The sequence below is a fragment of the Tursiops truncatus genome, chromosome X (assembly GCF_011762595.2).
Source record: "Tursiops truncatus isolate mTurTru1 chromosome X, mTurTru1.mat.Y, whole genome shotgun sequence".
NCBI lineage: Eukaryota > Metazoa > Chordata > Mammalia > Artiodactyla > Delphinidae > Tursiops > Tursiops truncatus.
In genome coordinates this window covers 102,973,672-103,045,760 of record NC_047055.1, presented here as the reverse complement: position 1 = coordinate 103,045,760, position 72,089 = coordinate 102,973,672, and the positions used below count along the sequence as shown (strand labels likewise).

The following is a 72,089-nucleotide window of genomic DNA, read 5'->3' as shown; positions in this document are numbered from 1 at the left end:
AGAGCTCCAGAAAAATTATTGTCTTTGACCTGTAGCCCCACTCCATCCTTGAATTTCTGATCCCTAAAGGAGTCTAGTTGACTTTTTATCTTGAAGCCTGTGAACTGACTTAAGTATTTTGTATACACATTCTGGCAAAACCCATCACTACAACTTTTCTCTATTTCTGTCCATCCTTGAAGTTCCCCTCCAGATTTTCTGGATTTTACTGGAAATGACTATGTCATCATTTAAATAATGTTGTCAATATGTAGTTGATGAGAGAAACTTGTTCACTTCCACTGTTGTCAGTCTTCGAAAGATAACTGATTAGTTGTAAAATATTAGGAGTAGTTACAATTATTGCATGCCTAATTTGTTCTAGATATAGTATTAGGCATTTTGTGCATGTTTCTTAATGATCTAGAACAATTGTTGCTTTCAATATATGTATGTAGACATTGCTCCTGTAGTAGGTTATCTGGCCAAGGCTGTGAGACTCCTCAAACACTTGAGATTAAGAAAGGTTAAACACCTCTGTAATTTATTTTCTTTTCTTCTCCAATGATGGACCAGAGCACACATAACCCACAAATACAGAAGGGAAAGAAAGTCTCCCACGTGATCTCACCAGTGGCTTTGGGCCTCAGTTTTATTCGTTATTCTAGCTCTAAGATGGTACCCTGTGGAAGGGTATACACTTAAATTAAAGATTGTAAAATTGAAGATTAAGGGACTTCCCTGGCGGTCCAGTGGTTAAGACTTCGCCTTCCAATGCAGGGGGTGTGGGTTCAGTCTCTGGTCGGGAAGCTAAGATCCCACATGCCTCGCGGCCAAAAAAACCAAAACATAAAACAGAAGCAGTATTGTAACAAATTCAATAACAACTTTAAAAATGATCCACATAAAAAAAACTTTAAAAAATTGAAAATTAAGTAGGAGTTACTGTTAAGTAAAATCTCCACCCTGGGGAAGGAACAGATGGAACCTCCATGGATGTCTTCCTTCCTTACACAGTCCACTGACTGAGAAAGAGTGCATGCCCACACACCACCTGTGTACCTACCATAGCATCCCAAGAGGCATGTGAGCCTCAGTGGCATCACTTCCTGCCTGGGAAGAATATCAGTGTTGTCAAGATAGCCCGGTCTGGCGCTTCGACATCCAGAATACTGCCACAAACTTACTGGGTAACCTCAGGATGTTGGCTCCCTTTCTCAGGGCCATAGTTTCTTCATATAAAACAAAAGGATTGGGCTGTGCTTCTCTTTAAACTAAACAACCCGTCAATGGAACTCAGAAAAATTGTTTTACTAAATATATTGCTACTATCACCACACCCCTAAGCTGATCCAATTAAAAAGAGGCTAGCACACTACAGACTTATTAATGAAGGCATAGTTAAGAACGCAAAAGGTGGCTCTGCATTCTGCAACTGTATCCTGTATCCAAGGAGTGTGCTCTGTGAATCAAACCACACCCCTTCTTCAGAAGTTGGGCAGTGATTGTTCCCAGTCCCTAGAGCACATCATTAAAGACCAGCCATCTTCATCCCATAAAGGCACAGCAGTCTTCACCCCTCGGCACATCTTACAATGTCTGTTTTTTCTTAAGATAAGAAAAAAAAAAGATATTTATGGTTATTCGTGGTCTCAATGCTGATGAAACTATATCACTATCATTACAATGTTTCCCTCTCATGTTTTAGCATGTGAGTATTTTTGTCCAAATCCCACAGTCCTGCCTAGCAAAGGACATGTGTTTACCATCTCCTACTTGTGAAATAAAATATGAAAGCAGTAAGATAGATAATGTCCATTATTTATTTTTTTTAACATCTTTATTGGAGTATAATTGCTTTACAATGGTGTGTTAGTTTCTGCTCCACAACAAAATGAATCAGCTATACGTATACATATTTTCCCATATCTCTTCCCTCTTGCGTCTCCCTCCCTTCCACCCTCCCTATCCCCCCCTCTAGGTGGTCACAAAGCACCGAGCTGATCTCCCTGTGCTATGCGGCTGCTTCCCACTAGCTATCTATCTTACGTTTGGTAGTGTATACATGTCCATGCCTCTCTCCCGCTTTGTCACAGCTTACCCTTCCCCCTCCCCATATCCTCAAGTCCATTCTCTAGTAGGTCTGTGTCTTTATTCCTGTCTTACCCCTAGGCTCTTCTTGACATTTTTTTCTTAAATTCCATATATATGTGTTAGCATATGGTATTTGTCTTTCTCTTTCTGACTTACTTCACTCTGTATGATAGGCTCTAGGTCTATCCACCTCTTAACAAATAGCTCAATTTCATTTCTTTTTATGGCTGAGTAATATTCCATTGTATATATGTGCCACATCTTCTTTATCCATTCATCCGATGATGGACACTTAGGTTGTTTCCATCTCCAGGCTATTGTAAATAGAGCTGCAATGAACATTTTGGTACATGACTCTTTTTGAATTATGGTTTTCTCAGGGTATATGCCCAGTAGTGGGATTGCTGGGTCATATGGTAGTTCTATTTGTAGTTTTTTGTTTTTTGGTTTTTTTTTTTTTTTGCGGTACGCAGGCCTCTCACTGTTGTGGCCTCTCCCATCGCAGAGCACAGGCTCCAGACGCGCAGGCCCAGCAGCCATGGCTCACGGGCCCAGCTGCTTCGCGGCATGTGGGATCTTCCCGGACCGGGGCACGAACCCGTGTCCCCTGCATCAGCAGGTGGACTCTCAACCACTGCACCTCCAGGGAGGCCCATATTTGTAGTTTTTTAAGGAACGTCCATATTGTTCTCCACAGTGGCTGTATCAATTCACATTCCCACCAACAGTGCAAGAGGGTTCCCTTTTCTCCACACCCTCTCCAGCATTTACTGTTTGTAGACTTTTTGATGATGGCCATTCTGACTGGTGTGAGATGGTATCTCATTGTAGTTTTGATTTTCATTTCTCTAATGGTTAGTGATGTTGAGCATTCTTTCATGTGTTTGTTGGCAGTCTGTATATCTTCTTTGGAGAAGTGCCTATTGAGGTCTTCAGCCCATTTTTGGATGGGGTTGTTTGTTTTTTTGTTATTAAGCTGCATGAGCTCTTATAAATTTTGGAGATTAATCCTTTGTCAGTTGCTTCATTTGCAAATATTTTCTCCCATTCTGAGGGTTGTCTTTTGGTCTTGTTTATGGTTTCCTTTGCTGTGCAAAAGCTTTGAAGTTTCATTAGGCCCCATTTGTTTATTTTTGTTTTTATTTCCATTTCTCTAGGAGGTGGGTCAAAAAGGATCTTGCTGTGATTTATGTCATAGAGTGTTCTGCCTATGTTTTCCTCTAAGAGTTTGATAGTTTCTGGCCTTACATTTAGGTCTTTAATCCATTTTAAGCTTATTTTTGTGTATGGTGTTAGGGAGTCATCTAATCTCATACTTTTACATGTATCTGTCCAGTTTTCCCAGCACCACTTAGTGAAGAGGCTGTCCTTAGCTCCACTGTACATTCCTGCCTCCTTTATCAAAGATAAGGTGACCATATGTGCGTTAAAACTGTCTCTTCAGTCCTGGAATAAGTTTCTTTTGTAAAGGATCAATGGAACTGAACAGTAAATATAGAGAATGGAGCAATACCAGGTCACTGACTGCATGAACTTGTCCTTTTAACCTCTTGAACACACAGGCACACATCAGGTGATGGGACTAAGGTTTATAAGTAAAATCTTTGGTTTAATCCCCAAATACCGTTATTTATGAAGCATTTCGCTTTCATGGTGCTAATAGATAAAGTCACTTAACGATAAATTTATTTTTCTAATAATAAAATTATATATATTCATTGTAGGAAATCTGGAAAATAAAAGCACAAAGAATGCAAAGCTAGCAAATTATCCCATTAACCAGAGAAAATCACTATTAACATTGTAGTGTATTCCTTTCTTTGTTCTGCATTTCCTTTAACACTTACTGACTCATTCAACAACTTTATCATAATTCTCAACCGTAGCTGCACATTGGAATCACCTGGAGAATTTCAAAAATGCTGATGCGGGGGTCCCATCCTAATGGATTCTGATTCAACTGGATGAAGTAAGGCCTGGGCATCAAGATTTTTTCAAAGATTCTCCCTTGGTTATTGTAATGTGCAACCAAGATTGAGGACCACTGATTGATCAGATTTCAGTGATGCGCACGACAGTGCTAGGCATGGAATTCAATGACAAAAAAGATGTAGGGTCCCTCAAGAATCTTACAGTCTTTTTGAGGGACAGACAAATGAACCAACAATTACAGTAATCTAAAATAAATATTACAATGGAAGAGTCTATAAATAACCATGGAAGCATAGGAAAAGGAACCCTTAAATTTGTCTTGAGAAGTCAGGGCAAACATCTCAGGGAATTAGGTGGCCAGATAAATAAGATGAGCATTCCAGTTGTAGAGGCATGGGGAGTAGAGAGTGCTTAGAAAACTCTAAGTGGTTCCACTGAGTGTGACAAGCACAGTGTCTGGAGATAATGCTGCCCATTTAGGCAGCAAGCAGGTCCTGAAGAGCTGTGTAGGTATTGGGAATGATGGGCAGCCCTTGATAAGTTTGAGCAGAGGAATAACATGATTACCTCCATGTCTAGTTTATTTCCTTGCCTCTGGCATCAGTATGGATTTAAAGGCCTAGGTGAGACTAGATGTAGCAAGACTAGAATGAAGTCTATGACAAAATTCTAAGACAGCAAGTCTGACTGTTTATGACTCCCACAGTCTCCTGGTGGTTCATTGTTTGTTTGTTTAATTAAAGCAAATTTACAATACCATGTTTAAGTTGTACAGCACAGTGATTCAGTTTTATATATATATATACACACACACACACATATGTGCATGTATATATATATATTCTTTTTCATATTATTTTCCCCTAAAGGTTATTACAAAATATTGAGTATAGTTCCCTGTGCTATATAGTAGGTCCTTCTTGGTTATCTATTTTATATATAGTAGTGTGTATATGTTAATCTCAGCCTCCTAATTTATCCCCCCCCTTCCCCTTTGGTAACCATAAGTTTGTTTTCTGTCGTCTCTGTTTTGTAAATAAGTTTAGTTGTACCTTTTTTTACCTTTAGATTCCACATATAAATGATATCATATGATGTTTGTCTCCTCTCTCTTTGGCTTATTTCACTTAGTATGATAATCTATAGTTGCATCCATGTTGCTGCAAATGGCGTTATTTTGTTCTTTTTTATGGTTGGGTAGTATGCCATTGTATATATATGTACCACATCTTCTTTTTCCATTCTCCTCTTGGTGGACATTTAGTTTTCTTCCATATCTTGACTATTGTGAATAGTGCTGCTATGAACACAGGGGTGCATGTATCTTTTTGAATTATAGTTTCATCCAGATATATGCCCAGGAGTGGGATTGCTGGATCATATGGCAACTCTATTAGTTTTCTGAGGAAACTCCTTAGTATTTTTCATAGTGGCTGCACCTATTTATAGTCCCACCAACAGTGTAGGAGGGTTCCCTTTTCTCCACACCTTCTCTAGCATTTGTAATTTGTAGACATTTTAATGATGGCCATTCTGACTGGCATGAGGTGATACCTCATTGTAGTTTTGATTTGCATTTCTCTAATAATTAGCAGTCTTGAGTGTTTTTTCATGTGCTTGTTGACCACCTGCAGGAAATGTCTATTTAGGTCTTCTGCCTATTTTTGGATTGGGTTGTTTGTTTTTTTGTTGTTGAGTTATATGAGCTGTTTGTATATTGTGGAAATTAAGCCCTTGTCAGTCACATTGTTTGCAAATATTTTCTCCCATTTTGTAGGTTGTCTTTTAATTTTGTTTATGGTTGTTAATCTTATTAAAAGAACTTGCATTTGAATACTAAACAATCACATTAAAGTTTTTTTCTATTTTTTAGAAAACAAGATTCTTACAAAAGCCTAATATTTTCTTCCTAGGGATTATAACATTTCTTAAAGCAGTTTTATCATTCAGGATCCCAGTAGGAACTATAATTTACCCCCACAAGATTCAAAATTAAGAGATTTTAATACAGAGTAAAGGGGGGAAATTAGGCATGATGAGGCACCCAGAAACTAGCAACAGTGAAAAGCCATTACCACCTCTAGAGCTAAAGGGGTAAGGGAAAGAAAGAGAGCCCAAAAGGATTGGAATTAAGGAAGAGATGTTGCTAACAGATGCAGAGGGAAGCAGCTACTGCCAGAAACATAGCCAAAGCAGGGATGAAGCAAAGAAGAAATATCATGACCTTGTTCTCTTCCTTCTCCCAGTCTCTGATCTGCTGATGACACCCATTAACCAAACTCAGCCTAAAGCCATCCAGTAAAGAAGCCCAGGAAATTCTTTTTCATTCACAGTAGTCAGACCCTTGGGGGCATAAAGTAGGTCAGGAAAGGGCAGAGTGTGTATCTGAGGGCCAATAGAGAACAACTGACAGATGAGCACAATATCATAGCAAGAAAAAATTAGACATAATATCTATCACTTTTCAATAGACACCTAACAAAAATCATGATAGACTGTATAGTACATCCATTGCCAATAAAATAGGAACCTTCCTTCCATGAACCAGACTACCAGGAAATTCCTGACAGCTATTAAGGATTTTTATTGGGAAAGGAAAAGTTATCAGTTGACAAATTGAGGACATTTTAATTAAAAGCTAAAATTAGAAAGTAGATGTAGCTCAGATATTAAAATGTTCCATACCTACTCAAACCACTATACATTTCCAATTATTCATCTAAGGTACAGCAAAATCAAGAACTAATAAGAAATACAACTAAGTATGATATGTCAGATGCTCAGTATATAGTATTAACTAAGACATGCTCCTTGAGTGCTTATAATAGTAACATTCTAAAAGGGGCACGCAGTACCTGTGTGCCAATGACTGAAGATGGTCCTTCCTCCAAATGGGAATACTGGCCTCTTTTAAACACTTTACAGCTTTGGGAGTGTTCAGTGGTTCACAGAGAAAGAGAATACCTACATAGACAACCAATCAGAAAAATCAGCTCTGGAAATAAGTTGGATATGATTAACCTACAGATATCCCCATATTAAGACATCTGGTCCCTCCTTTCAGGGAGTTAAGACTTATCAAATATCAAATGTTAAATTATAAATCTCAGGGTTTTATTAGTCTACATGTCAGGGCAAAACTGAACCACTGAGGTGGATGAGATATTGTTCTTCACATGATATATTGCAATATCACGACCATTGCCTATATTGACCAGTGATATTTCAAAATGTTCCTCTTTATTCATTTCTGAGCTTCTGCAGCAGTGGTTTACACATATCTTAATACATTTATTTAAAAATATATTTTATTGCAGTTACCTGTGTACATTTCTTTCTGTCTCATCAGATTTTAAAGGCCTGAAGGGCTTTGTCCTCTTCTTTTTTTAGCTTTTACATAGCCTAGTACACTTTCTTGCATATTGTAGATGCTCAGTAAATTTATATTAAATGCCAAGAGGAACTTCTACATTAAATCTGTATATGACTTAAAACTATATTTCCCATTAGTCAAATAATCTGTCGAATTGAAGTTTCTCTACTTCTGTGCCATTCTTGAATCCTCAATTTTAAAAGCATTTAAATACTACAAAATATGTCTAACATCCAAATAATGCTGAAGTCATTCCATCTTTCTTTGATAATTTGGGAAAGCTTCCAGGATGTTTCAGGGCCTCAGGGTCACTAACGAGAATATCAGTTTTCAATGATCTGTATAGAAGAACCCATGAATAGGAATTTCTAGTTGATAGACTAACTGAAAAACTAGACTTCGCTGTATTTTATTATGGTTGATTTTCATTGAAGTGACTGGAATTTTGCCTATTGACCTTTATGTTTAAACGGCTCTAATTGTCTTACATGAGGTAAGTTCTCGGTATTCAAAATTTCTTGCCTCAACCTGCTCCCCGTAGTCCATTCTGCAAAGAGGGAAAAAGTCTTGAAATTGTCCCAAGATGACCGAAGTTGACCCCCAGGTTTGTGTAAAAGAGACATCTCTTAGGTCCATAATGACAATTTCAGTCCTTCTAAATGTAAGGTCGGATCTTAACAAACGGCACCGCGAAACAGGAAAGCTTCAAGTGAGCTTTATTAGGGAGCGCTCCCGGGCGAGGTTCACTGGTCCGAGATAAAGGGGCCAGAGAAGTCGCACCCTGGCGGGGGTTGGGCAAGATTTTATAGAGGAAGAAGGGAAAGGGGTGTGGTGAATCTGGGAGGGCGCAGGGTATTCCTTGTTTGGTGGTCTTTTCGGGTATCCTGGGGGACCGTTAGTCTCGCCCCTTGAAAGGCGGGAAGGCTGGGCTGGGTTCAAAGTCCCTGGGTCAGTTCCTGGAACTGGGTGGTCCGGAAAGTCTCCAGGTCAGTTTCTGGAACTGGGTGGTCCGGAGAGTTTCGGTCTGATGCAACCTGTGAATCTGATTGTGTTCCCCTGCCTCGGGCCAGTTGGCCTTACACTAAAGATCTCCTATTTCACTGCCAAGGGCTAAAAAAAAGGCTTAGTAACATTCAGCTGTCCAGCAGAGTTCGATGTTTCCATTAAATAAAAGTTTTTATTTTGGATTTAGGTGAAATCTTCCCATGACTCATGAGTATGCTGCAAGACTCTAAAATTCCTCATACGGTTGCAGCGAAGACAAGATATGCTTGAATGAAAAAAATGACTTACGCTTTTTAATAATTGAAGAGATTTCTTACAACCTTTATTTATTTATTTATTTATTTTTGCGGTGCGCAGGCCTCTCACTGTTGTGGCCTCTCCCGTTGCGGAACACAGGCTCTGGACGCGCAGGCTCAGCGGCCCTGGCTCACGGGCCCAGCCGCTCCGCGGCATGTGGGATCTTCCCAGACTGGGGCACGAACCCGTGTCCCCTGCATCGGCAGGCGGACTCTCAACCACTGCGCCACCAGGGAAGCCCTCCTATTTTTTTTTTTTTTTTTTTTTGCGGTATGCGGGCCTCTCACTGTTGCGGACTCTCCCGCTGTGGAGCACAGGCTCCGGACGCGCAGGCACAGCAGCCACGGCTCACGGGCCCAGCCGCTCTGCGGCACGCAGGATCCTCCCGGACCGGGGCACGAACCCGCGTCCCCTGCATCGGCAGGCGGACCCTCAACCACTGCGCCACCAGGGAAGCCCCCTCCTAGTTTTTATGTAATTAAAAACTATTATTTGGATTGCAGTGCTGGTTATAGATCTCTTTTAGATTCTTTTACATCCGATGTGCCTTTGCAAAACAAGAATTTACACACGTTTTCTTTATAGTTATTCTTTCCACTAATTGCCTTAGAAGGTGGAGAAGAAAAGATCCTGGATCTAATTTTGTCCCACAGTCTTGCTATCATGGGTTGGTACATACTGATGGAATTGAATAAGTGCTCTCTCCAGTATCTCAGTTACTGGAAAAACTGTCTGTTCTCTGTGGCCATGAGATAGAAATTATATCAGTTGGCCTCAACAAGTGTGGGAGTGTATGTTTAGCCAAGAAGAGAGAATTTTAATGAAGCAAAGAGTAACTTATGGCTTTTATCAGTTGTCACCAGTTATATCCAGCTTCTTCACTTTCCACTCAGTCCCAACCTTCAAGCAAGCACTTAAATTATCATCTAATTTAGCCAAAAGCCTGGTGACCATGTAAAGGCAGGCTTATTATAAGATTCATGTTAATCGCCATGGGGAAAATCCAAGACCAAAATATGTTCCAGGGATTTTCTCCAGTTAAATGTACCATTTAATGAAAGAGGTGAGTTTAGATAGAAGAATTTGGAAATTACTTCTACTTATACCTTGGCAGCAAGTCTGTGTTCTATAAATTATAGGGGAAACTTTAGATAGACTAGAAAGATTAATAGTGTCACCTTTATTTTTCAATTTATTTATTTATTTTTGGCGGCGTTTGGTTGCTGGCTTCATGAGTTTGGAAGTATTCCCTTTCTCTTCAAATTTTTGCAAGATTTTGGGAAGTATTGATGTTAAATTTTTTTTAATGGCCATATTATTTTATTTTTGGCTGCGTTGGGTCTTTGTTGCTGCGCACAGGCTTTCTGTGGTCGCGGTGAGCGGGGGCTATGCTTTGTTGCAGTGGCTTCTCATTGCAGTGGCTTCTCGTTGCAGAGCACGGTCTCTAGGCATGCGGGCTCAGTAGTTGTGGTGCATGGACTCAGTAGTTGTGGCTTGTGGGCTCTAGAGCGCAGACTCAGTAGTTGTGGCGCATGGGCTTAGTTGCTCCACGGCATGTGGGATCTTCCCGGATCAGGGCTCGAACCCGTGTACCCTGCATTGGCAGGCTGATTCTTAACCACTGCACCACCAGGGATAATTATCCTACCCAAGAGGGGGGAAGATAGAGTACTCCCATCCAATATTGGCTGAGGGATGCTCCCAAGGGGGTTAACCCCTGAGCACTTTCAGTCGTAAACCAAAGAGATGGCAACATGAAAAAAAACTCCATTAGTCATTCCTGGCTTTAAAGATGGAAGGGTAGCACCAACTAAGAAATATAGGCAGCCTCTAGAATCTTGAAAAGGCATGAAATCAGATTCTCCCCTGTGGCCTCCGGAAGGAACACAGCCCTGCCAACACCTACACCTTGATTTTAGTCCAGTGACACCCATTTTGGACTTCTGACCTCCAGAATTGTAAGAGAATAAACTTGTGTTGATTTAAGCCACTAAGTTTGTGGTGATTTGTTATAGCAGCAACAGGAAACTGATACATCATGTATGTGACAATTGTCATTTAGGATTGTTAGTAAAACCAGCTTCTACTCAACCACCTCTTTTATTCGTACTGCAAAGACTTCACTTTTGACAAAGATAGCAGGGACACAGTAGGACACAAAGAACCTTGGGGAGATAAGAACAGATGTGCTTTTTACTTTTCATTAGCCGATTAGGTAAGGTTTCATACATAGTTTTATTTAAACTCCTTTGCTAAGTACAATCACCTTCATCCCCTGGAGGATTTATCTAGAGCAATGTGTGAGTGATTATGTGAATTGAGAATTAATAGAAAAATAGGTCAGTGCTGAATTGAGGCCTGAGCTCCTTTTACTTTGACCAGATTTGATGTTTCTCTGGCTCCTTCCTCACCCTCTTTCATTCTGTTTCTTCTCTTGGCTGTTGTCTGCATTCGTTTCAAAAGAACAAAGCATACAGAGTTTCAGTCCCCATATATGGGCCGTCACAGGGGACCTGGCCCTAAGCTCAGCACATTGAGACACTGATTAGAATTGACCGTAGGTAGCAGTTGCTGCAGCTTCATCACTGGGAAGGCCTTGACAGCTCTGTGACCCCGTCTTCCCCCATAGACCCTCCTCGTCCCACTCCCTCTTGTGCTGCCGCCTGAACAAAACATCACATCAGCAATGTTTACTGCAGGAACCCAGCCAAGGAAGTCATAACAGGACAATAGACATACAATCTGATAACCTTGTTAGCTCAAATCGAAGCTCCTAACAAGTAGGAGAGGTTAGTGAAGTGGAATAAAACTATTGCAATATTTGGGTTCGTTGAAGTGGCTTTTCAGATTTCTCCCCCTTTGGAAAAAAAAAGGTAGCATTTCTTGTCCCTTTATTAAAGATTAAAATCAGGCACAAGGACACTAAACAAAACAACACGTACAAGGCTAAGGTTAGCTTTTAAAAGAATACAAATGGAGAGGGACATACAGAGTTCATAGGTATCTTCTTAATGGAAAATAGCATAAAACTACTTTCTTTGTGTTGCCAGATCTCTGCAAAAGTGTAGTAAGTGTGGAATAACCTTCATTATCCAGGAAAAGTTAGGGATGTGAATTAATCTGTGTAAATGATAACTAGTAATGAACTCATTTCAGATAACAGGCCAAGGATGATCAAGGTCTTTCTATTTTCTGTTTTATTTACTTCACATTACAGGATACTATTTCAACACACAGAGATTTTGCCAGGTCTGATTTTGGCCTTTTATTACCTCCCTCATATCTACCTCATCCTCCAGGGAACATTTCAACCTTTAAAAATATAATTTTAATCCCAACATTATCTTACTATTTCTGCAAAAGACATTGACATATGCTCCAGTACTATCTAAAATGCAGTGTCTTGCACAGAATTTTATTCACTCTCCTCCCACCTTCAGTTCCTAAGTTCTTGCCATTTCCATGATCCTGGAGGAAATAGCACTAACCTTGAAGTCAGGACTTGGCACTGCTCAGGCCCTGTGACCTGGTTAATATTCTTGGTGCCTCAGTTTCTTTATCTGTAGCAAATGACAAAATAATAAATCAACTCAACAGGTGGGTATTTGGATGCTTTTGAACATGTCATTTTTATTTTTTGTGTCATTTTAAAGTTAAAAACTGGTGAAACTTTACGGTTTGGCATGGTTCCTGATTTATCTTTTGCTCTTGTGCTTCCCTGAAAGATTAATGAACCATAGCTAAGTCTATACTGGCTTAGTATTCTGGCTCTGCTTAGGGGATTTTACTGTGAACATTTTGTCCAGCCATGCTGAACTATTGTGCTGAATGGAAGCCAAAGTTACAATTCAGTTTGTGTGTATGTAAGTATGTGTGTACCCTTTATCTGGGAAAAAAGATGCTTCTTTTATAGCAACTGGAAAATTGCAGTGATAAACATAAATCATTTTTCTTATTGTCTTTTATTTGTGAAAGATGATAAAGTGGTACTTCTCCAATTAATTATGACTTGGAAAAATTGAAAATAATAAGTTCTGAATTGCTTCCTTTCCATCTTGTATATGACTTGAAACTGAAAAAAATCTTAGAAATCAATTTTGGAGAAGAGGAAAAAAGTCATTATTTTTACATATATGGTGCATGTGTAGTTCTCATTCTCCGAGATGACAATGAGAAAAGAAAAAGAAAAAGCAGAATAAAAAGAAATATATTTTCTATATATTTAGCAATCATCTACATAAACATGTAACATAGTGCAGGGTTTAATTTAACAATTACGTAAAGTGATTGGATCTCGGCAGTGAAATGTTAAATATGGATTTCTCCTTCCTAGCTTTGAATGTTTTCAATTAACAAATATTCCTTTACATACAGTTCCAGGCAATTAATTACTTAGACATCTATAAATATATTATTTAAGAGGATTCACTGCCCCAAATCTCTTCACCACTGATATCTTCTAGTAACTAAAATTTTTAGCACTTTTACACCTTTGTGCTAGGTCATACTGTAAATGGTATTTGGGTTTATTACGTCATTATTATTCATCAACAACTCTAGCGTGAATTTGCTAAAAATGTGTGGCATTTCTTTGGTATTGATCTTCATGGAGTCTTAGACTTTAGACATGGTAATTAAGACCCAGTTGATTCTAATCTTATTTTTGTACACCCAGTTGAAGTGAAGGCTTGGTTTCATTGACCAGCATGCTTCTTGAGATTAGGCCTGGTCCACCCATAATCACCAAATCATCTTTAGTAGTACATTGAAGGAAGAAGCGCTATTAGTGATAAATATCTAAATTTACTTGCGGCTTCCATTTCTTTTTGTAATTAAAAATAACAAGTGAAATTCAAAATACTATATCATCCAAAGGTAAATACTACAACTGTGGAACAGGTACACATACCGCATTCAGGGACGAGCCATTGCCTGAAGTAGGGTAGGGCAATTAAGATGTACATGAAGGGGCTTCCCTGGTGGCGTAGTGGTTGAGAGTCCGCCTGCCGATGCAGGGGATGCGGATTCGTGCCCCGGTCCGGGAGGATCCCACATGCCGCGGAGCGGCTGGGCCCGTGAGCCATGGCCACCGAGCCTGCGCGTCTGGAGCCTGTGCTCCGCAACGGGAGAGGCCACAACAGTGAGAGGCCCGCATACCGCAAAAAACAAACAAAAAAAATGTACATGAAGTATCCTTCCAACCAAAGTCCAACTCTAAATAGTTCTAATTAGCTGTATGTTCAAATGAGACAGTGTGTTGTCTGACGTTTCAGTATGAAAATATTGACTCAGTTTATCTCACTGATATGAAATGTGAAACTTGTGAAATTGAGGCATACAAAGGCAGTCCCATTTTTTTGTAATGTGTTCTTACTGACCTGTAATCAAGGCATAGCTTGCCGTGTAAACACTTAGCTTGAGCATTTGAAATGTAGATAGAAAAACAGTTTATTAGCTTGTTAATTGTTGGTCCCTTAGAACATGAACTACACTTAATTTTATTTTTAGTCACATTAAGGATATGCCAAATGGTAATGTTACTCAGTAAGAAGAGAATGTCAAGATCTATCACTAGCTAAATGCAGATTTGTTCAATTGAATTGAATATATATCCATTTGACCTTCCATCTCTGAAATTCTAGCAATTTAGAAAAACCAGCTGAAAGGGATTTCTAGACAGGGCTCAGTTTGTGTTTATCCTGTATTCCTAACACACCAAGCACCCAGCTGAGTATGGACTTAGTAGGTGGAGATAAGAATGTAGTTGAATGATTGAGAAGGAATCAAGATAAGTTATTTTCTGTGTCCCATTCAGATATTGTTGAGGGCCTTCAATTATTTGTATTTCTCCCCAAAGTTGCTTCATTTTGAGCTTCAGTGACTAGAATTCCCAAACTCCATTTCTATATCACAACATTAAAATATTGCTGAAATGCCTTAAGATCAAATTAGGTGTTTCTGGCATTGGTAGTCATTACTTGGATTGGACTTGGTCTTAGTTATTTTTTAACTAAGAAGGAAATACTGTGTTGATTTTATCCAGTGGGTTATTTGAAACAACAGCTCATGTTTTTAAATGAAAAATTATCTGGTAATTCAGGAAAACAAATATAAAATACAAAAACAGTGGATATTTTATATCTTTTAAAAATGTAGTATCCACTACTTTTATCGATATAATTAAGGTGAGTAACATAGCACCAGACGTTTGTTAGAGAACTCACAAGAACTGCCGTGGTAGGATCAAACTTACCTTTCTGACTATTGGGGTAGTAAAACTCCAAACTAAAATATCTCATTAAAATATTTGCGGCTGTTTTCACTTGCTCTGCTCTAAAACTAAATTTACAAACAGTGTGTATGTGTGTCTGTGTGTTCATACTGGTACCCTTGGGAAGTCTATAATCTTTCAAAGTAAGATATTTTGGGTACACATTATAAATTACAGCAATAAGAAAAGTGACACTGTATCTTGATTGAATTTCAAATGCAATCTTCAGTTAAAAAATAATGAACCAGATTTATTTAGAATTTGAATTATGACCTTGTAAATAAGGTAGCTTTGGAAATGACATTACCTCTTTTAGGTTCTTATTTTACTTCCAAAGAGCTTTACCTGTAATTCACAAATTGATGTTTAACAGTCCCTTATAATTAGACAAATGACCCCAGTGTCAAAGCATCAAAACAATAACAGAAATAAGAACCAAAAATCTACTCTGCAAGAAGGAACTATCTCAAGGTTTTTTTTGGTTTTTTTGGTTTTTTTTTTTTTTAATCAAAGCACTAACCACACGGAAATGACACACCTTTACATGATGCTTTGCCATGTTCAACATCTTGGGTTCCCAGTGTGAGGATGAAGTTAATGGCTTCAATGATGCTCAAGCCTCTTTTAATATTCCATGAATGCTAGAGTGAGAGATTTGAATAAGAGACATAAGACTGCACAGAATCTTAGAATTTCAAAGTAAGGAGGAACCTCAGCAGTTATCTAATTCAATCTGTTAATACAAGTTTCCTCCACAGTCATAGCTTTCTAGTGTTTTTGCTTGTGACTCAGGATAAGAAAAGAAATACATAGAATACATTATGATATAGCACATACAAACTGGATCATAACTGCACATAACTGAAACAGAATTCCCATAAAACAGTATGTGCAGTGAACTCAGATGTTTCCCCCTTTTTCTACTTTATATCCATTTTTAATCTTCATAACAACCCATTAAATTGATTTCATGACCACAAATAGATTGAGACTTGCTCTACATCCTTGCTATACAAAGTATGGCCCATAGACCAACAGCAGCAGCATTACTTAGGAGTTTTTTAGAAATGTAGTCTCAGACCCCAGCCCAGAACTACCGAATCAACATATGCATTTTAACAAGATCCCCAGGTGATTCCCAGCACCTTAAAGTTTGAGAAGCATTGTCTACATCATCCCCAAGGGCAATCTAATAGTAAGGCTTTCCTTGAACCCCTTCATTGCTTAGATATTTTCTTCCTCCCCAAATGACGCATCTTATTTTCAAACAATAGTGTTTTACAGAAAGATCTTTGTTATATGAAGTGGAAATTGGCATGTAAAGTGTCAACTTGGAGACCAGCACAGAAACAACATTCCACAAGTGATAAACCCCTTTTCTTTCCCACATAAGCGCCATGTACTGACATCAGACTATCTTCTGATGAGCTGATCTTCTTGTACAATTAATCAACTTAAGCTTCTTTGCACAGGGCAGTCTCTCGGCTGAAAATAGAGGAATCTTTGTGACTCGTCACCTTCTCTCTCACTCTACACCTAAACAGTCAGCAATTCTGATGAGTTTACATTCCAGATATTCCTCCAATTAAGTATTCCTCAAATTAGCATCCAGCAATCCTAGGACAAGGAAGGAATGGTCAATAAACATAGAAAGTCATGGCAAAAAATTCAACATTCACTATGTTCATTTAATGAGACGCTTAAGCCACATTCTGGAAGAAAAAAATGACAGTTCTGGGTACATACTGTTAATAAAGTGCTATTGTTTTGACCTCAAGAGGCAGTAATGCTCAAAGGGGCACCACCTAGGGTATCCTACTACCACCCATTGCTTGTCAAGCAATTGCCTACCTCCCTGGCTTCTGACTCCTCTCTCTGGAAAATTTGGAATATTCTACACACATTCAAAATGCAATGAATATTTCTTATCTCATGCTTCCATTTTGCCCACCTGGAGCTGGATAACTGTTCTCACTGTTCATTTCAAAGTGTGCCTCCCACTGTGTCAGCTGTTGACCTGGAGAAAGGCCACTCGATCATCTAGCTGTGATGTAAAATGTAATTGAGAATTGGCCCTGGGCTGATGCATATTCTCCCTTGAGACTCCACTGATTGAAGTTGGGTTACATACAAGTGTGAGTATAAACATATTTCCCATATCTTTTTGACATTCAGAATGGCTTGTATTCTTAAGAACAAGAAGAGGACTTGGTATTCAAGGGGATGTCTCTGGGCTGATAAGATAAAGTCCTGAGGATAGTTTCCCATTCTTTGGGAAATGTCTGGGATGTATGTTGAGGGGTAAGGGAGTTGTCAGGCCAGTTCTGTGATCTAATTCCCTGCCGGTGAAGTTTCGTTCTTAAAATCAGTTCCTGGCATTACTTATTACTTTGCTGCCATTGGGTCGAGGAAAAACAATTTCAACTTCTAAGCTTTAGAGTCTAAGGCATGGGACTGTCTCGTGAGCAGGAAGATGGAAGAAAGAACATTTCCCAACTTCTTCCTCTTTGTGTGAATTCTTAATAACAATCTAGTTATAGACAGGGCAGCCCTCTGCATTACTGGGGGAAGAGTTGATACTTATACAATCCAAGCAGGACATCAGGCCCTCTGCTCCCCATGGAGAATTATTTTTATTGTTTTGCTTCATGTCCAACAACTGAGGTGAGTGGTACTGAAAACAGAATACAACTAAACTCTCATATCATTGCCATAGTAACCTATCAGATGACCTAATGTTAATAAGTTTTGTTGGGAGTCAAGGTAGATAAACACTCTTTTTTATTTTATTTTATTTATTTATTTTTTTGAAACCCTTTTATAGGAACATTTTTGTGAAAGCATCAGAGTACACCCAGAACTGTCTGTAAACGAACACTCTTTTAAAAAAACAGTTTTATTGACATACCACAAATTCACTAAATTGTTCAATTCTTTGGTTTTTAGTATACTCACAGAGTTGTGCCTCCATAATCACAATCAATTTTTTGAATATTTTCATCACCTCAAAAAGAAACCCCATACCCATTAGTAGTCTCCTACCATTTCTCCCATCCTTCCATCCCTAGGCAAGCACTAATGTACTTTCCGTCTATGTAGATTTGCCTATTCTGGACATTTCATATAAATGGATTCATACAATATGTGGTCTTTTGCGGCAGGCTTCTTGCATTTAGCATAATATTTTCAATGTTTATCCATGTATGGTAGCATGCATCAGTACTTTATTCCTTTTTGTAGCTGAATAATATTCCATTGTATAGATATTCCAAATTTTGTTTGTCCATTCATTAGTTGATAGACATTTTAGTTGTTTCCACCCTTTGGCTATTTTGAATAATCCTGTGATGATCATGTACTCATTTTTGTGTACACATGTGTTTTCAATTCTCTTCAGTATATACCTAGTAGTGAAACTGATTGGTCATATGGTAACTCTATGCTTAACTGTTTGAGCAGCCACCAAGCTGTTTTCCAAAGTGGCTGCACAATTTTACATCCCCAGCAGCAATATATGAGGGTTCCCATTTCTCCACGTTCTCACCAACACTTGGTATTATCTGTCTTTTAATTATATCCATGCTAGTGGGTTTGAAGTGGTATGTCACTGTGGTTTTGATTTGCATTTCCAAGAATAAGCATTCTTAAAATATCTCTAACTCACTCCCATGTAAAAAGTGAATATTTAAGTTCAATTAGTTCCTGGATAGACCATGTCTGGCGAGGCTGCTAACATTTTTTAAAATAGCTGACTAATTATCAGTCTTTATAGGAAGACCTTTTGTTACAGAAGAGAATATCTTGGTTTAGGATTCAGAAATCATCATTTTAAATAATTAACTTCCCAGAGCCAGTTCCAGCTTTAACCCTAATCAATGATTTAGTTTTTACTAAGGGTAGAGGTGGTAACAATTAGGGAGAAATTAATTGTGTATTCATTTGACAAGCTGTACAAGTTGTTTATCTTCTCTGTGGATAAGTTTTCTCATCTACAAAAACGAGCTTAATAATAGTAGTTAACTCACACCATCATGTAAGGATTAAATGAAATCTTTTTCCATGTAAAATTCAGTGCCTAACTGAAAATAAATGTTAGCTACTACTAATTTACAGGTGAAGAGCAGAGGTTTTACCTATTGTAAGAGCTCGAGAAAACATCCTCTGCAAATATGAAGGATTTATTGAACATATTGATCAGCTGTTTTCCATCTCTACAAAAGTTATTTAAAGACATTAGCTCAAAAGTTTATCAGAAACGTAAGTTAGCTACTAGTAAGAAAAAGCTCTGAAACAGTCTATTAAGGGAGGTGGTATACTGTCCTTTGCAGCAGTCTTTAATGACGGGAGAGACTTGCAGCTTTTCAGCAAGTAAGCTACCATCTTACCAAAGGGTGAAAGTGGCATCTAGTTCCCTCAGCCTAATAATTCTTTGCTTGTTACAGACTGAAGGTCTTTGGATTCCCTGGCAACCTAGGAAATATAACTCCCAGGCCTTGAATTCCTCAGCCTTGTCCTCAGAGATGAAGCTGGACAAAACTATAAAGTAGGTAATGCTTGTGTTTCTTTTGTTGTTCTTATTTGATGCTTCCTCATCCTGTTTGTTGCCCTTTGGGGAGCCAGTGCCTGCACGAGGCCCCCTGTTTACAAAGGGTCTTCTGGCATGGATCCTACTCTTCCTCTTCCCCTCAGAACCAGATATGCTAGCCTTCTCTTGATCCTCTGCTCCAGTCCCATCTAAACTTACCTTAACTCTGAACAACTTTTTCCATAGCTGATAATTCATTCCATAAGCCTCTATTGAGTACTTACTATGGGTCAGGCACCGTGCTAGGCTCATAGATGACTATAACATGATCCAAGCCCTGTAGTAGAATGGAGAAGATCAACAAAAGTCCAGTGGTTATAAAACAGTGTGATAATAATGGGGTAGCATATATGTCAAGGGTTGCTAGGAAAATTAAGAGAGTTAATAATTGTGAAGCACTTAGAGCAGTGCCTGGTACATAATCATTAAATGCATGTTATTAAATAATTTACATGCCAGAAGAGAGTTATGCCCTGGGGGCTGTAGGAGCACATACTAAGACCACCCATCCCAACCTGAAGTACTGAAAGCCTGAGCTGCGTGTTGAAGACAGTTAAGATTTAGCCAAGTTAAGATGTGGAAGAAACGTGTTCCATGTAGAGGGAATAGCATCTGAAAGCACAAAGAGACATGAGAGAAGATGACATATCTCAAGAAGTTCAAAAGGTTCATCATGGCTAGAATATAGGCAAAATGGCAAGAAGCAGGGCCTGAGACTCAGGTCAATAAATTGCTTTAATGGCCTCTCTCAGCCTCTGTTACATGAGTCGTGCTTTGCCATCAAGGAACACTGGGGAAGGGAGTGGGTATTGGGTAGGCAAGCAGTAGTATTTGCCATAGTAAAACATCAAGAATGGTGTTAGGAAATATTTTCAGGCCTTAAGTACCATTCAAGTTAATGTTATGACCTATGTTTACAGTGATCTCTTCCATAAATATAATTAAAATTGAATAAAGCCACAGGATGTTTGAAAGAATATAAAAAAGTTATTTAACTTTTTAGAACTTACAAGAAATCTAGCAGTTGTTCCATTTGAGAGCTGCACTTTCTAGGTATTGAGGGTCAATACTGTTGTTAGATCAAGGTGAGATCCTGCATAAGATACGAGGTACTGCTGGTTCACTACTTAATGAACTATGCTTGATTAGTTACTTAGCTCTCAGTGCCCTTTGGAAAAAAAAATCCTATTGAATGCTGTATAGGTGACATTTCCAATATAAATAGGGCCACCTTTCATTTAAGTTCCAACGAAATGTTCAAGGAATAATATGTATGTGTTAAAATACTGTAATTTAAAATAAAATTGAAAGCCAGAGTCACAGAAACATATAGAGCGATATCTTATGATAGACAGTATAATTGGTTCTTATAACCCCACCAGATACTTCATGTGCCCTGTAAACGTGCTTTAAAATTCATCAATTTTTCCATTGAAATGTGATTATTATTTGGGGGATGACTAACCAAATACTTATTACCACAAAGCTAAAATGTTTTGTTAAAACATATTAACATTTTTAAGTAATAATATTTTCAAAATATATAAAATTTGCTACAGTATAATTCTTCAGGACTAAATGTAATTATTTTGGGAAAATTTCTGTGGTATTTTCGGAGCTTCAGAACCTGTCCCTAGCCTACTTTCCCATTCTTACTGGCCTCTAATCCCAAATGTATTCTCTACCCTACAGTCAAATTAAAATACTGACTCTCTTTTCACTTCCTACTTCTTCATCTTTGCAGACTGTTCCTATCGTCTCATTTTCTCCCCCTCTTTTCCTCCTCTAATCATTTGAATCCTCACAGTTTTTCAGTGCCTACTCTTTCACGGAGGGTTCCATGGTTCCTTCAGTCATAATTAAATTTCCTTTTTTTTTTTCACTCCGTAACTCTATGTATTTACTCTTCCGTTATATGTTGCCTAGCTTTACATGCTTTTCTGTCAGTGCTCAAGCTACTGCGTTCTGGTTTCTGCCTCTTCCACACCACTGAGGCTGACCTTCAAAAACTACCTTCTCTGACTTGCCAAATCCAGCAGAAATTTTTTCAGTCCCTATGATACTCTTACCATTCCCTCATTTAAAGCTTCTCTTCCCATCTTCTGCCCAGCCCTTTGAAGGAGGACTCAGTTTCAGACTTGCTATTTCACAACATTTGGACGTCGGGTCTACTCGCTGGGCCATATAAGTTGTTCTTCCACGGGTGGGTAGAAGGTGCCACAACATCATGGCCTACCACAGCCATGTGGCAGCCCTAATCCTCCCGATGGGACGTGTTATATACTCACTGCATTGACAAAGTGGTGAGCAGAGCCTTTGGGGAAGGGAAGAGATGACAAAAATTATAGCTAACCTTGTTCATATGTTCCTCTTCCAAAATGTGACGTAATAATTCTCACTTCTTAAGTCAGACAAAGATATCATATGATATCACTTATATGTGGAATCTAAAAAAAATGATACAAATGAACTTATTTACAAAACAGAAACAGACTCACAGACTTAGAGAGCAAACTTATGGTTACCAGAGGGTAAAGGTGGAGGGGAGGGATAGATTGGGAGTTTTGGACTGACAGGTACACACTGCTATATTTAAAATGGATAACCAACAAGGACATACGGTATAGTGGCAGGGAACTTTGCTCGGTATTCTGTAATAACCTAAATGGAAAAATAATTTGAAAAAGAATAGATGTATATGTTTAACTGAATCACTTTGCTGTACACCTGAAACTAACACAGCGTTGTTATCAACTATACTCCAATAAAAATTTTAAAAAAACCTCTTACTTCTTATGAGTGTTGTGATGATTACTGCTATCTAACATACTATTTATCTCACCTCCTTAACTTGTTTATTTTCTGCATCCCCAGTAAAACGTAAGTTCTATGAGGATGAGATATTTTACCTTTTTAGTTCACTGTTGTGTCCCTAGCACCTAGAACTGGGCCTGGCACATAAAAGACACTTAAAAAAACAAACAAACATTAGTTGAATGAGTAAATGAAAAGTACCTAATATATGAGAGTCATTCAATAAATTATAGCAGTACTGAACCTCAGGGAATTCTATACTCTTGTTAATTATAATATAGGTAAGAAGTTTCTCTCTCCCCTTGGGGTAGTTTAATCTCGTTTTTTTTTTGCCATTTTATGTTTTTTACTGTGGTTGCTTTTTATTGTTTCTCTTTTGTACTTTTAGTATGTACACTTTTTAGCTTGATTTTATAGTAACTAGCTGCTATTTTGTATTCTAGATGGGGTATCTACAAGGTGGACTTCTTAGAGAAGACTTGGAACTTTAAAAAGATGTCTCAATCACTTCAAATTCCTTTCGAAAGAAGGCAAAGCAGAAATAGGTAAGAATATGTTGAGTGAAATACAAAGATCGTTTTATGGGTAGAGGCAGATCCTCCTGACTGTTTTGAACTCAGTACATATTTTTGTCATTATTGAAAGGCTTTGGACTAGAATACATTTTGGAAAGCAATTACATAGTGATTGGATAATTCCTGTGCTGATCATCTCATGTATGAGATTAGGCTGTCCATCCCCCATGTGTAGAGCCTGCTAAAGGTGTTAATCCCAGTAATGATACAGAACTCTTCACGCATTGGCTTGTCAGGTGACCAGAAGCCAGAGATAGGTGAGGATAAGGATGCCACTATTACCATGAAAGAGAAATAAACTAAGTGAATCATATGGAAATAAAATCATGCTTTGGGCTTCATAAATGTTTTATTACTTCCAGCCAGCTGATCTACTTATACTCGTCACTTTCTGGCTCTTCATGTATTTATTCAACAGCTACTATTTGTTGAGCATCTGCTATCAATTTGAGTCCCAGCTTCATACTTACTAACTGCATATGGAAATAATAATAGTACCTGCTATGTAAAACTGTGGACATATTAGCTTTTCGCCATTGAGTATGATGTTAGCTGTAGGTTTCTCATACATGGCCTTTATTGTGTTGAGGTATGTTCCCTCTATGCCCACTTTCTGGAGAGTTTTTATCATGAATGGGTGTTGAATTTTGTCAAAAGCTTTTTCTGCATCTATTGAGATGATCGTATGGTTTTTATTCTTCAGTTTGTTGATGTGGTGTATTACACTGATTGATTTGCGGAGATTCAAAAATCCTTGCATCCCTGGGATGAATGCCACTTGATCATGGTGTATGATCCTTTTAATGTATTGCTGGATTCGGTTTGCTACTGTTTTGTTGAGGATTTTTCCATTTATGTTCATCAGTGATACTGGCCTGTAATTTTCTGTGGAATCTTTGTCTGGTTTTGGTATCGGGGTGATGATAGTCTCATAGAATGAGTTTGGGAGTATTCCTTAAACTGTGGACATATTAAATAAGCAAATATACTTGAAATAGGCTTCAGCAAACAGAAGGGTCTCAACAGATGTTAGTTATCCTCATATTATCCTAGAGGCAATACATTTCCTTTTTTTAAACACATCTTTATATTAAATTGCCATTGCTTGCAAGCAAGAGTCTTAATTTAAAGAAACTGCAGCCCAGAGAGGTGACATGACCTGCCTGAGATCATACAGCAAAGTGAGTGGGAGGTATATCTATAAACCCAAATGATTGATGTTATGAGTCTGGTGCCCCCGAACAGATTATTGAGACTCAAGACAGGAGCCTGTGCAATTACTACTGGTCAAAGCAAGCCCACTGGATGTGGGAAATACAGTGCTGCCTGCAGTGCTGCGATCTACTTCCTGTTGATGCTTTCTTTACACCACTGCAAACTTGAGGTCCCCCAGCAGATATACTCCTCACACTATTCTGCCTACCTCCAGTATTACAGGCTCTACAAAAACACTTTTAGATAAAAACACTACCATAAGATAGCCCTTTCATTTCTCTAAATTGTCAAGAACACAGGAGAGAGGAATATGTCTGTTACTCAGATGTTGGCCCACTAGTTGCCTTGCATGTTGCTATGAGTAGTACCTGCCGACGGTAGCTTGAATAAATCAGTACTCCTGATAGTAGCAAACCTTCAGTCTCCACAAAAAGGCTTGCCTAGCAGTTTAAACCATATTATCCCTCAAGATGTAGGTAGAGATATAGATGTATTTATAGTTATAGAGATGTACATATAATGTGTAAATATTTTAAAGGGCTGATTTTATCACCATATTCTACTGTGTGTGTATATATATGTGTTATCGAGAGAGAGAGAGATGGATAGATATGTATATATATTTTTTTTTAATTAATTTTCATTGGAGTATAGTTGATTTACAATATTGTGTTAGTTTCAGGTGAACAGCTAAGTGAATCAATTATACAGATACATATATCCACTCTTATTTTATTTTATTTGTTATAAATAAAAAATTTATTAAATTTTTATTTATTATTATTTATTTTATTTTCTAATATTTTGAACACTTAAGTGCTAGATTCTGGATCTTAGGACTTTACCTATTTTTTTAACCTAACACACCCATATATTAATGATTTTGTCTGTCTGGTGGTTCTACAGATGGTCCTAATTTATGCTTTTTTATATATCTAGTTTTCTCCATTGAGTGTATACTATTTTAGGATCAGTAAAACTGCTGAGCACATGTTTGTTATTTCCCAAGAAATAATCCATCTTAAGTGTTTATGAAATTCCTGATACTTTTTAGGAGCCAAGTTCTAATTATTTTGTATACATTATTTCATTTAGAAATTCCATGAAGTTGATATTATCTCTCTTAATTTTTAGAATGAGATTCATTAGAATAACTCATTCAAGGACATACATGTAGTGAGTAGTGTAATCTCTGTCTTTGAACTGTACAACATCAGAGAAAGTAGAAGAAAAAAATGATAAAATTCAGATTCATCATTGACAGATCTCGAAATGAAGGTTAAATATGTTTGCTAAAATTGTTGTTATAATAGTATCTATAGCTTTAATGTCTCCATCCCCTGAAAGCAGAAAGTCTAATAGTAATGGTATCTGAAGGAGAACAGTCATGGCTGACAAGACACATAAGCAATTCAGAAAATAATTTAAGTGAGGTTAAAACCAGCCTGAGCATACAGCTATTATGGTATTCATCTTAAAGTTTGCTAGTCATGATTAATTACGGAGGAAAATGTTTGAAGAATATATCCTTTGAAAAAGTGGCAAAGGTGAAGAAACTCCAAAGAGAGCTAAAGATGATTCAGATTATTGGAATATAAAATTCTTATGATCCTCAAAGAAGAATTTGATTCATGCCAAACAGGTCAGATACTATTGCATCTAGGTCCTACCTGCTTGATTTATAACTAGTGCAGACACAGACTTCATACCTGATGAGGTGTTAGTTACGTTCACGTGTTCCTATAGCTCCAGAGTTAATTTCTTGCACCCTTAAGAGTGTTTCATACTGAATGCTTAACAACCAAGGAAATCACAAAATAGATTTTAGCTTCGAAATTAGTGAGACATTCCAACAGAAAAAGAAAATAACTCTGAGAGAGTCTCCTTTCCTCCTTACTGTAGTTATAGTGATGATTTCTGCTTGAGACTCATGGAACTTATTCACATAATTGCAATCAATTACCTTCCAATTTATTGAGTCTTTTAATGTAAAACTATTAGAGGATGTAAAACAATCTCAAATATATTGGTTTACAGCCTATCTACTACAAGTAAAACGAAAAAGCATTTAGGGCTTTTGGATGGTTAAATTCTAGAAAAGTGAAAGTAAATGGCCTAGCCCCAGGGTATTTAATATACTCCTCCAGAGAGAACTACACGAGCGCTATTCCAGAACCTCTAATGTTTAACTACAGCTTACTGCAGTGTCTCTACTGGGAAGGAATGAAAGTTTACTGTCTTTGGTGTCTTGTTCCATTTTTAATTAATTGTTATAAAGGACATGAAGGAGATGCTCAGAGTGGCAGAATTTCTGAAACTAACATAAGCAATCAGGTTCTTCCTACCTTGGAAGTGAAAAAGATCATTTCCAGGACAGAACAGGTAGCTGTATGAATTGCTATATCAATTTTTTTAGTGGTGAAAATACTATTCTGCCTCCTTCAGCTCTACTTTACTTTCTAGCTACTACCCCATCTCTGTCTTCTCAGCCAAACTTCTCAGTGGAGTTGTCTACACTTGTTTCCCATGTTCTCATCTCTCACTTTCTCCTTCACCTAGTTCACCTCTCTGGCTGTCATCCCAATCTCTCTACCAGAATCCCTCCAATGACTTCCATTATTACATCCACTGACATTGTTTCTACCCTCTTCTTGAACTAACATTTGTTCCATTAATATTTTAACACCTGTACTTCTTGCCAAGCTCTATGCCAGGTGCTGGTGAGAAATGCTCATCAGACAAACATTCATCATCAGCTAGGTACTGGTGAATAAAACACTCATTGTTATTGCCTTCATGGAACTTATATTCTAGTGGGGAAATAGGATTACTTAAATAATCACACCTTTAAATTAGAGTTACAAACCCCCCCAAAAATGTGATATGAAAGAAGAAATTTAAGTGGGTGGTGAAAACCTTGATTAAATACAGTAGAGGTCTTTCTCTTAGCAGTTTTGGGGAAATTAAAAAAAAAGTTGGTTGGTTATTTCCTCCTTTTTGAAACTCTTCCATTGGAGTTCATGATAGTAGTTAATGATTTTACTCCTAATTTTCTAAACATACTTTTCTATGCTCCTTAGATAACTTATTCTCTGTTACCCATATTATTATACAGATGTTGCCCTTTCTCTGAGCCCAGTCTTAGGGCCTCTTCCTATCTCACCTCATGCTCTCCCAGTTAGTGATCTCACCCACTGCCCAGGGTCAGTTTCCATCTATTTGCCAATGACTTCCAAATATTCATTTCCAACACAGGTTTCACCCATTAGCTCTAGTTTTATGTTTCCAACGGCCTTGGCAAATTAACCTGTCTCAAACAAAATGTCCAGCTTAACCCCTCTGTCATCACTGTAGAATATGTTACCATCATTCTCTCATCTGGACTAGCGCAGTAACCTCCTAGCTCATTTCTCTGTTTATACTCTGACCTTCTACCATCTGTTCACCATGTTGTAACCATAGTGATGTTTTTTTTAAAAGAATGTCATTGTTCCTTTAGTAAGATATATTAGACATGTGACTTCCCTGGTGGCACAGTGATTAAGAATGCAGGGGAGGGCTTCCCTGGTGGCGCAGCGGTTGAGAGTCCACCTGCCGATGCAGGGGACACGGGTTCGTGCCCCGGTCCGGGAAGATCCCACATGCCGCGGAGCGGCTGGGCCCGTGAGCCATGGCCGCTGAGCCTGCGCGTCCGGAGCCTGTGCTCTGCAACGGGAGAGGCCACAACAGTGAGAGACCCGCGTACCGCAAAAAAAAAAAAAAAAAAAAAAAAGGAAAGCCCAAAAGAGTGTGTATAGTATGCTATCACTTGTGTTTAATAAGTATAAATATTTGTCAGTTTAAGTGTTTCTAGAAGAAGTTGATCTTACTTGTTGACTCTAGGGAGGGGACCTGAGTGGTTGAGGGACAGAAAAGCTTTCCATTTTATACTATTCTGTATCTTTGCATTGTCTATTCCAAAATATTTTTTTTAAGTTTAGGGTTTTTTTAAAAAAAGGAATCAAGAACCATACAAAAATCCTGTCCATAAAGGTTCAGAAATGATAGGCTTGGGGGTACTAATTAAGGCATAGATACAGGCAGGACTGAAAACAAAAAGACATGTAAAGGCTCTATAGACACCTAGATCCCCTCCATACTCCATGCAGCCAGGACCCCTAGAAGACAGGATTTGTACTCTCTGGCAATGTTGAACCAGAAGGACTTTCTACTGCTGTGACTCTCAACCTTGACTTCACATTAGAATCATCTTGGGAGCTTAAAAAGATCCCAATACCCAGGCTGCCCTCCAGACCAATTAAATCAATGTATCTGAAGATGATACCCTATGAATTATTATTTTTTAAGCTACCCAGATGATCATAGTATGCAGCCATGGTTGAAAACCAGGGAGAAATACTGAAAACAAAGGAAAAATGACACACAACATCTATGCCCAGTGGGCATAGAGAGACCACCATTCAGCAAGCCCTACCCACACATACAGAGCCATCAACCAACACTTTAGTGCCTGTATCATGTATATATAAACATCAGCAAAGAATTACTGAACATTTGAGGAAAGCCTCAAACATGAAAGGCACAGACCAAAACCAATGGTTTTAAGGCAGGGAACTTAAGAAGCCTTTTTTATTTATTTATTTTTATTATTATTATTTTTTTGCGTTACGTGGGCCTCTCACTGCTTGGAAGCCCAAGAAGCCTTTTTTAAAAAGCTACAATTAGCATCCTCAAGAACATGTGAGAAGATTGGCTTCCATAGACCAAGGACAGAATAACCTTTTTATAATTCAAAGAATTATAAATCAAAACGCCCTGGAAATAAAATATACATAACTGAAGTAAAATATATATATATACGGTAGGGAATTCCCTGGCGGTCCAGTGGTTAGGACTCCGAGCTTCCACTGGAGGGGTGACAGGTTCGATCCCTGGCTGGGGAGCTAAGATCCTGCAAGCCACACAGTGTGGCCTAAATAAATAAACACATAAATAAAGTGGAAATGTTGGAAGATGAAGTTGAGGTCATTCTCCATACACTGAACAAAAACAAGAGATGGAAAATAGAAGAGAAAATAAAATTAGAAAATTACCTTAGGCTATCCAACATCTTACAAACAGGAGGTATGGAAAGAAGGAACCAATAAAACAGAGGTGATGAAATGACAAAAATAAAAATACAAGAATAAATTTGTATAACTGAAGGACATAAGTTTCCAGATGACTGCTCAAATACCATGAATGTAAAAATACCCATACTATGACGCATGACTGTGAGATTTCAGAATGCTGTAGATAAAGAGAAGATCCTAGGAACCCTCAGAGTTAAAAACAAAACAAAACACAGGTAACATACCATGGGTTGAGAATGAGAATGGCGTCTGACTTTGTAAAAGCAAAACTAAAATCTGGGAGACAATGGAAATTACAAGGAGAATTCTAAGGGAAAATGATTTGCAAACTAGAATTCTGTACCTGGCCAATCCACTAATTGGATGAAAAAGAATAAAGACATTTTCACATATGCAGGGTCTAAAAATTTACCTTAAATGCACATTCTCAGGAAGCTACTGGAGGATGCTTTACTAATAGAAGGAAATATTAATAAAACAAAAGATGACACTGGATGAAGAAAACAGGGAATCTAACACAGGAGAGATATAAGGTGAATTCCCAGGAAGATGGTGACAGAAAGTTTCAGGATAACATTGTACAAGCCTAGAGAAAAACCAGGCCAAATTGGAGTAGGAAGACAGAGGACACCTCACACTCTAAAAAATGTTACTGATAAATTGCTTGACGTGTTTGAAAAGTATTGATAGGATATAAAAAGTTCGTTATGAGTTTAGGGATAAATTTGGTTAAGTAGTACATCTTACACTAAGAACAAGGAAAATGTAATTATTAACTCCAGGGAAAACAGATATAGAGAACAAACTACTGGTTACTGGTCGGGGGGACAATATACAAGTGGGGGAGTGGGAGGGTACAAACTCTTGGGTGTAAGATGGGCTACAAGGATGTATTGCACAACACGAGGAATATAGCCAATATTTTGAAATAACTGTAAATGGAGTGTAGCCTTTAAAATAAAAAATTTAAAAAGTATAATAACAAATAATAAATAGATAAATAAATAATTAAAAAATAAGAGATACATATAATTGTTACCTGTAAAAAAATAAATAAGGGCAGAATTAGGACTAATGAAGGGAAGATTCAGGGAGGCAGACTTCAACTCAATGTAGGACAGAACCATTAAATAATTAGAATTATCTTACAGTCAAATAGGCTTTCCCCAAAGCAGTACGTTCCAGTCACTGGAAGTCAAAAAGTATTCCAACACACAAGATGTTCCCAGACTGGGTGTAGAGGTCAGAGGTCAGGTCCTCTGTCAAGTTAAGGTTCTATTATTTAAGAGAAGTTATTGCCTTTTAGTTCATTTAACTTGATTAGCTTCATATTTTTCCCATCGCAAAGTTCTCTTCTGAATAGGTGACACACACTCCTTGGTATTTGAAGGATGAGAATAACTAGGTTACTGTTTAGGTAATTGCCTTTTCGTTGATAGTCTCTCCAGAGATGCCATAGATATATTGAAGTACCAGATTGAAATGTGTTACTTTGCTTTTACTTATCAATGAGTGTTCGATATAATTAATATTTATAGCTCTCATGATTGAAGCCCGGGCTTTGCAGTCCAAGATTTTCCTCCCAGAAATATTTCCCAGGCCTACATTTTCACCTCAGAAATTGGTTTAAAGTTTGGACATTGCTTAGCAGCACACAGCAGTGTAATTAACTTTCCCTTTATTTTCTACTGTCACTTTTCATCTCTTAGACCAGAGTATTGATGTTTGATACTTTATCCATACTCATCTGAGACGCATAATCAAGAGAAAGTGTTTTTAAAATTTATTTATTTAATTTATTTATTTTTGGCTGTGCTGGATCTTCAGTGCTGTGTGTGGTCTTTCTCTAGTTGCGGTGAGCGGGGGCTACTCTTCGCTGCGGTGCATGGGCTTCTCATTGTGGTAGCTTCTCTTGTTGCAGAGCACAGGCTCTAGGTGCACGGGCTTCAGTAGTTGTGGCACACGGGCTCAGTCGTTGTGGCTCACGGGCTCAGTAGTTGTGGCTCATGGGCTTAGTTGCTCCGCGGCATATGGGATCTTCCCGGACCAGGGCTTGAACCTGTGTCCCCTGCATTGACGGGTGGATTCTTAACCACTGTGCCCCCAGGGAAGTCCTAAGAGAAAGTTTTTTTTAAAACTAATGTGAGGAGTAGAATAATAGTATTGACCAGGTAACGTGTACCCTAAATCTGTTATCTGCATGAATCATCAGGCTAGTTCAATGATGAAAACAACTAGCCTGTATGTTTTGTTTTGTATAGTTCCAGCCCACTTATAATCGTGTATGATCCTCCCAATGCTGAACCCAGAGAGCAGAGGTGATATTAGTGTCTCATTTTATAGATGAAAAAAACCTGAATTTCAAGATTATAAATTGCCCAGCACTATGTCTAGCAAGTGGGAAAAAATAGAGCACTACTCCAAGAATTTGGACTCAGAACACATTTTTTCTCCTCCACACCATTCTCCCTCTTACATGAAAATGTGTCTCATGGCTTGTCATCCTCACCCCTGCACTAAATGTTGACAAAGATGAGTTGGCTGCACACTGCCAAGTTATCAGTTGCATAATAGTCTTTCTCTGAAGTCTTCTGTCAAAAGTGAAAATCTGTCAATTTACCTAAATTATCTGAAAAGCAGCTTATATAAATTTTCAAATATGCATTTATGTGCCAACTCATATTTACTGGCTCATAGTACAAAGATTTCTTGTCGATACTTAAAGGATTTCCATGTGGAACTTCCCCAAATTATCACCTTAACAAAGTATATTTGAAAGGAAAATAATATCAATAGCCTTTATTATCATCTAAGAAAATTAATACTACTAAAATTCAAGTGCTAAGATTTTATATATTTGATACATTTTTTCCAAACTTTGCTGTACATTGGAATCGCCAGGAATCTTTTTTAAAAAATGCATCTACCTCCAGACATTCTGACTTAGTTGTTATGATGTGCAACCTGGGCATCAACAACTTTAAAATGTCCCAAGTGATTTTAATGTATGTCAAATTTTGGGAAACATTGCTGTTTAGTCTACATTTGGAAAGTGAAAATCAAAGATGTCTTAAAATAGTATATCTTTGGTTCTCTTTGATTTGAAAGATAATTAATTGATTGACATCTGATAATTTCTGTTGATTTGTCCTCTGATTTCAGATAATTGCATACAATCAGAAAATTAAAATGTCACACACAACTGTGCATTATTATACATTAATATATAATTTAATATGAATGTGGTTGTTTTATTCTCTTTTATTTCATGTTATGTGTAACAATCTGATAATTAATTATAAGATTTGAGGGCTAAAAAAATTCTGCCCATTGCCTTGTTTAATTTTAGCTGATCTCATGAACCATTTTGAAAATTACTAGGTTACAGTAGTGCATTAATAAAATCTATAAAACTAGCTAGAAGACAGAATACTTGGACACATGGAAAAAGGAAATGGCAAAATATTTAAACAAATTGCACTGAAAGGCATTTTTTTAAATTCACATTATTATACCATTTCAGGTTTGGGTTTAAGTTTAGGTATTTGTTAACTCACTATTTTTAATCCTATCAATAACTGCTAAGGATAAGAAAGAGGATGGAAAAATAAAATCTTATTTGACAGTTGGCTTTTAGTATCTACTTTCATTTTATCAGTCATATCAAAGCAAAAATGAACTCAGTTGCTTTATTTCTATGAAAAATATTAAAAGTAATGCCATGAATAATTATACATATGTAACGTGTTATGTGTATATAATGTTATATGTGTAATAATAAATATATATATATGTATTGATCCCTGTTTACTTGGGCTGTTAATGTTTATGTGACACAAACACCGGTTCAAAAGAAATGGCTATTATTCCCTAGTGTCTGTCACCAAGCTTCTGACATTGCTAGGAAAGTATTGATATTTAAGGTTGCTAAAAATAAAAATGGGCTTATTGCTCTCGCTCTCTACCCAAATGTTTGTTCATTATTATGTCAAACTAGAATCTATTGATGTAGAGCCCATAGCTTTCTGGCTACCATGACATAGGAGTTTTCCTGTAGGTCAGAATTGTAAAATGTTAGAATCATTTGTGTGGCTTATTGCATTGGTTTCTTAAGATTAAAGATTTCTAGTCAAATATTTTATTTTAAATAGTAATAAGCTGTTAAGTATTCCTAAAGTATATTACCAACAGAATGTGGTATAAATATCTCTTAGAAGAGATACAAAAAACAATAAGTAGTGGATATACAGGTGTTTTTTCAAAACAGAATTGTGAGCTTACAGAGGTAGGTAATGTATTCAATTTTATCAACTTAAAGCCATCAAATTTTGATGTTTCTATTTCAAGTAAATCAATGTGTTTAATTATTATAGGAGATACCCAAGGAGATCATCAGTTATTTGCAAACATTTATATTGCTTATTGCTGGGGTAGGATGACAGACAGTATAATGAAATAGAAGCAAAGATTTGGAAAGTGTGAGGGCAATGGAGAAATTAACATGAGTTGGGAGAGCTAAGGGAGGTGAATAGAAAGAAGCCAGATTAAAGAAAAGACTGGGAGTACTACAAAAGCAGTTTAAACTGCTTATCTGTGCACTGTATTCCCAGTTGTATATTGCTATTCTCACATAACATCGAAACCTTCATGGGGTTCACCACTGTGACTGGGAATTCCATGTAGATGAAAAGCAATAGTTAATTTTTGCCCATTATTTAAATGGATTATTTGGTTATTTACTATTGAGTTGTAGGACTTCCTTATATATTTTGGATATTAACTATTTTTCAGATATATGGTTTGCAAATATTTCCTCCCATTCTCTATGTTGCCTTTTCATTTTGTTGATTGTTATTGTTGCTGTGAAGAAGCTTTTTAGTCTGTCTGTTTTTTGCTTTTATTGTCTGTGCTTTTGGTGTCATATCCAAGAAATCATTGCCAGGACTAATGTCAAAAACTTTTCCCCTGTTTTCTTATTGGACTTTTATGGTTTCAGGTCTTATGTTTAAGTCTTTAATCCATTTTAAGCTAATTTATGTGTGTAGTATAATAGTACAATTTCATTTTTTTGCATGTGGATATCCTTTTCCCAGCACCATTTATTGAAAAGACTTATTTTTACCCATTGTGTACTCTTGGCACTTTTGTCAAAGATCAGTTGACTGTTCATGTGTAGGTTTATTTCTGGGTTCTCTGTTCTGTTCTACATGTCTGTTTTTATGCAAGTACCATATTGTTTTGATTACTGCAGCTTTGTAATATATTTTGAAATCTGGACGTGTGATGCCTCCATCTTTGTTCTTGTTCAAAATTGCTTTGGCTATTTGGGATCTTTTGTGGTTCCATATGAATTTTAGGATTGTTTTTCTATTTCTATAAAAAATGCCATTGGGATTTTAATAGGGATTCCATTGAATCTGTAGATTGCTTTGGGTACTATGGACATTTTAACAAATATTAATTCTTCCAGTCCATGAACATGGACTATCTTTCCATTTATTTGTGTTTTCTTTCATCAGTGTCTTATAGTTTTCAGAGTACAGGTCTTTCACCTCCTTGGTTAAATTTATTCCTAGGTAATTTATTCTTTTCTTTTTTAACATCTTTATTGGAGTATAATTGCTTTACAATGGTGTGTTATTTTCTGCTGTACAACAAAGTGAATCAGCTCTATGTATACATATATCCCCATATCCCCTCCCCCTTGTGCCTCCCTCCCACCCTCCCTATCCTACCCCTCTAGGTGGTCACAAAGCACCGAGCTGATCTCTCTGTGCTATGCAGCTGCTTCCCACTAGCTATTTTACATTTGTCAGTGTATATATATCAATGCTACTCTCTCACTTCATCCCAGCTTAACCCTTCCCCCTCCCCATGTTCTCAAGTCTGTTCTCTACATCTGCATCTTTATTCCTGTCCTGCCCCTAGGTTCATCAGAACCTTTTTTTTTTTTTTTTTTTAGATTCCATATATATGTGTTAGCATATGGCATTTGTTTTTCTCTTTCTGACTTACTTCACTCTGTACGACAGACTCTGGGTCCATCCACCTCACTACAAATAACTCAATTTCGTTTCTTTTTATGGCTGAGTAATATACCATTGTATATATTTGATGCAATTGTAAATGAGATTGTTTTCTCAATTTTTCTTTCTGATAATGTGCTTCAGTGTGTAGAAATGCCACAGATCTCTATATATTATTAATTTTTTATCCTGCAACTTTATTGAATTCATTTATTCTAACTTTTTTTTGGTGTAGTGTTAAGGGTTTTCTGTATATGGTATCATGTCATCTACAAATAGTGACAGTTTTACTTATTCTTTTCCAATTTGGGTACCTTTTTTTTTTCTTGCCTAATTGCCATGGCTAGGACTTTCAGTACTATGTTGAATAAAAGTGGCAATAGTGTTTTGTTCCTGATCTTACAGGAAAATCTTTGAGCTGTTTACTGTTGAGTGTGGTGTTTTGTTATATATGGCCTTTACTATGTTCAGGTATGTTCCCTCTATACCTACTTTCTTGAGAGTTTTTTTATCATAAATGGATGTTGAATTTCATCAAATGCTTTTTCTGCATGCATTGAGATGATCATATGATTTCTATCCTTCCTTTTGTTAATGTGATGTATCTTGTTGATTTATTTGTGGATGTTGAACCATTCTTGCATTCCTGGAATAAGTCCCACTTGATGGTGTTGTATGATCCTTTTAACGTATTTGTTGGATTTGATTTTCTAATATTTGTTGAGGATTTTTGCATCTGTGTTCATCAAGAATATTGGCCTATAATTTTCTTTTTTGTGTTGTTCTCATCTGATTTTGGTATCAGGGTAATGCTGGCTTCATAAATGTGTTTAAAAGGTTTTTCCTCCTCTTCAGTTTTTTGAAAGAGTTTGAGAAGTATAGGTATTATATCTTCTTTGAATGTTTTGTAGAATTTACCAGTGAAACCATCTGCCCCTGGGCTTTTGTTGGTAGATTCTTGATTACTGTTTAAATTTCCTTACTAGTAATTAATCTATTTGGATTTTTTATTTCTTCATTATTCGTCTTGGATGATTGTATGTTTTTAGGAATTTATCCATTTCTTCTAGGTTGTCCAGTTTGTTGGTATGTAATTGTTCATAGTAGTCTCTTATGAACCTTTGTATTTCTATGGTATCAGCTGTAACTTTTCTTCTTTCATCTCTGATTTTATTTATTTGAATCCTCTTTTTTCCTTGGTTAGTCTAGCTGAAAGTTTATTGATCTTGTTTATCTTTTCAAAGAACCAACTCTTGGTTTCATTAATCTTTTCTATTGTTTTTTTCAGTCTCTACTTCATTTATTTCTGCCCTAATTTTTATTATTTCCTTCCTTCTACTAATTTTGGGCTTTGTTTGTTCTTCTTTTTCTAGTTCCTTTAGATGTAAAGTTAGTTGTCTGGGGGGGCGGATTTTTCTTGTTTCTAGAGGAAGGCCTGTATTGCTACGAACTTCCCTCTTAGATTTGTTTTTGTTGCATTCCACAGATCTTGATGAGTTGTATTTCTGTTTTCATTTGGCTCTAGGTATTTTTTTTTATTTCTCCCTTGATTTCTTCAATGACTCATTGGTTGTTCAGTTGCTTAACCTCCATGTTTTTGTACGTTTTCCTGTGATTGATTTCTAGTTTCATATCACTGTGGTAAGAGAAGATGCTTGATATAATTTCAGTCTTCTTGAATTTATTGAGACTTGCTTTGTCACCTAACATGTGATCTATAGTGGAGAATGTTCTATGTGCACTTGAGAACAATGTGTTTTTGCTGCTTTTGGATAGGATATTCCATATATATCTATTAAGTTCATCTGATATAATGTGTATTTTAAGTCTGTTGTTTCCTTATTTATTTTCTTTCTGGATGCTCTTTTCATTGATGTAATTAGGGTATTAAAGTCCCCTATTATTGTTGTATTGCTTTCAGTTTCTCCCTTTAAGTCTATTAATATTTGCTTTATATAGCTTGATGCTCCTCTGTTACATGCATATACATTTATAAATGTTACATCTTCTTACTGGATTGATTCCTGTATCACAGTGTAATGCCCTTCTTTGTCTTCTATTACAGGCTTTGTTTAGAAATCTATTTTGTCTGATATGAGTAAAGCTACTCCAGCTTTCTTTTCATTTCCATTTGAATGGAATATCTTTTTTCCATCCCTTCACTTTCAGTCTGTGTGTGTCCTTTCCTCTGAAGTGAGTCCCTTGTAGTCAGCATATAGAAGGGTCTTGTTTTTTTTAATCCATTATGCCACTCTGTGTCTTTTGACTGGAGCATTTAGTCCATTTACATCTAAAGTAATTATTAATAGGTATGGACTTATTGCCATTTTGTTCATTGTTTTCTGGCTGTTATTGTTCCTCTCTGTTCATTTCTCTTTCTCTTTTCCTTTGTGTTTTGCTGGTTTTCTTCAGTGTTATGTTTAGATTCCCTTCTCATTTTAATTTGTGTATTTAAATTTTCTCCTTGTGGTTACTGTGAGATTCACATATGACATCCTATTAGGTTGGTAGCAACTTAAATTTGAACACATTCCAAATCTTTATCTTTTTACCCCCTCCCCATGTTTTATACTTTTGCTGACAAATTTTGCATCTTTCTATTTTATGCATCCCTTAACTAATTATTGTACTTTTAGTTATTTTTACTACTTTTCTCTTTTAACCATCAGGCTTGCTTTATAAGTGATTTATCCACTACTTTTATTATATATTTACCTCTTCCAGTGAGATTTTTACTTTCATATGTTTTCTTATTAATTAGCACCATTTCTTTTTAGCTTATAGAAGTCCCTTTGATATTTCTTGTAGAGTTGGTTTAGTGATGATGAACTCCTTTAGCTTTTACTTTTCTGGGAAATTTTTTATATCTCCTTCAATTGTGAATGACAACCTTGCTGGGTAGAGAATTCTACGTTAGAAGTTTTTTTTGTTTGTTTTTTGTTTTTTTTTTAAGCACTTAGAATATGTCATGCCATTCCCTTCTGGCCTATAAAGTTCATGCTCAAAAATCTGCTGATAGCCTTATGGGGTTTTCCCTGTATATTACAAGTTGTTTTCTCTTGCTGCTTTTAGGATTTTCTCTTTATCCTTAACATATACCATTTTATTTATAATGTGTCTTGCTGTATGTCCCTTTGTGTTCATATTATTTGGAATACTTGGGGCTTCCTCGACCTGAATTTCTGTTTCCTTCCCCAGATTAGGGAAGTTTTCAGTCACTATTTCTTCAAATATTTTTGACCCTTTTTCTCTCTTCTTCTTCTGGGACCCCTATAATGTGAATGTTATTCTGCTTTATGTTGTCCCAAAGGTCCCTTAAGGTATCTTCACTTTTTAAAATTCTCTTTGTTTGTTTGGCTGCCCTGTCTGAGTGAGTTTCATTGTTTTGTCTTCCAGCTGGCTGATTTGTTCTTCTACCTCATCCAGTCTGCTGTTGAACCCCTCTAGTGTATTCTTCAGTTCGTTTGTAACTTCTGTTTACTACTTTCTTATATTTTCTATCTCTTCATTGAAGTTCACTCTGTTCATCCATTCTCCTCCTGAGTTTGGTGAGCATCTTTATGACCATTACTTTGAATTCTTTATCAGGTGTATTGTTTATCTCTGTTTTGATTAATTTTTTTCTCAGATTTTGTCTTGTTCTTTTGATTAGAACATATTCCTCTGTCTCCTCATTTTGTCTAATTCTCTGTGTTTTTTTTCTCTGTATTAGGTAGATCAGCTATGTCTACCAGTCTTGAAGGAGTGTTCTTATTTAGGAGATGTCCTGTGGGGCTCAGAAGTGCAATCCCACCTGGCCACCAGAGCCGGGTTTTCAAGCCGTGTCCCCTCTGTAGGCTGTATTTGACCTTTTGTGGCAGGGCTACAGCTGCTGCAGGGTGCTAAAGGGCAGAGCTGTCACCCAGACCGGCTGCAGGGCCTGGTGGTGGCTACCCTGGGGCACTGGTGGGCAGGGTTATAGCTTTGTCAGCTATGAGGCCCAGCTGGGGTGCAGGGATGGGCAGGGCTTTCAGCAGGGTGTGCCCACTGTCACGAACAGGTTAGATAGAGAATTCCAAAATGGTGCCCACCAGTGCCAGTATTAGCAAGGTACGCTGAGGTTGCATAAATGACTCCCACCAATGACTCAGTCCCCAGGGAGCATCTCAACTGGTTCTTGCCTCTCTAGCAGTTGCTTCAATATTAGTAAGTGGGTCCCCATCACCTATGGTCCATGAGCTTTTCAATCTGGTGTTTTTGCAATGGTTTTCAGGCCAAGTGAGTCTGCATGCAAGCCCTTTAAGAGTTGGTCTTCTGTTCCATGAAGTTCTATCGTTTTCCTGAGCATTTTGCCTGTTGGTTTTTAAAGCCTGATGTTTAGGTGACTTGTCTCTCCTGTGCAGGATCTAGGGGTTGGAGTGCTTGATGTGAAGTTGGAATCCCTTGCTCCTCAGGGGAAAGATCTGTACCTTGTGATCCCTTTTGATTGTGGATCACCACAGCTGGGATGTGGGTTATTCCCTGGGAGCCCATATTTCTCCCTCTCCTACCCATCTCAGTGCTGTCCTTTTACCCTCTTTTGTGGAGGATTTGTTCATCCAAATTTTAGGTCTTTTTCCAAGGGAACTATTCTATTTGTAGTTGTAGATTTGTTGTGTCCATGGGAGGAGGTGTGTTTAAGATCTTCCTATGCCACCATCTTGAACCTTCTCCAGAAACCCCATATTTTTTAGCTATAATTCCCCTATTCCTCTGTCCCTCACCAACCCAGCCCTAAAAAACCACTAATCTACTTTCTGTCTTTATAGATTTCCCTATTCTGGGCTTTCATATGAATGAAATCATATAGTATCTGGTAACTTTTGCAACTTACTTCTTTCATTGACATAGTGTTTTCAAAGCTTGTTCATGTTGTAGCATGTATCACTATTTCATTTCCTTTTTTTTTCTGAAACACCTTAGATTTGTTAATTTATTAATTAGTAACACATACCTGATTCTGATTCTGATTCTGAGCTGGAGGGTGTTGTTTCATACTGAAAAATCAACTATGTAATATGGTACATTATGTGCAAATGTAGATACTGAAGAACTCTGTAAAAGTTTAATCAAAATCTACTTTCAGTTTGTTAATGATTTCCCAAGAAAACCACTGAGAGAGACACAGCAACCTCATGAGAAGCTCATGAATCTCTTCAGAATTAATTTTTATAATGGCAGTTCTGATTATGTTGATCCAAGTAATGCAGTGGTGACAGGTTGGATAAAGGGAAAGGTTTATTTTTAGTTTCCCCAAATGTTGTCTCACTTGGTTTAGGAGAGCTTGGGAATACTCAAGAGTTATCTTCCAGAGAATTTCTGCCATAAGATTTGTGTTCCTGAAAGTTTGTGCCGTTGTGAGGAATGGATCGCTCATGATCTGTCCATGACTGGAGAACTGCTTTCTCTGATAAAACCTTTACATTTTCTGGTAAATGGGAAGACATGGCATGACAAAGAGTTTTGCCACTTGGCGAGAGAGGGGCGTGCCTTTTGTACGTTGCGGTAAAATTTGTCAGGTGCAGTTTTGTGCTGTCTTTCCCAGGGTCTCCCATGCATCCTGCTGGGGTGCAGGCTTTCTTGATTGCAGCTGGGGTTTTCAGCTTTCTTAAGTTCAGCTTGTACTTGAGTCACCGGATGTAAATTAGAGATTTCTCTCTTCAGTTCCCAGTGTGCACTTTGCATATTATCACTTGAAATGCTTAGTCTTTGGAGATCTCTGCTCTTCAGACTGTCTTCCTGAGATGGATCCGTTTGTTTGGATTCTTTTAGCTCTATTTTGAGATCTCTACATTCTTTCCTCATCAGTTCCAGTTCTTATTCCAAACCATGGATCTTCAGGTCACAGCTCAACTTTTCCACCTCCTGGTTTGATGAAGGTGGATTTAAATTTCTTATCACCTGCCGAGTTTCCATCTCTGTCCTCTGCTGGAGGAGTTCTACTTCTTTAGATTGTAGCTGTTCATTCAGTACTTTCAAAGATTCAGAGTTGTCTTCATTCATTTTATCCAATTTGCTCTTCAGATTAACTCTATCAATGCAAACCTCTCGATATGCCTGGTAGGCCTTATTTATTTGTTCTCCTCCCACAGAATTTGTTTCTTCATCCCTTTGAGCTCCTATAAGCTTTTCTTCCTAAAATCTTATTCTTTTTTTAAAGAAAGAGTTCTCTTTCTCTGAATCCTTAAGTCGTTTTTTGATGTCTTCATATGCAGTGACAAGGGCAAAATGTGAAGCAACAGATTCATCTCCTGAATACATTGAGACTGGAGTCACTGTATCTCTCCTATGGGCTTTTTCATGATTCAGAATGCAGATATCATCATCTACCAGTGCATCCATGACAGCTCGCACACAGGCTCCTAGGGCCGCCCCCAGAGCCGCCGAGTTTCAATTCCCCACTGTTTGGAAACCGACCCAAAAAAAACCGGGTCACCGGGGGCTTCCGGTTTCCTCGAAGACAGCGCCGCTTCCCCGGCGAAGGCAGCCGCTCCGGGAACGCTGCGGAGGGACTGCCATTTCTCCCGCCTCGGCGGCATCAAGGCCGGCAAGGCCAGCCAGTCGGCTGCGGCCCTGGAGGCCCTGGAAGGAGGGCCGAGCCAAGGCCGAGGGCCGAGCCGCCGCCGGAGGTCAGTTACCCAGCTCTGTCAGCGCCCCCCTGGGCCGTGCGCCACGCAGGGGGAGCCAGTTCATTCCTTTCTTTTGCTGAACAATATTTCATTGTATGGATATACTTCATATTGTTTATCCATTCAACTATTGATGGACATTTGGGTTTCCACCTTTGGCCATTATGAATAATGTTGCTATGAACATTCATGTACAACTTTTTGTGTGGACATAGGTTTTCGTTTCTCTTGGATATATATAAACATAGGAGTAAAATTGTTGGGTCACATGATAACTCTGTGTTTGATCATTTGATGAACTGCCAAAATGTTTTCTAAAGTGGTAGAGAAGATTTTCGTAAATTACTGTAATCTTTGCCATTGATGAGGCCAAGAAAAGGTTCCAACCAGATGCGTAACCTGCTCTTTTCCGGCAGGAAAGGAAATTATTGGATGGAAAAGCATACTGTGCTCCCAACCAGAAGACTTGGGTTACAATCTTGGCCTTGCCTTTCATTATCTTTATGACCTTGTATCATTCACCTTCAGTGGGCACAATTCCCGTCACTGTCTAGAAATGAAGGGAATTGGATTACATGTTATCTAATTCTAAACTCCAACCTTGAGAATTTGAAGTGGTGTGACATTCTTCACTTAATCCTACGTTTCACTCACATTCAAGATTTTGTCTGGCAAAGAAGTAGGATATGATTTTTATCTCCAGATTATATCTAATTTCTGGAGAAAACCAAAGATTACCTATTGTTACTAATTTCATTTTTCGCTTAGGTAGATCATGTGCTGCTAATTCCACATAGAAAATAATCATAAAGTAGAAGTATTTCACATATCTTTTTGGACATATATCTTTTGAAAGAATATATTCACAGAACTGAAATTGGGTTATAAAGATGCCCATTCTGAATCTGTCATACTGAGCCATAAAACAGTTATTCATTAGATCTATGCTACTCACTGTGTGTGTCACAGATGACAAGCATTGACATCACATAACAGCTTGTTATAAATGAGGATTCACAGGCCCAGTGAATCAGACCCTCTGGGGGTAGGGCCCGACAATCTGAGTTTTAACAAGATCTCTGAGTGAAACGTATTCACACTAAACTCTCAAAATTATTGCTTCAGACCCTATGCATTGCAGTCTTCCATCTTAGTATACTATATTCAAAACTTGTTTCTAGATTTAATTTCTAATCAGTTTTGAAACAGAAGATCTGGGCTTCACCTTAGTATCTTTCATTGAAGAAGTTGGAGCTACATGTGCTGTAGTTAGCAGCCAATGCTTAATTCGTGCCAAACAGATGATGTGTAGTAGCAACAGCTGAATCAATAAACTTTGGTTTACTTTCATCTGGCTCAGAAGAAAAATCAGTTCTTCCCTGAATAGCTTGGATAAGTAAGCCTACCTATTTGCCTTATTTCTTTTCTCTTTTTATTTTTTTTAATGTGGCACATCCATACAATGGAATGTTCTTTTTTTTTTTTGGATGCGTTGGGTCTTCATTGTTGCTCGCAGGCTTTCTCTGGTTTCAGCGAGCAGGAGCTGCTCTTCATTGCAGTGCGCGGGCTTCTCACTGCAGTGGCTTCTCTTGTTGCGGAGCACGGGCTCTAGGCACGCAGGCTCAGTAGTTGTGGCTTGCGGGCTTTAGAGCGCAGGCTCATTAGTTGTGCCTCACGGGCTTAGTTGCTCCACGGCATGTGGGATCTTCCTGGACCAGGGCTCAAACCTGTGTCCCCTGCATTGGCAGGCGGAGTCTTAACCACTGTGCCATCAGGGAAGTCCCTGCCTTATTTCTTGATCAGTTTCTGCCCGCCCCCCCCCCCCCCCCGGTACGCAGGCCCCTCACTGCTGTGGCCTCTCCCGTTGCGGAGCGCGGGCTGCGGACGCACAGGCCCAGCGACCATGGCTCACGGGCCCAGCCGCTCCGCGGACGCGGGATCCTCCCGGACTGGGGTACGAACCCGTGTCGCCTGCATCGGCAGGCGGACTCTCAACCACTGCGCCACCAGGGAAGCCCAGATCAGTTATTTTTAATGGCAGTGAATTGCTAAACTTCCAACAATTTATTTCCTAATCATTTTATTGTATTTTCTTCTGAAGGAAGAAAACCTCTGTACACTACAAAGAAAAGAACAAATATTTGAATAATGTTTTACAGTTTCTAAGGTGTTTTTATGTATATTTTATCATTTAATTCTCCTGGGATCCCTGTGAAGTAGTGTAACACTGTGACTTTGTACATAGCATGCTGAAAACTTCTAAATGGAGTCAGAATGGATGAAAAGGTAGACCTAACAAGATTGGGGCTAAGAGAAGTTGGCTTAGGAAGTGGGAATGACATCCATTGTGACCCATTTACATTGGGGTTCACAGTCCAGTTCAGACAAAGCATCAACACCCAGGATTCCAGTGGAGGTAACATGAGGAAGCTCATAGTCTGAACCGTCAACATGAAATGATAGAAGAGATCAGAAGAAGAGCCCAGATGTACTGAATGCGTCATCAGAATTCTCATGGGAAGATTTGGTCTCCCAACTTGACAGCTGGAGACTCAGATCTGGGAAAGGAAAAAGGAGAGTCATGAGACTTGTTTCTCCATTCATTCCACAAACTGAGTTCTAGTTCTATGCCAGGCACTATGTCCCTTTCTGAGAATATACTTGAGAGGGCTTCCCTGGTGGTGCAGTGGTTAAGAATCTGCCTGCCAATGCAGGGGACACGGGTTCGAGCCCTGGTCTGGCAGATCCCACATGCCGCGGAGCAACTAAGCCCGTGCGCCACAGCTACTGAAGCCCGCGTGCCTAGAGCCCGTGCTCAGCAACAAGAGAAGCCACCGCAGTGAGAAGCCCGCGCACCGCAACGAAGAGTAGCCCCCGCTCGCCACAACTAGAGAAAGCCTGCACGCAGCAATGAAGACCCAGCGCAGCCTAATATAAATAAATAAAATAAATTAATTTTTTAAAAAAGAATATACTTGAGAGAAAAAGTGCAGGTGCTCCGTGCAACCATGGGATTTTTAATCTTGTGGGGGAGACAGAGATTAGTGAAATAACTATGGCAATTAATGTATAATCATGATCACAAGCTGAGATAAGTGCTCAGAGCAAAAAGGAATCAGAGGTCTATGGCAGGCGAGAATTCTACCACTGAACCACCCATGCACCAATCAGAGGTCTATGAAAGAGGATCTGACCTGGTTGGGAGAAGGAGAACTTCCAGAGAAGTAATTATTGAGCTGAGAACTGAAGGATTGAATTAGGGGTCAGCTAAGCCAGTGTTCTTCAAGGTAATATTTATTTTCCACCTCATCCGCTTGTAACATCTAAATTTGTGACTGCATTATATATAACGTATTAGCATAGCTATATATGCAATTTATAATTTATAATATAAACTTATATTTGTAATTTATAATAAATGTACATGGGCTTCCCTGGTGGCACAGTGGTTGAGAGTCCGCCTGCCGATGCAGGGGACACGGGTTCGTGCCCCGGTCCGGGAAGATCCCACATGCCACGGAGCGGCTGGGCCCGTGAGCCATGGCCGCTGAGCCTGCACGTCCGGAGCCTGTGCTCCACAACGGGAGAGGCCACAACAGTGAGAGGCCCGCGTACCGCAAAAAACAAACAAACAAACAAAAAAAAAACAAAAATAAATGTACATATATTTGGAGGGATGTTCTTAAGCCCCCTCTTATAATTTGTAAGCCCCAGGGCCTTGGGCATGAAATGTTTTAATAGAAACATGTGTAAGCGGGTGGGGACAGAGGACAAAGCAAGTATCATTACTTTCATATCTCTCCCTATTGGGAAAACTGAATAAGCTTGAACTCTAAGTAGCAAATACTTTTCTCACTAAAGGATCTTTAATACCCTCTCCCATCTCTATAACACACACAGGAATGCTAAACCTGCAGGAAAAACTTCCTCCCCCGAGTGCTCAATATAGAAACCGAACTGCAGCCCTATATTATATATTACTGCATAATAAAGTGTCTCAAAAATTAGTGGCTTAAAAAACATTTATTATCTCATAGTTTTTATGGGACAGGAATCCAGGCATGTTTTACCTGGGTCCTCTAGCTCTGGGTTTCCCATGAGGCTAAAGTCACCTCAAGGCACCGATTGGAAAGGAGCTGCTTCCTATTTCACTCACGTGGTTGGTAGCAGGATTCAGTTTCTGATGGACTCCTGAACTTAGGTCTCAGTTTCTCGTAAGCTGTAGGCTAGAGGTCTCCCTTGGTTCCTTGCCACATGGGCCTCTCTATAAGTGCATTTCACAATATGGCAGCTGGTTTCATCAGAGCAAGCAAGTGAAAGGAGAAGAGAGTGCCAGCAAGAGGAGGGCATGCTAGCAAGACACAAGTCACAGTCTCGGAACCTAACTGCGGAAACATTTCATCACTTTTGCCATATTCTGCTTGTTAGAATCATGTCCCTAAGGTCAGTCTGCACTCAAGAGGAGAAGATTACACAAAAGTGTGAATACCAGGAGGCAGGGAGCCATTGGGAGCCATGTAAGCTACCTACCAGAATTCCCAAAGCCATATTTGGAAAACTCAGCAGAAATGAGATAGCTAGTGTAACAATTATTCCATTCACCATCTTAGATTAGTATTATCACCAAAAGTTTAGCACCAAAAAAGTTTAGCACCGAATGTTCTACTCCGCTTTTTTCTCTAATTTGATGCATATACATGTGCACTGTATTCCATGCATAGTTCTCATTCTAGAGCACTGAATCCTGGCCAACTTACTCACCTCATTGCCTAGGGATCATCCCCTCACTCAAGGCGCGCCAGCCATACTGGCAGCCTGCCTCAGGGCCTGTTCCCATCTATCTAGAACATACTTCCTCTATATGTAGGCCTGACTGTCCCCTCACTTTGTTCAGTTCTCTGCCCAAATGCCACATCTTCACCCACTCTTCACTCTCTTTTACTCTGCTCCATGTTTCTCCATAATGCTTATCTCTACCTGACATTCTGTAATGTACTTTTCCTTTATCTGTTTATTGTCTGTCTCTTCCAACAAACGTGTACTTGTGGTCATAAATTCCAGATCCTAGAGTGGTACCTGGCATATGTAAGTACTCAGTAACTATTTGTCAAAACGGTGAAGGAATATTTTTGTATTTAACTAAGGGAAAACCTGTACTTCAAATTTATTTTTGTACCACCTTACTAATATGATACACATCCACCTCTGGTTATTAGGAGTTATGCCATCATTTTTTCCCACCTATGATAATGAGGAAACAAATGATTAGAAATGGGAAGGTTTTCAAGGACCTCTTTTGGAAAAGAAGTTGACATTTAGCAATTTTGATTCCGTTAACAGATCACTTTTGGTTTTTGCCCTAAATTCACATTCATTGAGAAAGGGAAAAAAAAACTTTAGAAAATACTACATATGGGAATGATTGAGTTCCTTTGCAATGGTTTTCTGTATAAGCTTTGTTGTATATTTGTTTATTTGTTTCCATCATAAAGATCAACTACTGAAATGCAAAAACTTACTGTCAAGATATGTTTTCAGTAGTTTCCACAAACTTACATCTCATTCTGTACTGAAAATTCACTTTGCTAAAACCAAGAGAATTGAAAGCTTATTCAGGACTCATCTTGAATGAATGCAAAAAAAAATTGTGTCCTTAGATCAGAAGCCTCTGAATGCTTTATTTGGTCTGATTAATCCAAGTCAGTATTTTAGGGTATATAATGGTATACGAGTGAAGAGCTATGTGCAGAGAGTACTCTTAGATATTATGAGCAACACAAAGATAAGTAAGACTCATATATAGGTGGACAGGCAGTAGTATAAAGTATAATGCAAATTGTGTGTTCTGGTGTTAAACTTCCTGTGTGACTTAATCACACATTTGGTAACCTGTCTGTGTCTCAGTACTTACTTCATTACTGTTGTTGTGATGGTTAATTTTGTGTCAGACTGACTGGGCCACAGGGTACCCAGATGTAAACATTGTTCTGAGTGTCTCTGTGAGGGTGTTTCTGGATGAGATTAACATTTGAATCAGTAGACTGAGTAAAGCAGATTGCCTTCTCCAATATAGCTGGGCCCTATCCAATCCATGGAAGGCCTGAATAGAACAAGAAGGCTGAGTAAGGGAGAATTTGCTCTTTCTGGCAGGTGGTCTCTAAACTGGGACATCAGTCTTCTCCTGCCTTCGAACTCAGACCTGGACTAGAACTTACACCCTTGGCTCTCTTGCTTCTCGTGCTACTGGACTTGGACTGGAACTATATCTTGGGCTCTCCGGAGTCTGGAAATTCTCAGCTTCCAAAATCACATGAGCCATTGTTATAGTGGATATCTTTTTATCTATATATCTATATCTGTATCTGTCTATCTCCTGTTGGTTCTGTTTCTCTGGAGAACCCTAGTACAGTTGTTGAGTTAATTGAATGAGATAACTTATGTGAACCTTTTAATATGGTTCATGGAACATAGTAAGCACTCAGAAATATTACCCAAGAAAAGGCATTTTATTAGAATTAGTTAAAGCTTCAAGAGACTGAAAACCCAAACTAACAGTAGCTTAAATTTGAAAAGAAGGTTGTATCACTCTCAGGTAAAGTCCCAAAGTATGGTATAATGACTTCTCATCAACCAGTCCAGTGCTGGTATGGCCACTCAGTACTCATCAGAAACCCTGGTTTCTTCTATCAGACTACCCGCCCTGTGCTCAAAACTTGACTATCAGTTTTTATCATGCCTGCTCTTGGTGGTTTGGGGATTTGGCTAAGCAATCAAAATTACACCACCATGGCTTCCCTGGTGGCGCAGTGGTTGAGAGTCCACCTGCCGATGCAGGGGACACGGGTTCGTGCCCCGGTCCAGGAAGATCCCACATGCCGCGGAGCGGCTGGGCCCGTGAGCCATGGCCGCTGAGCCTGCGCGTCCGGAGCCTGTGCTCCGCAAGGAGAGAGGCCACAACAGTGAGAGGCCCACATACCGCAAAAAAAAAAAAAAAAAAAAAATTGCACCACCACAACAGGCCACACTTGGCTTTACTTAGAAGAATAATGATGTCATATACCCTCACCAGCAGCTCCACATCCTCACTAACACTTGGTATTGTAAGGACTTACATTGCTTTTTCTTTTTCTCCCAATCTCATGGCTGTATTCTGGTGTCTTACTGTAATCTAAATTTGCATTTCCCTGATTGTAAGTGGAATTAAGCAATTTTTCATACTCTTATATTATTTGATTTCTTTGTGCAGTGCCTATTCACGACTTTTGACTATTTTATGATTGGGTTATTTTCATTTTTCTTATTTATTTGTAGGAGTTCTTTATATATTCTCAATATTAATCCTTCATTGGTTTTATGTGTTGCAAATCTCCTCTCCCATGCTGTGTTCTTCTTCTTCCATGTTTGCAGTAACTTTTGATAAAATTCTTAATTTTAATTCATCCATCTTTCTTTATGGTTAGTGCTTTTAGTGTTCTGTTTTATCGTATAAGTCTTTCTCTCCTCTAAGGTCATGAAGTTATTTTTCTGTATTAACTTCTAAAGTTTTATTATTTTGCTTTTTACGTTTGACCTATGATATATCTGGAAATTATTTTTATGTATGGTTTGAAGTAAGAGACTGCCATTTCCTTTTCTCCCACGTGATTACCCAGTTGTCCCATTTACTTATTGAAAAGGCTTACTTCTCCACTGCCGTGCCCTGTTTGTCATCAATCAGGTGTCCATTAATGTTGGATCTATATCCGAGTTTGCTAAGCTGTGTCATTTTTCTACTTATTTATCTGAGTACCAATACAATAATTACTGTAGCTCTAGAATAAGTTTTGATATCCAGTAGTGCAAGCCCTCCCATCTTGTTAATAAACTTCAAGATAATTTTCTCTATTTTCGGCCCTTTGTGGTCCCATATAAATTTGAGAATCAACTTGTAGCATTGCACAAGAAAATTTGTTGAATATTTGACTGGTATTTTATTGACTATTGATCAATTTGGGGTAATTTTTATATATTTTTTAAAAACCTTTTTCTCTATATATATTTATATACACACATGTATATACACAATATCGAGCCACCCAATCCATGCATGATATGTGTATCACTTCATTAATTTGGGTCATCTTTAATTTTTCTCCTTAAAACTAGGGAATGGAGTTTTAGATTTATTCCTAGGTGCTACATAATCTTTAATTATAAATTATATTTCTTTTAGTTGCTACTACAAAGAATCATCTGGTTATATAATCAATAAGTTCATTTTTTTTTTTTTTTTTTTTGTGGTACGCGGGCCTCTCACTGTTGTGGCCTCTCCTGTCGCGGAGCACAGGCTCTGGACACAGAGGCTTACTGGCCATTGCTCACGGGCCCAGCCGCTCCACTGCATGTGGGATCCTCCCGGACCGGGGCACGAACCCATGTCCCCTGCATCGGCAGGCAGACCCTCAACCACTGCGCCACCAGGGAAGCCACATTTTTTAAAATTGAAGTATGTAGTTGACTTACAATGTTGTGTTCGTTTCTGGTGTACAGCAAAGTGATTCAGTCATTTATACACACACACACACATACACACACACACATATATACATATATATATTCTTTTTCAGATTATTTTCCATTATAGGTTATTACAAGATATTGAGTATAGTTCCCTGTGCTATACAGTAGGTCCCTGTTGATTATCTATTTTATATACAGTAATGTGTATCTGTTAATCCCAAACTCCTAATTTATCCCCCCCTTCCCCTTTGGTAACCATAAGTTTGTTTTATGTCTGTGAATCTGTTTCTGTTTTGTAAATAAGTTCTTCTGTATCATTTTTTAGTTTCCACATTTAAGTGATATCATGATATTTGTCTTTCTCTGACTTACTTCACTTAGTATGATAATCTTTAGGTCCATCCATGTTGCTGCAAATGGCGTTATTTCAATCATTTTTATGGCTGAGTAATATTCTATTGTGTATATGTATACAACATTCTTTAACTGTTCATCTGTCAGTGGACATTAAAGTTGTTTTCATGGCTTGGCTATTGTAAATAGTGCTGCTATGAACACTGGGGTGTATGTATCTTTTCAAATTAGAGTTTTTGTCTTTTCCAGATATATGCCCAGGAATAGGATGGCTGGATCATATGGTAACTCTAGTTTTAGTTTTTTAGGGAACCTCCATACTGTTTTCCATAGTGACTGTACCAATTTACATTCCCAACAACAGTATAGGACAGTTACCTTTTTTCCACACTGTCTCCAGCATTTATTATTTGTATACTTTTTGATGATGGCCATTTACAGTTGATTTTTTTTTTTTTTTTTTTTTTTGCGGTACACGGGCGTCTCACTGTTGTGGCCTCTCCCGTTGCGGAGCACAGGCTTCGGACGCGCAGGCTCAACGGCCATGGCTCACGGGCCCAGCCGCTCCGCGGCATGTGGGATCTTCCCGGACCGGGGCACGAACCCGTGTCCCCTGCATCGGCAGGCGGACTCTCAACCACTGCGCCACCAGGGAAGCCCAACAGTTGATTTTTAATGTTTATTTCATATCCAGTAATCTTGTTAAATTCTACTAATTTGTTTGTTGGTAATTTTGGATTTTCCATATGTACACAATGATAGCATTTGTGAATGGCACTTTTATTTCTTCCTTTTCAGTCCAAACTAAAGGCTCCCAAGAGGTCTGTCATTCCAGTTACTTGCTATTATACCTTTGTACTTGTATACAAATGTAGTTAATTTTTAAATAAGTTTTATGGAGTGATGACACATATGCAGAAAAAATATATAAATCATAATTATACAAGTTGGTGAATAGCCACAAAGAAAACACAGCCATGTAACCACCACCCAGATCTAGAAATAAACCATTAGTAGCAAAGTCCTTAACCTAAGCTTTTTCCCCAGAGTAACAAGTATCCTGTTTTCTAACACAGTAGCTTGGTTTTACCTTTTAAACTTTATATGTATATGCACGCTTACAGTACTTAATCTTTTGCATTGGTGTCTTTCTCAGTATTAGTAAGTATCCATGGTACTGTGTATAGCTATTCATTTGCATTGCTGTGCATTATTCCATTGTAATCTACCATGCTGATGACATTTTGGTAATTTCGAGTTGGAGAGTAATAAGAATGATGTTGTTATGAGCATTCTCATACATGCACATATGTACATGTTTCTGTTCAATAATACCTACAAATGGAAATTCTAGGTCAGTAGAACAAAGAGGAAGGCACACAAGATTTTAGTAAGTACACTAAAAGTATTATAAAATAATGACTAAGATCACAACAGACAAAATTGTCATGCACATGTGTCTCTGGGCATATGCAGTGAACATCTGTTATCTACAATGCCTTGGAGAAGCTGTGCAGCAGTCGTGGCCATGGAGGTTAAGTAACCTGCCTAACAACTACATTCATTTAATAAATATTTATAGATTTCCTATTAAGTTCCTGGCATTGTTTTAGACTGGGGATTCAGTGGTAACCAAAATGCAGTCTGTTGCTTAAAGTTGCCTTCAGCCCAGCACAGATTTTTCTTTCTCTAAGGGGCCTTTGTAGCTTCCCCAATAAGAAATACTAGCCAATCTACTCTGTGTGATTACAGTCAGATACTCTCTAACCTATTTATTACACTATCTCTAGGTATAATAACAAGTTGCCTTTACAAAGTTACTAATGATTTAAAATGGGTCAGTGGTGTTACATAAAGAAATGAAATCATAATACCAGGGTTAGTTCTTAGGGAAATTTAATATAGCAAAGGAAAAATGTGAGAGAAAGAAAGAAAAAAAGGGAATATAAGAAAGGAAAATGAGACAGAATAGTAAGCCCATGTTATTTTTTTAAATTATTTTTTTTAATATTTATCAGACCTCTGTTTATTTAGAATGACGGGGAATGAACTATAGTCTCTTTGCCTGTTTTTTTTTTGTTTTTTTTTTTTTTTTTTTTTGGGTACGCGGCTCTCACTGCTGTGGCCTCTACCATTGCGGAGCACAGGCTCCAGACACGCAGGCTCAGCGGCCATGGCTCACGGGCCCAGCCACTGTGCGGCATGTGGGATCTTCCTGGTCCAGGGCATGAACTCTCAACCACTGCGCCACCAGGGAAGCCCTGAATAAATTTTTTAAAGAAGTCTGTGCCTGTTGTAGCAAATTCGGTCGGTGCTGAAGTATACGAGGGAGGCCTTCCTCTCTAATTTCAGTTTGCATACACCATTAGACTCTTCTGTGTGTGGAAATGCATGTACATACATATATCATATGCCTATGTAACATATGCACAGTAACTATACAGACATCATTTAAAAGTTAAAGTTAGAGCATATGCTAATGTTACTCTGAAACATATTTAACTCAATGTGCATATCTTTCCAAGTGAGTACATATAGAATTACCTAATTCAGTTTTTTGAATATTTTATTTAATGTTTTAATATTAATTTTATATTTGATCATCTTTTTGAGGGGGGTATAATAGCAGATATATTTTATACATATATACTTTACATTATAGCACAAGCATTCATCTTCATTACTGAACAGTTTTATTATGTACAAGAGGTCAACAAAGAAATTTATCATAACTTATTTAATCTCCTGTTATTAGACATTTTGGTTCTTTCCAGTTTCTTGTTTTTTTATTCAAACAGAAAGTCACAAAAATTATAATCATCCTCATCAGTTCACTCAGTCCATGTAATTAATTTTTTTTCATCGTGATCTTTTGTTAGCACTTTTATGAATTCATCAGTTTTCCATTAGAGTTCTGAAAATGGTTATTCATTCAGTTCAGCAGTATAGTCAGTTACCAGAAACCTGTACTTGTCAGAGTCTTTTCCATGAATTCCTTGAAGGTGAAACCCTCTTATAGGAACATTTTTGCAAAAGCATCAGAGTACACCAAGAACTGTCTGTAAATGACAAAAGACTTAAAAATGACCATGGTTAAAGATTTGATGAAAGTTCATAATAATGCAATTGACAAGGAACTTTAGTTATTTCTGAGATATACATTTTAAAGTAATAACTAGAATTATGACTTACAACATTATATCAGAAAATGTAAGATTTTTAGAAATTTCATGTAATGTCTGAAATATTTATATTAACATATTTCTATACAAATAACCCAAAGAAAGTTTAGTATTAGTTGTTTTTTTGTTTGTTTGTTTATACAGCAGGTTCTTATTAGTCATCAATTTTATACACATCAGTGTATACATGTCAATCCCAATCGCCCAATTCATCCCACCACCAACCCTACACCCCCGTGTCTTTCCCCCCCGGTGTCCATACGTTTGTTCTCTACATCTGTGTCTCAACTTCTGCCCTGCAAACTGGTTCATCTGTACCATTTTTCAAGGTTCCACATACATGCGTTAATATACGATATTTGTTTTTCTCTTTCTGACTTACTTCACTCTGTATGACAGTCTCTACATCCATCCACATCTCAACAAATGACCCAGTTTCGTTCCTTTTATGGCTGAGTAATATTCCATTGTATATATGTACCACATCTTCTTTATCCATTCGTCTGTCGATGGGCATTTAGGTTGCTTCCATGACCTGGCTATTGTAAATAGTGCTGCAGTGAACATTGGGGGTGCATGTGTCTTTTTGAATTATGGTTTTCTCTGGGTATATGCCCAGTAGTGAGATTGCTGGGTCATATGGTAATTCTATTTTTAGTTCTTTAAGGAACCTCCATACTGTTCTCCATAGTGGCTGTATCAATTTACATTCCCACCAACAGTGCAAGAGGGTTCCCTCTTCTCTGCACCCTCTCCAGCATTTGTTGTTTGTAGATTTTCTGATGATGCCCATTCTAACTGGTGTGAGGTGATACTCATTGTAGTTTTGATTTGCATTTCTCTAATAATTAGTGATGTTGAGCAACTTTTCATGTGCTTCTTGGCCATCTGTGTGTCTTCTTTGGAGAAATGTCTATTTAGGTCTTCTGCCCATTTTTGGATTGGGTTGTTTTTTTTTTTAATATTGAGCTGCATGAGCTGTTTATATATTTTGGAGATTAATCCTTTGTCAGTTGCTTCGTTTGCAAATATTTTCTCCCATTCTGAGCATTGTCTTTTGGTCTCGTTTATGGTTTCCTTTGCTGTGCTAAAGCTTTTAAGTTTCATTAGGTCCCATTTGTTTATTTTTGTTTTTATTTCCATTACTCTAGGAGGTGGATCAAAAAAGATCTTGCTGTGATTTATATCAAAGAGTGTTCTTCCTATGTTTACCTCTAAGAGTTTTATAGTGTCCAGCCTTACATTTAGGTCTCTAATCCATTTTGAGTTTATTTTTGTGTATGGTGTTAGGGAGTGTTCTAATTTCATTCTTTTACATGTAGCTGTCCAGTTTTCCCAGCACCACTTATTGAAGAGACTGTCTTTTCTCCATTGTATATCTTTGCCTCCTTTGTCATAGATTAGTTGACTATAGGTGCATGGGTTTATCTCTGAAGCCCATGTTATTTTGAAAAAATATTTTAAAAGGTGATATTTGAAAATATCAAGAATATACTGTTAATCACCCTTGTCACCAGCTGTAATATGAGAAAAATATTCCCATGATGATAAACAGATGTCAAAGAGAGAGTATAGGAAGATTATGTGTACTCAGTTTAGAACTCTACTATTTGAATATCATGAGTGTGGAAATTTTAATGTAATATTACAAATTGTTTATACTTCTGGTTTAAAATTCCTGATTTTCAGAGAGAGGAAAAAAAACCCTATTGAGGTCTCTCTGAAAAATACAGGAGTCTAACTTTTAAATCTCATGTAACATTTAGATAAAGTATAATTCTTAAAATCCAAGTTTATAAATACATAGATTTCATGCTTAAGACAAAGGAACTCAACAGAATATGTTTAGGGTCTAACCAAAATTTAGAATAAATTCAGTATCAGATTTGGACAGCCCAGAAAGAGCATGGAATGTATCATCAGACGTCTTTAGGTTGGATGTTTGTTCTAACACTACCAACTTGTGAAATCACTTTAAGAAACTTGAGCTGCCTAAATGTGCAATGTGTTGTCTCTAAAATAGGCGTACTACCTCAAAAGGTTGTCATTTTTAAAAATTGATTCAACAACTGTTGTCCTTATTCACAGGATGGAGGTGGTAATAATATCATACTCATTTAGCAAACAAAAGCTACTGCTGAGCTCCTAAAGCTCAGGACCCCTCAGTCCCTACCTCCAGTAACTTAAATGGAAATTCCGAAGATGATAACTTCCTTCATTTGAGGAGGAAAGAACTGCAGCAAAACACAGATTCAAAACTACCCTTACCATCCCCTCAGGCTCTTGGAATTTTCTATGCCAGTCATACCCCACCTGTTTATGTGGGCTGTGGAAAATGTCACTGTGATATGTCATAAATGTTGCTGAATTCCCACTTCTATTCTCTATTAATTGTTCAAAACTTCTACAAGGTTTGATTTTGTTGATTGCATGAGTTCTTGTGTGAGAACCTTGTAGAATATATTCCTAAAAAATGCAATTCACTTTTATATACTACTGGTAGAAATGCAAATTTGTGCAGTATTTATGAAAAGCAATAGTCAATATACATAAAAATTTACATGCACATACTCTTTGACTCTAAAATTCTAGTTCTAGAAATTTATCCTAGAGATAAACTTTCATATGTACACAAAGATGTATGTTCAAAATGTTTTTGCAGCATTTCTATAATAGCAAGAGAATAAAAGATACATGTCTGTTTTCAGAGGACTAGCTGAAATGATTTTGGTAATCCTTAGAGTAGAATATCCTGTCATCTTTAAAAAGCATGAAGTGGAGCCTTATGTAAGGGCACGGAAAAGAGGTAATGAGGTAATATTTTAAAATACATTGTAGAACAGCATATGTGGTCTATATTTAGGTAAGTATCTACATATCCATGTATTTGTTTATATGTGCAGTAGATAACATCCATTATCAATAACTCTACTTGGGGTTAGGATTATGTGGGAGATTGTCACTTTCTATTTCATATGCTTAGATATTGCTTGAATGTTTAATAAAAAGGTCATGCAGCTTCTATAGTGTTAAAAAGAAGCCTCTCCTTTTGGGAAAAAATATTCTTTAAGGATCATTGTTTCAGTTTGTCATGGCCATTTAAAAACATATCTTCTTTAACAACCTCACATAAATCAGGAACAATGACAGATATTCTCCTCGGTCCAGATCATCAGCTAAGATTTATTCACAAGATTCATTCCTTCCATTTTGGCTTCTTCCCAGTCAACTCTCATTGACTTCTTGGATCTCCCTGAAGCGCTGTGACACCATCGTGGCTCGTGTGCTCTCAGTTCCGCCATACCCTACCTCCTGTTCTTTCTTAACCCACTAAATCTTTTTTTTTTAACTTTTTATTCTGTATTGCAGTGTAGTTGATTAACAATGTTGTGTTAGTTTCAGGTGTACCACAAAGTGATTCAGTTATACATATGCACGTATCTATTCTTTTTCAAATTCTTTTCCCAGTTAGGTTGTTACAGAATATTGAGCAGAGTTCCCTGTGCTATACAGTAGGTCCCTGTTGGTTATCCATTTTAAATACAGCACTGTGTACATGTCAATCCCGAACTCCCTAACTATCCCTCCCCCCGCACCCTTCCCCCCTGGTAACCATAAGTTCATTCTCTAGAGATTATCATACTGAGTGAAGTAAGTCAGACAGAGAAAGAGAAATACCATATGATGTCGCTTATATGCGGAATCTAAAAAAAGATGATGTAAATGAACTTATTTACAAAATAGAAGCAGACTCTCAGACTTAGACAATGATCTTACCCACTAAGTCTTACTTCATTTCACCGACTGTTCTTACCTAACTGGCTTGATTCAAGAGCTCACGTGCATTCCAGGCCACACCTTTCTACTTCTTTTTGGGCCCAATAGTGATCCAAACAACACTGAATATAAGTATGTCAAATATATAAAGTCCCACCCCTGTAGCACAGACGTGTAATTCTTACCAAATATTTGTGCTCTCACTTATATTTCCGTTGGGCAGAGCCACAACCAGCTGGAGCTGGGCAATGGGCTGGGAGCAGAAATGGTTATTTGTTGGCTAAGACAATGAAAAGTTCATGTGGGACCCTCAGTATTCTCATCTTCTGCTAGGATGATCTGGGACAGCAAGATAGAAGTGGACTGCTTCCCCTTCTCTTCCAGTGTCCAAATATCATGCAGGTGCTTCTCATTGACGAAGTCTAATTGAAACCCTGTTCACAAGAGTGTGAGAAATACAGTTTCCAAGATTCTACCCTTGGGATATATGAGAGCGCTTTAAGGGACATAGTGTATGCACCAACAAAAAGTATTGCCCATGAGCGATATATTTTCTTAGAAACGCAAGAAGGGATTTAAGTTTATTCCTATAATAACAGCACTCCTGCATTTGCATGCCAAACTTCCCTGAGAGGGGGAAGAATAGCATGATGTTATAGCAAGTGAGCCAAGAACTCACATTGGAGAATGTTTACTCATAAGATCATTGCTGAAACAGAAAAATAAAATGTCAAGAATTGAACTGGAGAATCTGGAGACATGTCTGCAAGTTTTCTACCCCAGCTTCCTAGCAACATGAAAAGCATCATGTCCTTGATATATACTAATCAAATAAAATAAAAGGTAATAATCATACCTTAAAGATGAAAGTACAAGCTCTGTTTAATCATCCCTAGAAGAATATTTCATGTCTTGGAAATGAGATCATTGGAGATTCTGTCAAAATGTGTGGCTTCCGATTAATCTTAGTTTCTTGACTAAACTAACACTGGAATTGATTCCTTCTGCATACTTCATTGCAGTTTTTCACTGTATCGTGTAAGCGTTCATGTCTTCTTAGTCACTACCCTTGGTGTTAGCCATTTCACTAATAATAGAATGGGTTCTTCACTTACAGGATGATAGGAATTTAATCAGTCATTTTCAGGTCCACATTGCACTCCTTCAGGCTTCTGAGAGGCAGTATAGGATAAAGCTTTCTTTCTTTTTTTTCCCCTTTCAAATGGATATTAAGGAACTTAAATATTTTTATGTTTATATTAGCCATGTTTTGAGTATGGCCCTTCCTTATGTTGACTTAAATAGTTCTTTTCAGGTTCATGTTACCATTAATCTGGAGGTAGTAAGGAACAGAGATTAAGCACAAAGAGGATGGCATCAGACTGTTTGGGTTTGAATCTGGCTTAACCACTACTAGCTGTGTGACCTTGGGCAAGTTCCTTAATCTTACTTTGCCTCAGTTTCTTCACCTGTTAAGTGGGGATAATAATAGTACCTATTTTATAGGATTCCTATCTTATAGCATTGCTGTGGCAGTTAAATGAAATAACATATGTATAGTACTGAGAACAGTGCCAAGCACCTAGTAAGAGCTCCATAGTGTTAGCAATCATTATTATTTAATGACATATTTCCCATACAGGCCTAATCAAAACTGATGTAACCTCTATTTGAAGCTTTCCTCATTCCATACAATGACAGTGGCTCTAAGAATCTCTGTGTGCATCATGGTGTGAGATTTGTGTGCCTGGTGGATTGAATCACACGCTGATTGCAGAAGACATGGTTTTGTCTAAAAAAGAAGTAAAGAAAACAATCCCATTTACAACAGCATTGAAAAAAATAAAATACTTAGGAATAAATTTAACCAAAGGGATGAAAGATCTCTACACTGAAAACTACAAGACATTGATGCAAGAAATTAAGAAGATGCAAATAAATGGAAAGGTATCCCATATTCATGGATTGAAAAAAATAATATTGCTAAAATGTCCATAAAACCCCAAACCATCTGTAGAGTCAATGCAGTCTCTATCAAGATTCCATTGGGAGCTGGAAGAATCAAGCTCCCTGACTTCAGGCTATACTACAAAGCTACAATAATCAAGACAGTATGGTACTGGCACAAAAACAGAAAGATTGATCAGTGGAACAGGATAGAAAGTCCAGAGAAAAACCCACACACATATGGTCACCTTATCTTTGATAAAGGAGGCAGGAATGTACAGTGGAGAAAGGACAGCCTCTTCAATAAGTGGTGCTGGGAAAACTGGACAGGTACATGTAAAAGTATGAGATTAGATCACTCCCTAACACCATACACAAAAATAAGCTCAAAATGGATTAAAGACCTAAATGTAAGGCCAGAAACTATCAAACTCTTAGAGGAAAACATAGGCAGAACACTCTATGACATAAATCACAGCAAGATCCTTTTTGACCCACCTCCTAGAGAAATGGAAATAAAAACAAAAATAAACAAATGAGGCCTAATGAAACTTCAAAGCTTTTGCACAGCAAAGGAAACCATAAACAAGACCAAAAGACAACCCTCAGAATGGGAGAAAATATTTGCAAATGAAGCAACTGACAAAGGATTAATCTCCACAATTTATAAGCAGCTCATGCAGCTCAATAACAAACAACCCAATCCAAAAATGGGCAGAAGACCTAAATAGACATTTCTCCAAAGAAGATATACAGACTGCCAACAAACACATGAAAGAATGCTCAACATCATTAATCATTAGAGAAATGCAAATTAAAACTACAATGAGATATCATCTCACACCAGTCAGAGTGGCCATCATCAAAAAATCTAGAAACAATAAATGCTGGAGAGGGTGTGGAGAAAAGGGAACCCTCTTGCACTGTTGGCGGGAATGTAAATTGATACAGCCACTGTGGAGAACAGTATGAAGGTTCCTTAAAAAACTACAAATAGAACTACCATATGACCCAGCAATCCCACTACTGGGCATATACCCTGAGAAAACCATAATTCAAAAAGAGTCATGTACCAAAATGTTCATTGCAGCTCTATTTACAATAGCCCGGAGATGGAAACAACCTAAATGTCCACCATCGGATGAATGGATAAAGAAGATGTGGCACATATATACAATGGAATATTACTCAGCCATAAAAAGAAACGAAATTGAGCTATTTGTAATGAGGTGGATAGACCTAGAGTTTGTCATACAGAGTGAAGTAAGTCAGAAAGGGAAAGACAAATACCGTATGCTAACACATATATATGGAATTTAAGAAAAAAAATGTGATGAAGAACCTAGGGGTAAGACAGGACTAAAGACACCGACCTACTAGAGAACGGACTTGAGGATATGGGGAGGGGGAAGGGTAAGCTGTGACAAAGCGAGAGAGAGGCATGGACATATATACACTACCAAACATAAGATAGATAGCTAGTGGGAAGCAGCCACATAGCACAGGGAGGTCAGCTCGGTGCTTTGTGACCGCCTGGAGGGGTGGGATAGGGAGGGTGGAAGGGAGGGAGACGCAAGAGGGAAGAGATATGGGAACATATGTATATGTATAACTGATTCACTTTGTTATAAAGCAGAAACTAACACACCATTGTAAAGCAATTATACCCCAATAAAGATGTAAAATAATAATAATAAAGAATAGCATCCTTAGGGGAAAAAGCATTCTCTACCCACAGTGGGAGAGGGAGGGAGGGAGTATTTGCTGAATGATAAATTGTCATGCAAAGTATCAGAATATTCTAAATCCTTGGTAATGCCGCTAAGTGCTCTGAATGTACAGAGAAGAGAAAGATTTTAATGGGTCAGGGTAGTCTAGGAAGATTTGACAAATAAGACGTCTCATCTAGGCCTTTCAAAATTGGTGATTTAATTAGACTCAGTGAGGAGAAGGGAGCATTCCAGGGGCAGTGGTGGGGAGGAAATGAATGAGCAGAGGTAGAGAGGTGGGATAGTCATAGTACAGTTCACAGTGTGTTTAAGATCAACTGAGTAGTTAAAAAGGGACCAGAAGGGTAGACTACAGAAGTTAGAATTTATCCTTCAGTACCTGTTTAGCTATTGAAGTATTTGGAGCAATTACGTGATGTGACTCCTAAGTACTTCTTTGCTCATTTTGCCAGCACAACTTCCCTGCCTCTAAATGTCAGTCAGGATTCCTTAGTTGCAAGCAACAGAGACTAGCTCTTAGCATAATAGAATAACGGGGAAGGTGAACAAGGCTGGACAGGAAAATGGAGGCTGTGTGGGAGCCATGGCCACAGTCACATCACATCCCATAAGTCTCAGGAGAGTAGTATGTGTTCTGTTAAAAACTGGATTCAGAACTCACACCATCACCACTGCAGCAAACTGGGACGTAGGACCCTGAGTCTTACCATCAGCATCACTGTCTCTATGGCCTGTTCGACAAGGCTGCCACTGCTGCTGCTGCTTCAGCTACTGCTCATCTGCAAAATATAGTCTAAGTAGTGCTTGCTGTTGTGCACCTGTTCCAGATTTAAACTTTAGGATGGGTGTACCTAATTGGTTGAGCAGAGCTCACCTGTCTGTATCCTAGCTGCAGAGAATGCTGGGAAATCATGTATTTAGCGTTTTCAGTGTTTATGTTGGGAGATAGGCCCTGATTCCCATTCGTAAGGCAGAAAAGTCTTCAAAAGCAGGAAGTGGGTCAGAGGCGGACAAACAGAAATACTCACTGGACCTCTACCTTGAAAAGCTAATCCACATCTTTTTTTTTTTTTTTTAACTATTAACATACCAACCTCATACTTTCTTCCTCTGAAATCCTAGAGCAATTTGTATTGAAACCACTCCTTAGATACTTGTCTCATGCAACTTTGAATTTTCAGAATGCATGTGTTTGTCTCTCTAGCTAGCTTGTAACCAGTGTGAGGGCAGTGACCATGAATTACGTTTCTGTGTATCCAAAGGGCTTATCCCTGGGAATTGCTCATAGAGCTTCAGTGATTTTTATTAATCAATTGATAAAAGCAGTGAGTGAGCACTGAGAAATGGAGGGGGCAGACAGATGATGACATTCTTTTTTTTATATATAAATTTTTATTTATTTTATTTATTTATTTTTGGCCGCTTTGGGTCTTCATTGCTGCGCCCAGGCTTTCTCTAGCTGCGGTGAGCGGGGGCTACTCTTCATTGCAACGTGCAAGCTTCTCATTGCGGTGGCTTCTGTTGCAGAGCGTGGGCTCTAGGTACACAGGCTTCAGTAGTTGTGGCTCATGGGCTCTAGAGCACAGGCTCAGTAGTTGTGGCGCACGGGCTTAGTTGCTCCGCGGCATGTGGGATCTTCCGGGACCAGGGCTCGAACCCATGTCCCCTGCCTTGGCAGGTGGATTCTCAACCACTGCGCCACCAGGGAAGCCCCAGGTGATGACATTGTAATATTATAATGTGGTAAGCAAGCAGTAATAAAGGTGTGAACTGTGTGTTGGAGTGGAAGGGAAGAGACAGATGCAAGACATTCAGACAGTGGAGCGCTGGAGCTGCTAGCACCTGCTTGGGAGAGCCCACACGCTGCTCAGCCTTCAGAAGCACCTCACCAGCAGTTTGGGATAGGCCATGGTGGGAGTATCTATACCACAGAATTCTGCAAACACTACAAATAGGGGCTTTTTTTTTTCTTTTCCAGGGAGCCAATTGGTAAGCATTTACCAGTATACCATTGCACGAAGGAAAAACAAGGATTCTCTGTACTTTCTTTCATTTTTGAACCTAATATGCAGCAATTTAAACCCCTTTGCACATAGGTTATCCATGTTTTTAATATAAGTTTTCCTGATGTGGATATCTAAATATGAATTTTGTTTACCTGTAGGGAAACAATGAGAATATATGAGAGGGTGGATGGTTTATATATTCATGTGTTTGATAAGACCTTTTAGTTTCATTTTTAAGATTCTGATAGCATATCTTAAAATGATAATCAGATGACAATTTAATGTGATTTGATTTTAGGAGGTTAGTTAGGTAATAACGATGTAGGAAATAAAACAGGTTAACAACCAGAAGCAAGTTCCCAACTCAGTCTTCATCACTCCCAGTCCACCAGGCAGCTTCCGTGGTTAAAATGGGTATTCTCACCGCAGAAGGGAGAAACAATGAGGCATTTAATTCTGTGGGCAAAGGACAGCCATGGCACTGCACCCTCAAATGAACACTGGTGTAAGACAATGGAAAACAACTCCCTTCAAGCAGAAAATAATATATGCATGTGCATTTGAACTGCACGATTCTATTACAGCTGCATAACCTTCTTGTTCAAATGTTAATGAAATGCTTTTCAGCATGCTTTAATAGTCAGGATCGGCTCAATGAAAGCTTCACAGCTAAATGTCACATCCAGGTGTGTTATTCTCCCAGGGTTGTGTGGACCCTGCTGCCCATGTGTCCGTCAAAGGGAAGAATGCAGAGGAGTCTCCAAATGATGCCTTTGGCCAGCGTTAAGGGGCAGAATGACACTGTTTCCCTTTGTGAAATGAAGGAGACATTTGCACTTAAAAGTCTTTAAGAAGAAGAAATATTCAGAGCAATTGCTGTAAAACCTTAAAATTAAATGTGTGGTTTTTCTCTGTTGTGCTGCATCTGGTTTCTGTAGAATGAATCTTGTTGATGCCAGTTTCAAGGTTGCTGTTCTCTGTGCTTTTCAACCAAGGTCAAGTGAGAGGCAGCTCAGAGGCCTTGAGATTGTCACTGACAAGGAAAATAGAAGCTTTATAGCTGGAGCACTAATTAATCACTTCTAGAAAAATCGCAAAATATATATATACAAATAGAATTTTGCATGTCAACAGCTAATAGAAAATTTACTTTGTGATCTTATGCATGTAATTATATGTGTGTAAACATACTTTAAGTCATGTTAAAATGTATACTCTGGGGGCTTCCCTGGTGGCGCAGTGGTTGAGAGTCCGCCTGCCGATGCAGGGGACACGGGTTCGTGCCCCGGTCCGGGAGGAACCCACATGCCGCGGCGCGGCTGGGCCCGTGAGCCATGGCCGCTGTGCCTGCGCGTCCAGAGCCTGTGCTCCGCAATGGGAGAGGCCACATCAGTGAGAGGCCCGCGTACCGCAAAAAAAAAAAAAAAAAAAAAAGTATACTCTGTAGCTAGATAAGTTTAGGGGAAAACTATAGTCTATATTATAGTAGCTTTCCAAATTATTGTGTAGTCAAGGTTGCCCTTCAAGAAGCCCAAAGTTTCAGAGTTAACTGTGTCAGTTAAAATCTGAGTCTGTATTGCCACTTATGTTTCACTGGATTCTAATATCTCATAAGTAACTTGAGACGAAGAATGCTGTTGAGAGCATGTTTATCTTCGTTTACAAAATGTGACAACACCAGAAGAATTCACATATGAAGCATTTATCAAAATAAGTATTTAAATTCAAAACTTGCACATGAAAATTTATTTGTTTCAAAGTCATAGTTTACTCATTCTGACCGGTCTTTAGCAAACCTTTAATGATCACTTATTACATGCCAAGTGTTGTGAAATAACTTTATTACAGACAAAAAATATATTTCACATATTCTTTTGAAATATATAACATAGTGAAGAGCTTGTTCAGAGTAGGCTCACAGTTAACACTTTTTTGTTAATTGCTAGCTCAGCGGCCATAGCTCACGGGCCCAGCTGCTCCGCGGCATGTGGGATCTTCCCAGACTGGGGCACAAACCCATGTCCCCTGCATCAGCAGGCGGACTCTCAACCACTGCGCCACCAGGGAAGCCCGGCTTTTCTTTTACCTTAAAAATGTTTACCTTAAGTGGAAATTTAGAAATTGTTTTCAGGAAGAAATTGTATTTTATTTTAATACAAATGAGTAGCGTCATGCTCCTATAAGAAAGCAGAGTCTTGTAATTTAAAAAGATAATGTGAGTAGAGTAATATTTCATTCTTTCAGAATGTTAGGAAATCAAATATTATATATAATTCACTCCTTCATTACACAAACAATTAAACATTTAACACTTAAACACTGAAAACTTACTGTGAACCAGGAATTGTATGAGGCTCTAAAGATACAGCCGTGATCAAAATGTCAACCATTTCTGCCCTCATGGAATGTTGATTCTAGTAAGGGAGCTCAACTGCTTTTCTGACAGAAGTTAAAACCACCTTCTGTGGAAGGATTCAGGAAGGCCACTCAACCTAGAATGGGGGTTCAGTCAGGATTCCCCACAGGAGATAGCCTCTAAACCCAAACCCAAAAGAGAGAAAAGGACTAGCCAGGCTAAAGAAAATAGTGACTTTCCAAGTAGCAGAAAGAGTCTGTTCAGGAGTGGAAGAAGACCTTGAAGGATTCAAATCCATTTAGTTGTGTCTTGAGTTTAGCATTTGAAAAAAAAAAAAACAACTGGTGAGAGATGAGAAAGGTGAGCTGAAGCAAGCTCAGTACAGCTCTGTGTGCCCTGTTAGGGACTAGGGCTTCATGTTGAGGGCAACCCCAAGCCACTGAGTGTTTCAGTAAGGGCTTATGATAAGATTGTCTTAAAACGATCACTTTGCCCGTGAGGTTGAGAATGTAATGTAGGACAGCAAGACTGGAGGAGATGAGACCCGCATGGTATCAGAGTATGAGGGGATGCTGACCTGAAATAAGATGGTGGCAGTGGGGGTAGAAAAACAATGGTCTGATTGGAGCAGTGATTAGTCAGTGGAATCAGCAAGATTGGTGATTGGTGGCACATGGAAAGTAAGAGTGAGCTAGGAATATACTAGAGTATTTCCACCTGGCCACTATTGACATTTTGGACCACATGTTTCTTTATCGTTGGGGACTGTCTGTACATTGTAGTATGTTTAGTGGCATCCCTGGTCTCTACCCACTAAGTAACAGAAGCCCTCTCCCCCTAGCTGTGAGAATCAAAAATGTCTCCAAACATTGCCACTGTCCCCTGGAGGAGCAAAATCACCCCTGGTTGAGAACCACTCATCTATTTAAATGACAGTGTTTTTCCAGTCTGGTCTTCATATTAGAATCACCTGGGAAGATTTTAAAACACACTGATGCCCTGCCCTTGTCCACCACCCATTGGATAAGAATGTCAGAGGGTAGGACCTAGGCAAGGCTATTTGCTGAAGTAAATTCTGATGTGCAGCTAAGCTTGAGAGAGAGCTGCTGATGTAGATAGCATTTAAATTTAAAATTTAAAACCTGGGTAGATTAACATGCTTCTGCAAACACCACACCTTTTGTTAAATTTTAAACACTTTGAAGTAAATTTTTAAGTGTGCTTCTTTTTTTTTTTTTAAGAAGATGTTGGGGGTAGGAGTTTTATTAATTTATTTATTTTTGCTGTGTTGGGTCTTCGTTTCTGTGTGAGGGCTTTCTCTAGTTGTGGCAAGCGGGGTCCACTCTTCATCTTGGTGCGCGGGCCTCTCACTGTCACAGCCTCTCTTGTTGCGGAGCACAAGCTCCAGATGCACAGGCTCAGTAGTTGTGGCTCACGGGCCTAGTTGGTCCGCAGCATGTGGGATCCTCCCAGACCAGGGCTCGAACCCGTGTCCCCTGCATTGGCAGGCAGATTCTCAACCACTGCGCCACCAGGGAAGCCCAAGTGTGCTTCTCTTCATAGTGAACATAATGTAAATGTTCTCTTGTGATTCAGATCCATAATTATGAAAATATTAATATGCAATTGAAGAAACTGCTCTTAGGTATTATTGCAGTGGGTGGTGTACCTAACTCATACACCTGATGGCCCAAGGCTATGATTCACTGATGATTTTGTCTGTTTTTGGATACCTCTAGCAATCCCAAGAAATTATGACTTTGGAGGGTCATTTCTTATCGTTACCAATGTTTCTACATCTATTCATCTCTTCTCTTGCCCTCACTCAGAAATCTTTATTCACAATACTTCATGCTCTAATGCGGAGTTTTAATCGACTGTAGACTGAGAAGCACTCTAAACTAGATTAGTATAACTGAGCTAAATAATAACCAACATGGCTTTCAGGAAAAGGTTAAGAATGTCTTCAACAAAGTAATATATTAATGTTTAGTGCATGGAAGGCTTCCCAACTCATTCTGAGAGCTTAGTATAAGGCCAGTATCTAATTCAGACAAGATACCCACGCCATAATGCACACACACATACAGAGGGAGAGAGAGAGAACTCATACCAGTATTGATGCAAACACATAAATAAAACATCAAATCAATGTATTAAAAGAATAATACATTTAGAATCTGCAAAATTTACTCCAAGAACAAAAATGATTCAACATTAGGAAATGTAAGAATGAAATGGAATACATTAAAAGAAAGAAGGAGGAAAGGCATATGATCATCTTTAATAGGAATCAAAAATGTGATAAAATTCAACAACCATTCTTGTTTTTAGAAAAGACTTAAATTAGCCACCTAGAAATAGAAGACTTTCCTAAACCTATAATACAATGAGCACAGAAACCACCAAAAAAAAGGGTTGATGAAATTTGCCACATAAAAATGGAAAACTTTTTGGGCTTCCCTGGTGGCGCAGTGGTTGAGAGTCCACCTGCTGATGCAGGGGACACGGGTTTGTGCCCCGATCCGGGAAGATCCCACATGCCGTGGAGCGGCTGGGCCCGTGAGCCGTGGCCGCTGAGCCTGCGCATCCAGAGCCTGTGCTCCGCAGCGGGAGAGGCCACAACAGTGAGAAGCCCGCGTACCGCAAAAAAAATAAAAGTAATAATAATAAACTTCCATATCACAAAAGAGAGCATGAGCAAAATTGGAAGATAAGCAAAAGATAGGGGAAATATATTCAGATATTTTTGAAGTGGCAAAGAATTGTCCATAATATTTTAAAACTCCTAAAAACTGTAAGAAAACGACAAACGTAATTTATATAATCAGCAAAGGACATAAACAATGGCTTATTAAAGAAATATAAATGCCAATAAGTATACCAAAAAAAGCATAATCTTACAAGTAATTTTGACTGTTGTTATAGTATCACTTTCCCTAAAATATTGTAAATACTAATAACTTTAGAGTTTGCAAAGGCAGTGAAGAAAATGAGCATTTTCTTACATGTTGGTGGAGTGATGTTGTTACAGCCTTGTAAAAGGGCAGTTTGGTAGCAGTTAACAAGATTTTAAATAAACGGGACCCAGCAAATTCCATTCCTAATAATATTGCCTACAGAATAATCATATGTGTGCCCAAAGAAATATATATGTTTTGTGAATTGTTTTCAAACGTGAAAATTTGGAATCTCACTATTTAGGAACATCAGTAAAGATTAAATAAGTGATGGCACATCTGTATCATGGAATACTGGAAAGGTGTATAATTATTTAAAAGAGTGAGATAGATACATACGTAGTAGGATGGAAATAGCTCCAAGATGCACAGTTTACAAAAACAAAAAAGATTATGTTTTATGCTTAGTTTCTTACCGTTCTCTGCCCTGTTGCCCTCAGTAGCTTATCAGTTTCCCCCGGAACAGTTCCTTAATAAATCACTTGCACATGAATCTTCATCTCAAGGTCTGTTTCTAGGCCAATCAACCAAAGATGGACTCCTACAGGGGTGTAGTGGAGTGGAAGGGAAATCTTTTCACTTATCCTTAGAGGCTACTGAAGAGAACCAGCGCAAGATCTCCCGGTTAGATGCAACACTCGCCTGTGTATGTAGGAAAATGACCAAAAATGTCTGTAAGGTTACATAGAAAATTACTGAAAAGTGTTTATCCCTGGGAATTAAGGATGAGGGAACATGAAGGGGAATTTTTACTTTTTACTCTGCATCCTTCTATATCATCTGAATTTTTTACAGTGAGCATGAGTTCAAACATTACAAGTGTAGTAAAAAGCGGGGGGTGGGGGGAGGCCTTGTCACGGCCATTTTGTCTGCGTAACAGTCTTCATACTGGGTTTGGGTTATACTGGGAATACATGAAGCCTTTCCAAGGGGTATATGGGCACCAAGAACTTTAAGAAAATCAATTTCCAGATCTTAACTTCCATATGCACCCTTACCTAAATCTGATGATACTGACCTTTTTTCAGTCTGCCTTTGCAGAATTGCAATTCTGTCACTTTATTTCTCCAACATTCTAAATATTACTATAATACCTATCCCTCAGAGTGTTAAAATACGTGGGGTGCAAAAAAAGATTAGAATTATTAGCATTGCTCTTGGGAAAATAAATGAGTCTAAAGACTAGGTAAAATCCTTTACCATGACAGATGGTTTCCAGTTTTTTTGCTTTTAACAAAATGGGAGTACCTAACTGAGTTGTCAGCTGATAGATCATTAAAATTTATTTTTGATGATATATGACTACTTTATAGTTGGCCTGTAACTCAGAAGGAGTTGAAAGAATTGAGTGCTATACCTTTAACAAAATTCTTTCTATTCCCATGTATTTATTTATATGAAGGTTTGTCAGTACTTAGACCTAGAAGAGCAAACAATGGGAGTAGACTTGATGTTGAATTCTGTCTCTTTGTGGAATTAATTAGCGTTCATCCAGAAATATAAATGAATTAGGGAAAAAACCCTAGCCATTTTATCAAGAGATGCACTTGTAGTAAATATTACTTTTAATGTTTAATCATTATTTATCAAATTGTATAGTATATTGCTAGTGTTTTGGATAACTGTGTTCTAATAATAACTGACAGATAATCCAATAAAGAATTTTTTTAAACCCAAAGATTAATGATCATGGGAATTTTAAAAAATTAATTTTGATTTATATATATATTTTTGCAGTGGAGGAATATAGAACAAAATCGTGTCATAGAAATGGAATTAAAATTCAAGGGAAAAAAGGAAACAGTAAGAGTTCCTACTGTTAGAAAAAAAGAGCTTGTGCATTTATTTTTTTAAAAATTGATAATGCTTGACATCAAATAACTATGATACTCTACATACTGTGTTTTCCTCCAGGATATATTTGTTTCTGGGAATGATGTAACCGCCTTATTTCTAAATGTATAGCGAGTGGTAGCTAGCACATTTTTATTAAAGTAAGCATAGTTCTGTGTTCAGAGCAGTGTTGCAGAAGGTGGGGCTTTTAGAGTTCTAAGCTGTACAGAAATAAAGATTGACTGTGTGACATTTTGGAAGAGAGGGAGAATCTCATCAAGTTATTTTAGTCAGTGCCAAGAAGGAACAGTCTCTTCTAGGATGTGAGCTTTTCAGATGACAGGTTTGGGTACATGGGTGACCCTGCTAAGCCGTGTTTGAAGTAGCAGATTGTGGCAGTGAAGGGGCAGGAAATAGCTGAACAGGTTAGGAGGAAATGTCTTCAGAGAACATTCTGCTCTTGAAATAAGCAAAGTAGTCTACTTTCTCTGACCAATAACTCATGACCTTTAGAATCTGCTTCTTGGAACTTAGCTGATCTTCCACTGTGTGCTTTTAACCCACTCTTTATTTTGTTAACTTCTAAAAAGATTGTTACTGATATTTGGTAGAATGCTGCAATTAGGATTTTTTTAATGCTATTATGTTGAAATAATTATATTAAGAAACCCAAATAGACATTCCCTTAGGAATGTAAAAATTGTCACACTGGTTCACTGGGTACCTGGACAACCAGCAGAGGAACTTATCTATGACAGCTGTTTCTAAAAATGTTCAGAAATCAAATATAAAAACTTAGGTCCACAAAATAGCCTCAATACCCTCCATAATCACTAGTACTTACTGAGCACTTAATATGTACCAGACACTGTGCTAAGCACTTTACATAGAATATCATGTAATCCTCATAGCAACCCATGTGAAAGGTACTTTTTTATTTCCATTTTACAGATAAGGAAACTTAGAACCAGAGCCCTTAAGTAACTTGCTCCAAGTCACACAGCCTTAATACCCAGCATGTCAACTTGTTTGCAAATGACAAATCTGGGATTAGCAGGTGTTTGCCATGCTGCCGATGGTTGAAGCAGGTCCTTTACATTTCCATAGCAATTTATTTATCCATTAGTAGCTCTCAGGATAATTTACTTCATCAATTTATTCTCCAGGATCCATGATGTAGATTGATACTTAAAAATAATTATTGTGGTAAATGTTTGCATGTTGAAAATGGTAAGCTGAACTTCCTGTTTTGCAATTTTCATTTTCAAGCACGTACTTCTGCAAATCGGTAGTTCTTTTCCTCTTCCTGTACCTCGTTTTTCCACAGGGGCGCGGGGACGTGGTCATGTTAATACAAATGAAAGAATTGATCAGAGACAACTTCACAATGCAACTTTAATTTTTTAAAAATTTGCTTGGAAAAGGGCAAATGACCACTACTCCAAAATTATACCCTCAGGTCAGGAAATAAATAGAAATGATCCCAGCAGTTTAAAAATT

At 38.1% G+C, this 72,089-nt stretch overlaps 1 pseudogene; it reads right to left on the bottom strand.

Moving 5' to 3' along the window:
* Positions 1-40,478: 40,478 nt before the first annotated feature.
* Positions 40,479-41,773, bottom strand: LOC101328697 (5-azacytidine-induced protein 2 pseudogene; annotated as a pseudogene).
* Between the last annotated feature and the right edge of the window lie 30,316 nt (positions 41,774-72,089).